The sequence below is a fragment of the Chenopodium album genome, chromosome 15 (genome assembly GCF_948465745.1).
Source record: "Chenopodium album chromosome 15, dcCheAlbu1.1, whole genome shotgun sequence".
Taxonomy (NCBI): Eukaryota; Viridiplantae; Streptophyta; class Magnoliopsida; order Caryophyllales; family Amaranthaceae; genus Chenopodium; species Chenopodium album.
In genome coordinates this window covers 39,955,714-40,027,802 of record NC_137848.1, presented here as the reverse complement: position 1 = coordinate 40,027,802, position 72,089 = coordinate 39,955,714, and the positions used below count along the sequence as shown (strand labels likewise).

At 34.6% G+C, this 72,089-nt stretch overlaps 5 protein-coding genes, 1 non-coding gene and 1 pseudogene across 6 annotated transcripts; 2 read left to right on the top strand and 5 right to left on the bottom strand.

The window, feature by feature from the left end:
- The first annotated feature begins 2,975 nt into the window (after positions 1-2,975).
- On the top strand, positions 2,976-6,228 carry LOC145581153 (B3 domain-containing protein Os12g0591400-like). The gene is made up of 6 exons (XM_081638213.1): positions 2,976-3,020; positions 3,119-3,541; positions 3,659-3,875; positions 5,308-5,378; positions 5,480-5,884; positions 5,977-6,228. Exons 1-6 carry the CDS (start codon positions 2,976-2,978, stop codon positions 6,226-6,228), a joined length of 1,413 nt encoding a protein of 470 aa, XP_081494339.1.
- An 890-nt stretch (positions 6,229-7,118) lies between these two features.
- Positions 7,119-12,288, bottom strand: LOC145581151 (uncharacterized). The gene is made up of 9 exons (XM_081638212.1): positions 12,191-12,288; positions 12,003-12,089; positions 11,868-11,927; positions 11,677-11,766; positions 11,551-11,600; positions 10,784-11,445; positions 10,564-10,675; positions 8,050-10,467; positions 7,119-7,927 (listed from the first exon to the last, which is right to left on the bottom strand). The coding sequence occupies exons 1-9, from the start codon at positions 12,286-12,288 to the stop codon at positions 7,119-7,121; spliced, it is 4,386 nt and encodes a 1,461-aa protein (XP_081494338.1).
- A 5,936-nt stretch (positions 12,289-18,224) lies between these two features.
- Positions 18,225-20,790, top strand: LOC145582215 (hydroxyethylthiazole kinase-like). Its single transcript, XM_081639220.1, has 2 exons — positions 18,225-18,686; positions 19,949-20,790. Exons 1-2 carry the CDS (start codon positions 18,246-18,248, stop codon positions 20,339-20,341), a joined length of 834 nt encoding a protein of 277 aa, XP_081495346.1. The 5' UTR covers positions 18,225-18,245; the 3' UTR covers positions 20,342-20,790.
- A 1,691-nt stretch (positions 20,791-22,481) lies between these two features.
- Positions 22,482-23,440, bottom strand: LOC145582214 (dirigent protein 18 pseudogene; annotated as a pseudogene).
- Positions 23,441-26,742: 3,302 nt separating this feature from the next.
- LOC145583595 (small nucleolar RNA R71) lies at positions 26,743-26,849 on the bottom strand. The gene has a single exon (XR_014100227.1). It is a non-coding gene; the product is annotated as a small nucleolar RNA R71 (small nucleolar RNA).
- Positions 26,850-39,885: 13,036 nt separating this feature from the next.
- On the bottom strand, positions 39,886-46,528 carry LOC145581150 (uncharacterized). Its single transcript, XM_081638211.1, has 13 exons — positions 46,441-46,528; positions 45,799-46,011; positions 44,719-44,795; positions 44,312-44,471; positions 44,067-44,091; positions 43,456-43,545; positions 42,627-42,798; positions 42,430-42,503; positions 41,682-41,748; positions 40,891-40,962; positions 40,559-40,692; positions 40,401-40,474; positions 39,886-39,965 (listed from the first exon to the last, which is right to left on the bottom strand). The coding sequence occupies exons 2-13, from the start codon at positions 46,007-46,009 to the stop codon at positions 39,886-39,888; spliced, it is 1,236 nt and encodes a 411-aa protein (XP_081494337.1). The 5' UTR covers positions 46,010-46,011; positions 46,441-46,528.
- Positions 46,529-61,104: 14,576 nt separating this feature from the next.
- LOC145583145 (chaperonin CPN60, mitochondrial) lies at positions 61,105-65,837 on the bottom strand. Its single transcript, XM_081640307.1, has 16 exons — positions 65,679-65,837; positions 65,429-65,560; positions 65,056-65,215; positions 64,278-64,453; positions 64,099-64,194; positions 63,850-63,954; positions 63,646-63,732; positions 63,465-63,554; positions 63,274-63,354; positions 63,124-63,192; positions 62,952-63,029; positions 62,701-62,796; positions 62,372-62,575; positions 61,833-61,938; positions 61,668-61,746; positions 61,105-61,553 (listed from the first exon to the last, which is right to left on the bottom strand). Exons 1-16 carry the CDS (start codon positions 65,736-65,738, stop codon positions 61,439-61,441), a joined length of 1,734 nt encoding a protein of 577 aa, XP_081496433.1. The 5' UTR covers positions 65,739-65,837; the 3' UTR covers positions 61,105-61,438.
- Between the last annotated feature and the right edge of the window lie 6,252 nt (positions 65,838-72,089).

Sequence of the window (72,089 nt, the reverse complement as noted above, 5' to 3'; positions counted from 1 at the left end):
CATACATCCCCAAAATTTCCCCACACAAAAGGTTAGTTTTATTTCCTTTCTCTTTTGTTTTATTAATTTGTGTAATTATAATTATTTATGGGTTTTGATTTTATTGTTTGAATCAATTTAATTGGTATCAAATTGTATTTTGATGATTCAACTTTATAATTTCAGATTTTATAAATGTTATAATTTTCAGATTTTGTAAATTTAATAACCTAGGGTTTTTAATTATTGAAAATCATGATTTTAGGGTTTTTATGAACAATTGATTTAGGGCTTTTATAGTAATGATGTTTTGAAATTTTGGTGATTATACTACTAATTAGTTTCCAGATTATTTTGAACACGTAAATTCGTGTTTTAATGTTTAGATTTCGGTTCGTTAATATTAATCCCGTTTTAATCCCGATCAGGTTCTGAACTCATCCGATTTTGACAAAAAAGTAGTGTTTTCCATGTGGAAACAATGTTTTAAGAAAGACTCACTACCGTTGGTAGTGAGCACCACCCTCTCGTGGCCAAATTCTGCCTCTAAATATGATTTTCGGGCAGTTTTTCATTTTTAACGAAGTTTTTTATTTTTAAAATTTTATCCTTGAGTTTGATTAATAAAATTAATTATGTTTAAAGTTAATTAAGCATATAAATATGTGTTTTTTTATTTTAATAAGTTTTTCATCATATTATATTGTTGGAAATTACTTGGGATAGTAATATTAATTGTTGGTTGTTTTCTAGGAAGTGATGATTATTCCCTAGGAGAATTTTAAGTGATTAAAAGTGGCTCAAAGGATTGTTTGTACGAGGTACGTACATGCCTACTTCGTTATAAGTAGTATCGTGTTAGGTACCAAAAGGAAAGAACTTAGTTTCATGATCAGGGAACACTTGGATGAAAATTGTTTGGTTACACATTGATTTAATTCATGTGCTTATGTTTATGAAACATGTTTTGGTGAATTGATTATGTTTGTATGGAATCATGGATGCAAATATGTTGAATTATATTGGATAAAATGTTTGTATGGAATGTTGATATAAGCATAATTTTATTGGATTGGTTTGTTAACCACATTTGATTTATTAAAGGATTGGAATTGAATGGTTTAAGTGGAATGAATTTATTAATTATTCCACAAGGTTATTATTATTTATTTATTACTCAATCATAACTTGTTAGTATGTTGAGTAAAGGTGGATTAAGCCGAAATGGCTAGGTGAGTTGACTATGTTCAACAATTTTGGATAATTTGGAAGTTTAATAGAATTAAAGGTCAATTTGTGATGTGATCACCATTTCCTAAATAAGATTAATAATAAATTGATGTATGATTGTTATGTATGGTCTTCTTGATTGAGTTGGCTATTAATTAAAATTGTAATCACGTAAAGTGAAACATGGATGAGCAATAAAACTCTGGAAAGCGTGCACTTCTAGAGTATTGACAATTATGGGTTGGGGTACACGGTGGTAGCCCGTGGCTTTTCGAGGCTTGTTTGATCAACATGTCCTCTTCTCTTTTGGTATTTATATTTTATTTTATAATGAAAGTTAGATGGGATCCTAGACTAACTTTGTGAGAATGGAGTCGCGCCCATTCTTGCATCGCGCTAAACTTTTATTTCAAATGGTCATTTGGGACCTGGATTGGACAACCTGGTCTATTGCTTACTCCAAACTAAATTAAATTTATTAAATTGAATATGATGAGTCAAGTGTTTGGAATTGGTTAGTAAGTATGTTGAGTCAATTGAATTGTCTAAGTGTGGAGACTTGATTAATGAATTCGTGTTGTATGTTTAATTACTTTAATTGATTGAGCATGCTAGGTTTGGTACGTTGTAGCTTGTATGTACTCAGCTTTGCTGATTGCGTGCTTTTGTGTGTGTTTTCTTTGGTCATGGCCTTCGCCTTTCAATGACCCTGTGATGATCCAATTATTACACTTGTATTATTGGGGAGCAGTATTGCACAGGTTAGCTTGATGATGTGCAGTTCGGGATTTAACAATCGCATTGTCAAGGGATGGTGTGATTGAGTGTATTCGTTCTTTGTGTTGAAATTATTTATGCTTTGCAATTTCATTTATGTTTTGGATTTTTAATATTGGTTTGGTTTTAAATAAGGGCCTTATATGGTTCCAATTTGTAAGCTTTGACTTATTCGTTTTCTAAATTGTGTTATTTTAAATACTTAAGTTTGATTTTTCCGCTGCGATACTTTGATAAAGCCTTAACGTTTTAACACGTGGCGGTATCACGTCAATGGTTCTCCACTATTTGATTTAAAGCAAGTGGTTTGGGAAAGGGAGAATTATTGGGGTGTTACAATTTGTTTCACGTTTGTTTACCATTTTACTTTCAATTTTGCCTAAAAGAGCCGAAAATGATTAAGGAACATATAGCAGAAATATTGATATACTAAATAGCCTAAGTTTGTAGCCTTGTTAGAGCTAAGGAACATATAGCAGAAATATTGATATACTAAATAGCCTAAGGTTGTAGCCTTGTTAGAGCTACGTATGATATAAACATTTAAGTGTCCATAAATAAGCTTATGAAATTATCAATGTGATACTATTTGTAAAAATATCACTGCTTATCCATATCATCAGTGGTATATTAAGTATAATGCATGGAAAAATCTTATAAAATAGTCTTTTTTCTGCAATGATTGATTGACAACACATAATGTACACAAATGATTTAGTAGATATTAGCATATGGTGCAGTTCACATGGCCACAGTTAACAATTAGATTCTTTCAAGGACTAAGTATAAGAGCTTGACTGTCAAGGGTATCATATATTATATAAAGGGAGGGGCTAAGGCATTATGAGCACCCAACTCTAAGTACTTGTTGTTTATACCTAGCTCTGAAGAGAATGGTAAGCACAGTCCATGTTAACTATGTCAATTTTGTTGTTACCTTTATCTAAATCCTTGACTTCTCTTGATATTAGGCTGAAACAAATTCTATTATGAAATGGATACTGAGAATTGAAGAAGACCACAAAGATATGGCAGTATGCATCTCTATTTGCTGTTATTACATTCAGTTATATACATGTGTATGGGTATATACTGATCTAACTAATTACTTGTGTTTTTTTTTATGGTTCAGGAGATACCTGTTGTTTTCTATCACATTCTATACAATCAATGTGGTGCAGCTAAAATTTTTCGTGGCAGTGATGGACCAGCATGGGATATTGTTATTAGACGCACTAAATCCGGAAATATAATTACTAGAATGTATGTTGAAGGAGGCTGGAAAGAGTTCATCTCGGATAATGATATCGAAGTTGGAGATACTTTGATAATGTACTATAAAGGCAGAAGAGTATTTCACACTCAAATTTTTTCATATGATGGTCATGATAAAACCCATAATGGTATACCAGTTACACAAACCATAGTCACTCGAAGAAGGCTTCCATTGTCTGTTGCAGAAATGGAAAATCACTTGAGGCTAATGCAGCAACAACGTCCCGAGCCATCATCTACATATATATTTGATGTTCGGTCTATATTCCAAGGAATTATTGTGAGTTTTAGAGTCAGTAAACTGTATATCTGTTTATATTTTATGAATACATGTTCACCATATTTATATTAGCAGATATCTAACTACTGGTTGTTTGTAAAATATACTTTTGAAAAGGTTGTCCCAATTCCATTTGCTACAATGCATTTCTGGACAGCAGATCCTTGCACGGCTGTTCTTCTCCGTCACAGAAGGGACCAATGGTGCGTTGATTTGCAAGTGAATAGGCAAGAAGGTAGAATCACATCATGTGTACTATGCAATGGTGTGAATATGTTTTATGAACATGTGTCTGCTGTGTCTGGTTTAGGTGCTTTAGTGGTTTACCGAACAGGTTTTCCTCTCCTATTTGAGGTGGTGCTTGGACCAGCATAGCTTTTCAGTCAGACCTGTTGTCCAGTTCATATGCTTGTCTTCTGCACTATCATGAACATGTATCCTCTGTAATAGTTGAGTAAGTGATAATAAAAGGGTTATGTATTCACTAAAAGATGTAGATCTGTGGGTAGCCAATGCTTGTATTTACATTGGAAAGACTACGATCTGTTGTATTTGTAAAATAATCTTGTTCTGCAGAATTATGTTCTATGTATTAAATAAGTTAGTCAATCAATGTTAGATTCACAGGACAGCACCTCCAAAAGAGGCTATTTTGTAATCTATGCAAACTGTGTAAGATGTAGACATGGGTCATGTAACCCAGAATCACTATCCTAGGCTGTTTTTCATTTGTTAAACTTCTTCTAAAAAGAGCACTAATATTCTAATTTAAATCCTGCTATGCATAACAATTCTAACTAAAGAAGTTTAATGTGACCTTGCTACCATATATCCTTGGATTTTTTTTTTGTTTCCCTTTCTTTGTTCTTGTTCTTTTTTAAAATAAATTTTCTTTTTGTTGTGTTAGTTTTCTCATGCAATCTGCTGATTTAATATATATTATTGTTTGGTGCAGGTATGATAGAATAATAACAATAAGACCATGATATATATGATCCTGTATTCAGTTTTAATTATAAGGTAGCATCAATATGTGATTATATATAAGTAAGTGCATGCATCTTGAAACATTAAACTTGACCAAAAATTAAAAGGTGATTTCCATGTCCTGTATTGACTAAAGTGCATAGAAAGCATTGTTTCATTTTCCAAGTAAGTTTCAGATTCAACCAATAACTTTTTTATAGACATACAATTGTGAAACATTATAGATATGAATGAGGTCTTAAATTGGCTTGTTCAGAGCATGTAGGTTTCAATTAGTGTGAACATTTGACTGTTAAAGAAGCAGTAAATAATGCTGTGGGGAAAATGCTTTGAATATGGTCAATAGGTATTAATGTAATGCTAATTGTATGTACTGGCATAAATAAGTACTATGAAAGAAGTTCTTTGTGGCTCCTTTAAAAGAAGTCTGCCTTGAAGCTCCTCAAAGGCCTGCTTATGCAGATGTATTAAATTCAAAGCTGTAGAAAGCTGATTTAACACACTACTGTCATTTGTCCTTCTTTTTTGAAAGGCTGATTGCATAGTGGAGTGATCTGATTTCAATTCATCTAATCATTACTTGGTAGACTTCTATAAGGGTAATGTAAGGTTCCAATTGGTTAAGATTGGATTTTGTTATAAGTATTTAGATTCTACTTGTGTAGGCTTTTCCAATGATGTTATTCTATGTCATTTGCTGTACACATATATATATGTACCACACTGATGCTATTCTTTTTTAGTTTTAAACTATGTATTAATCAGTTGCATGATTGCAGGGGCAATGAGTTTCTACAGGGATCTACCAAGTTGTATGGTATTTTTCAAAGATGAGTTTGTCCGAGAGCTGGTAAGCAGAATTCATGCACATAATGTCTTTTAATTTTGTTTGAGGATAATTATGTTGGTAATTTGCATAACCTTGTTGCTGTCTGCAACAATGTGTTACAGGAATTACCGGAGGGCTGGAATAGCATGCTAGCCGGTGTGCATAGTCTAGTGAAAGTCATCCGTGGGAGTAACAGGCGAGTGTGGAATGTTCAATTGCTGAAAGTGACTGAGCAAAACAGACAGTACATGTGCCTTGATTTCGGATGGGAGGTGTTTGTGAACGACAACAATATCCATGAAGGTGAATGTCTCATGATTTATTATGGTGGGAATCGAAAGTTCTATGTACAGATTTTTTCATCTTCAATGGTGGAAAGGTTTGGCTCTCATGAACCTATACAGGGCAATTTACTGAGTGCTGGAATCACCAACTCAGATGCTAATATTCGGGAATATTTGGGAATTGGTGATAGGCTATGGTTCCTGTTTGTGGTCACACCAGCATGTCTTCAAAGAGATTATCTGGTTTGTAGATTCTCTGCCTTGTTTACCCTATAAAAGTTATTCATCTACAACCTAAAGAACATTGTATTGACTTTAAATTTAAATATGTGCAGGATATTCCACCTATGTTCGGTAACCAAGTGTTTTCTCATGTTGAGACACAGACAGAAATTCAGGTTCAACATGGTGACAGAACATGGGATGCTGTGGTTGAGATATGCTATAAAGACAACGACAACATTTATAGCAGAATAAAAGAAGGGATGCTACAGGTGTTCTCAAATGGAAATATAGTATTTGGAAAAACTGGAGGTGTCTTTCTACAGAGTAGTAATCCTATTGTGCTAGAAATAGTTCTACGCTAAATTGTAGTTATGCTATGCTTTAGAGTTCAGCTGAACTGAACCTCTTTAATGTAATGATATGCATAAGATCTATATTAATAATAAGGGCTATTTAGCATGCACATTTGATTTCAGTTTTGACAGTTTTCAGTTTTGACATCTTGAACCTAGGATACAAACTAAGACACATTGATCTTAATGAAAGCATTCAATAATGACTTACTGAGAAAGAATTTCCACAGGCTTGGTGATAATCCCTGAATGATCTACCAAGCTCCAATCGTGTGGTCCAACGATAAGCTGGGACAGTTTTTAGCTTGTTTCCTGCAGAAAGTGATGACTGAGCATCATGCATTATAGAATCTCTAAAAGTGCCTGCCAACCCTATCCTACTCCAGTGAAATACTCTAATAAAAGCACCTATAGCATTTCATAGTTATTCTGATTTATATACTTAACAAACAGCAGAATTTTTTCCATGGCAATTTTTTTTTTTTAATAACATATCCTAGTAGTGATCCCACGTAAAAGAATATAAAGCAAATCCTGGCCTAGCTCAGGTCTCATATACATTCAACAACATTTTAATTAAAATCCTGGCCTAGGTATATACAATAAGCATGAACAGCAATATACATGCTGATTAGGACTTAAAATGCAAGCCTTTCAATGTTGGCTGTGTACTTTGGTAAAGTTATAAGCAACTGGAAGTAGTTGTCCTCATAGAACTTCAAATGTTAGGCAAGAAAACATCTAACTCTGATTATAACTACAAATACCTTAATATATATCATTAAATAGAATCTGTAATGCATGTGTAGATTTTTTTTTTTAAAAAAAAAACAGAAACAAAAGAAAACAGGAAAACATACTCTGAAGTCCTGCTCTTGTGCTCCGATCAAAGAATACATTTATGTCTCTTCTGCTATGCTGTCATGCACTATTCCTGCCAACCGCAACACTTCAAAAGCAACTACATTTTTCACGGTGTTGGGTGGCTGTTGTTCTGGAGGCTTTGCATAAAAGACAGCAACGTCTGCTGCCTTTTTGGCCCTTGACAAAGCAACATACAGTTGACCATGAGAAAAACATGGCCGGGGAAGATGAATAGACACCTGGTTTAAAGTTTGACCCTGAGACTTGTTTATTGTCATTGCGAAGCTTAACTTGATGGGGAATTGTTTCCTCTCAAACTGAAAAGGATAATTCATAGATCCGGATGGTCTTAGACTAATTCTATGAATGAAAACATGATTTCCTTTGTACTGTCCTGTAGCAATTACACACTGGATAACATTTGGGAAAAAGCGTTTATAGGTAAGACGGGTGCCATTGCACAAACCAAATGAAGGCAAAAGGTTCCGTAGAAGGATAACTGGGCAATTTTCCTTCAACACCAGCTCATGAGGGCTCATTCCTCCCGGGCACAGGCTATTCATGAACTCTGTAGGATATACGTTACATGAATCGCTCAGCATGACATCAAAGCTCTTGTATGTGACAGCTGTGCCCTTAAATTTGTCTATCATGAATGCATTAATCGAGTCCACTTCATCATTTAACGGTGTCAAGATTGCTCGATCAATAAAACTGTCAGCACACAGATTACCCTGCATCATTTCAGGAAACGTTGCTTCCATTAGATCAGAAACCAAATGATCTTCCATTTCACAGTACTGAACAACTTGTTTTGGCAACTGGACATAAGCAGCTTCTGATTCTGTAGCTCACCATTACCTAAAGCAAGCAAGAATTCAGAATATGAAGAATCCTCCCGAGCTCTAATATTTTCCACCAACTTAAATTTTATGAATCTCGGCCATAAGTATGACGTGACAATACTGGTTTCCACTGCTTCTTTCATTGATCTATGAGGAACTACTGGCAAAACCTGCCTAAAATCACCTCCAAAAACAACAATTTTCCCTCCAAACATGGCTTTATTATCACACACGTCTTGCAAGAGTAAATCCAAGGATTCAATATTATGTTTCTTGGCCATCGAAGCCTCATCCCATATTATCAATGACGTTTCCCTAAGCAATGCTGCTAAACTACCTTGTTTAGGGACAGCGCAAGCTAAAGAAGAATCACTATCAAGTGGAATCTTAAACCTTGAATGAGCTGTACGTCCTGAAGGTATATTTGATGCAGCAATACCCGATGTTGCTGTAGGCAATACAATTTTATTCATAAGTCGAACCTCTGCATACAACGCATTGTATAAGAATGTTTTCCCAGTTCCTCCTGGGCCATCTACAAAAAAAGCACCTGGCTTCCCCTCAATCACATACTGCATGATACATGAAAAGGCAACATTTTGTTCATGGTTTAATCTAGAACGACATGTAAGGATTTCTGGAGGAATAGGAGCATCAAGAGCATCTACAATATCCTTTGTTCTCCTAATCTCAATATCAACATGAGCAATTAGGTGGTCCAACCCAAATGCGGACAGTGATTTCCCCATAGCTTCAAGGTATCCTTCAACGGAACGAACAGTCAACTGCTGAATCCTAGGAGCATTGTCAGCATACTTATGACTAATATCTTCAGACAGAAAAGGGTAAAATTTCATCCATAAGGCATGCTGATCAGTTGGCTGACAAAAAATCAGGATTGTTGCAAATAAACGACGTAAGGCATCAGGCATCTGGACCTCTGAAGCTTCACACAATGTCAAGTTCGCAATATCATCATGTTCTATTAGTCCCAACTTCAGTGTTGCATCTTGGAATGTTCGGTATATACGGCCATTTACAGTCCGAAGGCCTTCAAACGAAGTTGGACTTCTGACATTGAGTAATAACAACCTTAGGAAAAAACGTTCCCCTTTTACAGGATACACAAATGCCAAACGTCCAACAGAAAATATATCCAGCATCCTGTCTTTCCATTGCTTAGCACTTGCATCCCATCTGTAATATTCACAAAATTCACCATATAACCGACCTGTCCCACCTTCAGTAGCTGCATTGACTGCAGAGAATTCAGTCAACTGAGTGCGTGAACGCTTAGAATTAGCAACAACAGCACGTAGTTTTTCATGAGGATGTAAATGCACAGTTTGTTCATTAGGCAAATGAACATGTAAGGGAAGAACAGGAGGATGCATCTCAAACAGATCAAAACTAAATATTCTCCACGCTGCTTCACAAGGGGAAACCCATCTACCTGACTGAAACTGACTAATTTCATCAACAGGTTTATTCTCACCAGGTACTACATTAAATGAAACCCTATCATGCCCCTTGTATACATACTTATATAAGTATTTGACTGCCTTAATTGTAGAGCAGACCTCAACATTCAGGTGACAATCAAACAGTGAGGAAAGATAAGGATTGTACGGGACAACCCACTGATTATCAAGGTATGTGTTACGTATCTTCACTTGCTCCCCAGTATCGCGTCTTTGGTAGATAGGGTAACCATCTTTATTATTAGTCGTCTCATCTGAAAACTGTTTTGGATATTTACTTTTACAGGACATTACACCACCTTTGTCACGCATGCAGGGGCACTCTGGATTTAACACACCACAAGGGTCGTGCATCATATGGGTAAGCACTGTCCTTCGTAAATGACTATTAGTGACAGGAGGTATTTCAGCACACACATACTTATCATAATCAGCAGGACACTTCATCTTCCACTCTGACTTCAAAATGATCAAGAAATGAGCATGTGGTAATCCTCGTTTTTGAAACTCAACAACATACACCATTGCAGCAACTTCACCAAATACTTGCTTTCCCAATATCTCCTTCTTTAGCAACAATAATTTGGCTCTAAAAATCCTGGCTACCAAATCAGGTCGATCCTGTGCTGTCTCACCTGGGGCTAACTCAGCTTTTATTTCAAGCCAGTTAGCATTGCAGGTGATAGTAATAAATAAATCCGGCTTCCCAAATCTCTGAACCAAAGCCATGGCATTTAGGTAGCGTTTCTTCATATCTCGAGGTCCTCCAATAAATGTTGGAGGTAAGATTACCCTGCGCCCTACATTTCGAGCAACAGTCTCTCCGCAGTCCAGTGAATCCAAAATACCTTGATATAGATCAGCCCTTATACTTTGTTGATTATTCCGAAAGTAATCAAGCCGAGTGTTTTCTATCTTCACATACATGTCAACTATATACTGCTGAAAACACCTACCAGCACGCAACAACATGTTCCCAGGCCGAATCTGCAACTTGTAGGCATAATACTCTCTTGCAGAAATGAACTTATCTGCTCTAGTATTCCTTCTACATGCTCCTGCACATCAACAATATTAGTAGTTAGTCATAACATGGTAGATCACTAACATACAACAGTGTTCAGTTTAAGGTAGTCATATGTGAGTAAATGTACTTTTATCCTCTTCAATCAATAACTCCTCAGCTGTGTGCACAGCGCATGACATGATTGGATCAGGCAATGGAACAGTGTTTCTTATTCCCCTATGAGATTGCTTTTTTAATCCCTAAGTCCAACCACATTCTCCACGAGGAAATAACAAAGGATACTGCAATGGGTCATAACAACCATAGTTATGATAAGTTCTATGCGATACATCAGATTTTCCAGTTACCAGGATATGAGGACCTAAACTTTGGCTAGAAGAAGCGTCCTCTGGCCATATGACTGCAACATCATCTACAGCAGGTGCATTAAAAACACGTTGGTCTAAAACCGTACTTTGATTGAGAACAATTCTAGTATCCACAGTAATTTGTCTCTCCCTGAGGGATCGGAAGAACACTGCATATGGATTCTGTTCTGATACTCGCATAAGAATATCAATGATGTCTTGCCTGACCTCTTCAAAGCATTTAAGCCTATTGTTAGCCTCATTTTGCCCATCAAAAAAATACAATTGTAGATACTTCGGAGTGCCTTTTCCAGGCAATAAGTCTGGAACAAAATGGTACATCTGACCATGCATCTTAAATACATATATGCCCTTGTAAGTGCTTGCATCAAATTTCCCTCCTATAGAACTAAAAGCAAACAAATTATTATATAACCTAGCATAAGTTCTGAAGTGAATTGCATCTTCATCCTTTGACGTAAATAAACGTTGTAACTCAGCAGGATATTCATTTGTTGCTATCTTCACCTCTCCACCACTACAACAAAAATTCCCAGTCTCAAAAGCAAATTTTTTTGCAGCACATTTTAAACATTGTGTAGGACACGGCAATTTCAAAGAATCCATGGGTAACGACTGGCCAGACATAGCAGCAGGAATAACTGGCATCAATACACACTTAGTTAATAGAAGTTACTTCACATAACTCACAAAAGCAATAATATAGAGTTCAAATCAATGCTAGGGCAAATCATTCACAAACATACAATGTAGCTTTGGCTTTGAAGCAGATTTCTTTTTCTTCAGTGATGAACCACTGTGCACCAAAAAAAAAATCAGTACAACCTGTCCATCCTAACCAATCTGTAAAACCAGTTACCAAAAATATGTACCTCTTTGATTGTGTCTGAGCCATATCAGTTATGGTGCGTTTTCTCCTGGTTGCATTCTTCTGAGGTAATGGCTTACATCCATGGGCAGTACTGAGCATAGTCACAGTTCATCAAAAAAACCCATACAAAGCAACCATGTTACTGCAAAGCATACTACACCTATATAGACTACTGAAGTCACTACTAATTACCTTACAGATTCCTGGTCACCATCAGTACCATATGCAAGAGAAGAACAAAGTGACTTCGTTCTGCACATGTGGTCACGCACATTACCAAAACTAATAAACCTTACTCCAAACAGACCCAAATCAACAATTGTTTACCTGTCTAAATACAACTCTAACAATCCATCTAAGGGGCGATTTCTCTTTGAAAGTCGTACAAAAGAAGGCTGCCCATCTTCTTGCTCCCTATTGTAACGAAATTGTTTAAATCCAATAATTAACCTACATTACCCCTCGGGTAAAGAAATATAAATTAATCTACAATAATTACACATATAAACATTTACCCAGATGCTGATGTTTGCGATGACAAATGAACAACTCGATTAACCCTGCTGCAACTTCTTCTTGATAAAGAAGGAATACCATATTGGCAATCCACCATGTTGTTCTAACTTCTTAGTTAATTTTCAATAGCAGAATACACATGAAACCACCCTGTAAATTAGTAAGCAATAATTACCACAAATCAAACCACGTTTGCTAGTTTCCTTTTTTGTCTTGTACCTTTTTTTTTTTTTTTGCTAACTTGTACAGACTATAAAAATGGCACTGATATGGTAGACTTCAGTGCATGTGCTACAATTCTATATCCTAACAATAGATATATGCATTAGCATTTACAACTCAAACGTCATACAATATGTACAAAGTTCATACTACCAGAATGACAAATATAAGAGACCATAAAGAAAACCATTATGAGTTATCATATCATTTCACATGCATAGATACCCAGGTGAATAGTTCACTTCCTCAAACAAATTTGTGAAAATAAATCATTAAGATTAATGCAAAAAGATTTAATGGATTTGTGTGGAAATTCAAGCTATATCCTAAAACAGCAATCACCATCACATAATAAAGGATACAAACCCAAAGGAGGCCATTAAAAGAATTGGTAGTGACATTAGAACAATTAAGAACACATAAAAACAAACTTCTATTTCATAAATAGTCACATTACATGTTTAATTACAACAAAAGAAGTGGCACTCTTATAAATGCCACTTTAACTACACCAATATTACAACCCAAAATAATCCGTCTGCATAGCCCAGTGACACTATCCTTACATAAAGCAACACATAATCAAAATGGCCATCTAATTCAGCTGACATTCTACATACCCAAAGAAAAACAAAGCATGTCAATCCCCCACAACTTCTAAGCTCCAGCTAAGTAGACTCGGCATTAGTAAACAGCTGTCCAAGTTCCAGCAAACCAGAAGCTGCCTGATCTGAGGTGCCTACCCCCAACTCTTTTTCATGAGCTATCTGTAACATCTTCTTTCGCTTAGCAGGAGTAACACATACAGTGTTACCGTCAGGGACCTCAAATTCCTCGCCACTCTGAGGCACATTCTCCTCCAGGACCACAGGGTTCATGGCAGCAGGAAGCTGAGGAGTCTGATCCAACCGATCAAGATGCCTCTTTAAAATCAAATACTTCTCCCTTAGCAGGTAACACTCTCTACTCAACTTTGCTGTAGCCCCATAATTAGCATCGACTATCTCCAGATTGTATTTACAGGCTAAATAAAACACAGCCTTCTTTGCAACCCTTTGCTCGGCAACACTTGCTAAAGGACTGAACTCATTGAAAATGCACTCTATCCCATTACTACTACGCGGACAATTAACCATAACCCACGAAACAAAGCCATGACCCTCCACCCAAGTCGTCTCAATAGCTGTCACAGATGCACCGGTCTTGCGCACAACAATCACCAAAACCTCTGCAAAATCAATGGACACGTGAAAACCATTGCCAACTAAGTTATGTCCAGAACTCTCCCCTCCAGCTTGTCTAGGGGTTTTGCCCTTCTCTTGCAATAACTCAGCACACTTATTCCTAAAAAACTTCAAGCATAATTCATGAAGTCTAATCTGATCATATGTAAAATCAGAAACCTTAACACCAAAAAGATATATCAATTTCTTCACAGCCTTCTGAGCTGCCCTCTCACGAGACTCCTGAACCGTACTTGCATCACCACCAAAGAATGTCAAGCGCGCTCGATTGTTTGACCGCACAACCTGCACCCACACATTATTCCTAGCACTATCTATGAATCCGTAAACTGGTGCTGGGAACTGCAGCCAAGCAGTGATCTTTTGCAAAAGAGGTTCAAAAGGAATGAACACTTTGTTAGGTCGAGCAGCCATAACCTGTAATGGCAAATGGCAATAACCACATTTAGACCGGATTCCCTTACTCAAATGTAAGAAATGGACATTCTCCCAAGGAAAGATGCACAACCACAGAAATCATAACAGGCGCGACAGCCAAAATACATACTCCAATCAGACCCATATCACTAAGAAACTCAATTCCCTTTTACAAAAGGCCCAACAAAAAGGGGAAATTAAGTAAGTACAAACCACCAATGACTAATAAACTTTAAACATTTCTCTTTGTTTTACCTTAAACCTCATATCCCCTCATCTAACCAGCACAGGGGGCAACACATGCCTACTTCTAACCTGTAAAGTAATACCCAAGCAAAAAAAAAAAAAAAAATCCTCAACCACTCTCCTCCCAACAAACAACAGAATGAACAAAAGAGATTAGCACAAACCATATTACCTACATACTAATGCCCCTAAACATCTAACACCACATCTTTAGAAAATAAGCAATCATCCAACAACCAAATAGCATACTAAACATGGAGAAACCCAAAAGGAAGACATGCACAAAGTAGGCGCAAAACAACATACCGTTTAAAAGAGCAGCCTTTGTAAGCAGATTCCACCCAACAAATACCCAGACAACTGTAAGACAACTGAAAATCCCACATCACGAATAATGAATATACCCGCATTCAAAAAAAATTGATCCAATTGTATATAAATCACAAAAACAAACCCAATAAAAGAAGAGGGACTTGTAAACAAATAATGTGTATATTCAAAACCCAAAAAATGAACAGACAAAAACATAACACGCATTGTAAACAACTAAACTCACCACTATAGAATTACACAATAGATGTCCATGCAATATCAATCACACTATGTTAGTTATGCTAATTCCGTCTCTAAACACCATGCAACCCAAATAACGCCCAATACAGTAAACAACTGAGATAATTGATACAAAATATGCATATATACCAGTACATACATAAACAAAGGGAAAACAACAGGGATTCATGCAAAATCAATACCAAAAAACAACGCTAAAACAGACAATCAGGTCATTGCTTATGATAAAAGTCAAGAACCAAAAAAAAGGGAAAAAACCACACAATAACAAACCTCTTAACAATTAAAGAAAGCAATGAGATTAAGAGCCAACAAAATTAAGAAACCAATGAAACTAAGACCAAAAACAACAAATAAAGGAAGCAATGAAATACATGACAGAATGAGCAGGAATAAACTTACAGAGAGAAGACGACACAAATGCACTACAAAGAACAATCAAAATGTTGACTCACCGCTACAGAATCACACAATAGATGTCCATGCAATATCAGTCACACCATGTTAATTATGCTAATTCCGTCTCTAAACACCATGCAACCCAAATAACACCCAATACAGTAAACAACTGAGATAACTGATACAAAATATGCATGAATACAAAAACATACATAAACAAAGGGAAAACAACAGGGATTCATGCAAAATCAATACCAAAAAACAACGCTAAAACAGACAATCAAGTCATTGCTTATGGAAAAAGTCAAAAACCAAAAAAAAGGAAAAAAACCACACAATAACAAACCTCTCAAGAATTAAAGAAAGCAATGAGATAAAGAACCAACAAAATTAAGAAACCAATGAAAATAAGACCAAAAACAAAAAATAAGGGAAGCAATAAAATAAATAACAGAATGAGCAGGAATAAACTTACAGAGAGAAGACGACACAACTGCACTACAAAGAACAATCAAAATGTTGCTTATTCAGAAAATGCAATTAAAAAAAATAAAAAATAATGAACTCCAAAAAAAAAAGGAAATAAAAGCAATGAAATTGAAAGAATTTGAACAGAAATACACTTACACAGAGAAAATCGCACAATCCCCATCCTGAATTAGTCCAGACATGTATATATATACAGTCCTAATAAGAAGCAATTTTTTGCAGCCCATAAACACCGACCTAAGTACCCAAACAGTATCTAGTACTGTACATCGTACCACCTCAGACCTCTGTCACCCACTCCCATCACCAAATTACACTAATTCAGCAGATCACCACACACTAATTCATAACCAATCAACGAAACTAAGTACAATTCTGAATACATAATCATGATGATATGTATTATCAGCTTAAACCCACGCTCTAACTGGCAAATCCACCACAGCAAGCAAAAAGGAAAACTACCTGCTTAAGCAAAGGAAGTCAAAGCAAGCAAGGGCAAATCTGGCAATACATTAATGTTGGGGGCAAAGGGGTAATAGCGCCAGAAGTTACTATTCATAAGAACAGTAACTCCCCTCTTGAACTTTTATATGGTTTATAGATAAAAGATGGATAAGTATTAGAAATAGGAATATCCAGATATTCAAAAGTGCCACATCAAGGCAAGAGTGTCACGACTCGTCACATGTGTCGCAACCAACTAACGTGGCGCAACACGATTTTCCATGTTGCAACACCCTTCGGATTAATCTTGCCCTTTTTCTTTCCCGATTCATTTTAGTAAGTGTCTCCACTCGCCAAGAGTGTCGCGTCACGATGCTTTGCACCATGTCACAACACTGTTCTACTGTGGCGTTGTACCTCTGTCGTGTCATGACACTTTCCGGCCTCTTTCTTTATTTCCAGCGCATTACCCTATAAATACCAAGGCCTTTCTGGGTCTAGGTACTGATTCCCATTCACAAACAAGTTATACTGTAACCTTAGGCGTCTCCTAAACAATCACCATTCCTCCCTCAAAAAGTCCTAGACATGCGTACAACAGCCGAAGCTCTACATCATGTAAGGTATTATTCTTGAGGGTTAAATCCTTTACTTTAATTGCTTCTAATTAGTTTGCATTGATTTATTAATTATATTGATAATTTTAACGTTCTATTCGTGATGTAGTTGCAAGGTTACACAATCAAAGTAAATAAAGTAGTTACACTTTATTTAGTTTACTTATTCTTGTATGGCGAACCTTGCTTAATATCATGTTTAGGGTCTTTTAAATATTAGTATCATGTTTTAGTATTTTATTAATCATATTAGTATCATGCCTAGATTTTTACTAAAAATTGCATAGTGTCATGTTTAGGATGCTTTGATTTACAAAGTTACTTTCTATATAGATACGCATGTTTGCTTTATTTTTATAACTAATTGCATGTAATCAAAATTACGCCTAATAAGGTAAATTGAACGACAGATTTAGGTTTTCAATAATCTTGTTGCATAATTAAAGTGGTCACCATAACTAGATTTTATGTACATTAATATTAAGAAAATAAAGAAGAAGCTTTCGAAAAAGGAAAGCCTAAAAAACCCTCCCAATATGAAAACCTAGATGGTGCAGAAAAAATTACATAATACTCCCTCTATTTCGTAATAATTGCAATAATAGGGCATGCACAAAGTTTAATAATAAGTGGGGGTGATAGGAGAGGGAAAAAATAAAATATGTGTGAAAGTGGGGTTAGTAGAGAGAGAAACAATAGAATTACTAGTGGGTCTTTACTAAATAAGAAAGTGTCGCAATTTTTATAAAACAAACATAAAAGAAAAGTGTTGCAATTATTATGAAATAAAAGGGTAAAGAAAGAGGGTACACTGAATATACGAAAATTGATTTTGGCACACTCCTATGTAAAAAGAGTATAGAATCCCATATAGAGTTATGCCAATATTATTTCCCTGAATATACATGTAAGCCATGTTTGATAATTGGTTTTTTGATTAGCTTTTGACTTTTTAATTTTTTTAAATTTTTTAAAATGTTCGGTATTTTGCTTTTCATTCAGCAAAAAAACTGGTTTTTAAGCCAAATGAAAAGCTGCTGTGAGTAGCTTTTTTTGTTGACTTTTGGCTTATTGGCCCACAAATTACCTAATTAACAGCCAACAACTAACAATAAAATTTACTAAACACTTTTATAAACAGCCAATTTCAGGAGAGTGAAGGATAGCTCAAGTGGTTAGAGCTTACCCCCGCCCTTATGGCTCTCTAAACAACAAAAACTTTCAAAAGTCTTTATAATAACCAAACATTTCAGCTAAACAAACAAGTTAAGTAAAGCAATTAACCGCTAACAACCAACAGCCATTTGCTAAACAAAACCGTAGCCTTTTTCCCTCTATAAAGCCACAACCAACCAAAGAAGAAAGGTGGAAGAAGCAAATAGAGAAAGAGATCCATTCCAATGGAGAAGCAAGAAACACAACCAAAAGAATGGTCCCAAAAATCATGGGAAATCTTCTCAAAAGTACGCAAAAACTCACCATTAATCCAATGCATAACAAACTTCGTATCAATGGATTTAGCAGCAAACACCCTTTTAGCAGCCGGAGCTTCGCCTGCTATGCTTCACTCATTCGACGAAATCCCTGATTTCACCCCTCAAATTGCCGCCCTTTACATCAACGTCGGCACACTTACCGCATCTACTTTGCCGGCGATGAAATCCGCTGCAGAAATCGCCGTGAAAAATGGGAAGCCGTGGGTGTTTGACCCTGTTGCTGCCGGTTGTTCCGGGTTCCGGTTAAGGGCTTGTTTGGACTTGCTTTTGTTGAATCCTACTGTTGTTAGGGGTAATGGGTCTGAGATTATTGCTCTTTCTCGTGCTTCTTTTGGTGATACTAAGGTATTATTATTGCTCGTGTTTGAAAGTTTTTCGTGTTTTGAATTTTTTGTGGGATGATTACCTTCGAAAAAGGAAAAACTCTTAGGGAAGGAGGTAGTAATTGTTTGTATCGATTATTGTTGATGGAGTATTGTATTTATTTAATTTCATAGAATTATTATTGCATGTTGGTTTGTGTTTTTAATTAATATACTTCGTAGTTTTGAATTCATTGTCAGGAACTATTAATTTAACTTAGATAAGTTTTACATCATGAGAAGTGACAAATTAATGTTAAGTCATTTGAATTACCAAATTTCAAACACCAAATCCTATGACAATTTTATCTTGAATGTCCCTAATGATCGACCACTATACTATATTGGAATGGTCTCGAATTAATAGGCCGCTTTATAAATTTACTATGTTGAACCTTTAACTTGCTCATACTTATGGTTTATAATTTTATATGCATATCTAGGATATTAGTGGCACCTAAGGGATGTAAAATGTGGCCTTTATATAGTGGTAGAGGGAATAATAGCACAATCATGTAAGGGGGCGTTTGTTTCAGAAAATGGAAATGGAGTGGAAAGGAAACAAATAAGGGAGGGGAAAGGAATCATTTAACTATTACCTTTTCATTTGTTTGGCTTAACCTTGGAAAGAGTATTTGTTAAGAGGAGGGTAAGGGTATTTGTTACCCCAAGTTTTGAGAGGTAATAAATGAGGGTAACCATTACCCTTAGGTAATGGTAATTGTTACCATGCCTTCATACCAAACACAAGGTAATGGTATCGGTTTAATCGAATCCATTTCCAATCCAAAAAATACACTAACAAAACGCCCCCTAAGTGTATATACGATGTTGTTGAGAATATGTTGGTTTGATTCTGTTCATACGTGTTCAACTCTTTATCGATGTTGGTATCTAATTTGAGTGTGGCATTGCGAAGATGTAGGATTTAGAAATTAGGGTGAATCTGTGTTTGGGGAAGAAATGCACATACTTAGACAATACTGGTATTATTTTGAGGATCAAATGGATATATTGCTCTTCTTCTCTGTGGATTATGGACTGTTTGGTGAACTCTGTAAAATTTTTCCAGCTGCTTCATAATTTTTCAAAAATTGCGTATGGTTATAGCTTTCTTTGTCACATAGTAATAGTTTAATTTGGATTTTTGTATTTAACATTAGAAAGGTATAGTCTTATGTTTTTATTTGAATATGTGTCTTCTGCTTCGGTAATATAGCTAATAAGGTTTGCTGCATGTTATAGGGTGCAGATAGCGTGCATGAATCGATGGATGCTCTAGAAGCTGCCAAGGCATTGGCTCTAAAAACTCGTGCTGTTGTTGCCGTGACTGGAGCTGTGGATATTGTCACAGATGGGAAACAAGTAATTGGTGCACGCAATGGAGTGCAGATGTTGCAGAAGATAACAGCAACAGGGTGCTCTGTCACTGCTCTAATTGCTGCCTTTGTTGCTGTTGATCCAACTCATGCATTTGAAGCTACAGTAGCAGCATTATCTGTATTTGGCATTGCTGGTGAGCTGGGTATGCAAGATGCAAAAGGTCCAGCTTCATTGCGTGTTAACTTGATTGATTCATTATATGGGCTTGATCAAGAGAGCATAATTCAGCATGCTAAAATATCCTCATTATCTTGATGCAGAAAGAGATTTTAATTGGTAATCTTCTTTCAGATTATTTATATCCTTAGCTTAGAAAGCCTATCCTATCAAAATAAAGTTAATCAAAACCATATGTAACTTTTTGTTTTGTTCTCACAAAACCACCCAAGATCATTCTATAGGAAACTGCAAAGTTAACCTATGCATAAGAGTGAGGTTTTATTCAGATAACAAACCTTAAGTGACATTATGATATGACAGGCTGTGGGAGCTGTGAACATACAATAAAAGTAAGTCATGATTTTGGCCTTTTTTTTATTTTTTTTTTCCTCCTGTAGGATTAAGATGGTTTGGGAATAGACCCTTCACTCTAAAGTGAATTTTTTATTTTATTTTATTAATTCTCCTATTCTCTTTACACAATAATAATAATGTTGCAGATATGTACAGCACATTTTTATCTACAGTGAAAGTCAACTTAGTACGCATCAGGGCCGGCTACTAGGGGGAGCTCATTGAGCGATCGCTTAGGGCCCCCCCTTTGGTAGGGCCCCTTTGTTTTTTTTTTTTTTAATAAATTTTTTTTAAAAAAAAAAACTATTCTTTGATAAATTAATGAAATATAGTACTAATAACAAGTATAACTGCTTCTTTTAAATCTAAAAATGAATCAAAAGATTAATTTAGTTAGCTTGAGTGATTTTTTTGGGTTCAAATGGAGGAAATGAAGAAGCACTAAAGCAGAGGTTTAGTTTATTTGCTTAATTTTCTTTTTGTTTTGTAATTTTAGATTTTCATTTTCTCTTTTATATGAGCTTTCATTTTCCTTTTTTCTTTTCTACTTTCTCTTTTAGTTTATTTCTTTGCTTTAATTACCTAAATTCTACTTTGTATTATGTTAGCTTTAATTACTGAACTTCTCTTCTTTATTAATTTTTTTTATTTATTGGTTTTAAATTCTTGACATTTTTTTAAATAAATAAAATGAGGTATTGGAAATATAGCTTGTGAGGGTTTGATTGATGAATTTGCTTTAAAAAAAATGCTCGGAGGATCGATTATAATCAATAATAATTTTGGTGAACTTTATAATATAAAAAATTATGAAATACATTCTCATAATTTAGGGGCCTTTTTTAAGATTTCGCTCCGGGCCCCTAAAATGTCCAAGACGGCACTGGTACGCATGTTTTATCTCATCGTGTATGTTGGTATTCCGATTGTACGATTAATTGCTGATGAGTTGGGTGATCTGACAGTTGTTTATTTGGGAGTGCATATGCTTTATGCATTATATTTAGGTAATTTTTATCATGATATTCGACCTTATAACTTATATGTCTTGTCATCTGTTTTCTTTTTTTTGTAAAATGGAGCTAGTATACGAGGGGAGAAAATTTGTAAACTGCAACAAAACAAATGATCCTTGTCCTTGATACATCTCTTGGCACAAAATGAATTGGAACATATCATGATATTGAAAATAGTGAACTTATCGTGACAATAGCCCTTTCTTTTTTGATATGATGTATGCAACGAGTGTGATACTGTGATACCCGTTTTATGTAGTCATAGGATATCCTAGTCAGCTGTCTTATTTTGACTACTGATTTTAAAGACAAATCTTTTTAATTTAAACTGAGATTTTAATTTTCATTTGATAGTCCAAAGCTTTGAACTGTTTCAAGTTTGTTGGCATGACTAGCATGTATGTGTTATTATTTATGGTAATAACAAGTGGTGCTTTCTGATTGTTTATCCCTTGACAGTTATTTGATCACAGGTTACTAGCATTATAGAATACAGCCTGAAAAATTGTGTAAATAATTTTCCTTCTTTAGGGCTTTCTGCATTGATGCCCCCCTTTTGTTCATTTTGACTTTGTTTTTTCAAAAATACTTGGCAGTAGGTTACTAGAAAGCGCACCTCTGGACCTCTCTAAAACCCAGCAAACAAGGAGTCCAAACTGTTGGTGATGGTAATTGTGTTGTTGCTATTGACTAGGTGATCTGGGATGGATTTAAATATTTAAATAATTAAATTCCATTCATGTGGGAAAGATGTATTATATTACACAAGTAGAATGAATTACACACTTTCTTTGACTCTCATTCTTACTGTAAAGAAACTAGAGACCATAACACAAACAAAACCAAAGCACAAATAGATGCAAGATGACCTTCAGTAGCTCCTTCATTTCTTTTAGTACTTGAGATGGACTAGAAGCCTGAGCAACGCCTCTGCTCCATCTGTAACATGCTGTCCAGATGGTATCAATGGGCGAAGCTCAGCAAACCCACAAGCGTTCTTGAACTTTCCTGTGCCTCCTGTCACTGATAACCTAGAATATGGGCTTCCGATCCTGTAAATACCATAGAAATTGATGCTGTCCCCATATTCACCTCCCTCCAGCATAGCAGTGAATGCCATCATTTGTGTATTTCCCATAGCTGAACTTGCAACATAAACACCCTGAGCAGTTCCAACTGTCTGTGAACCCAAGTCAGGAGAAGTTGTCAGAATATCATCAATAACTGTAATAGTTCCAAACCCAAGGCCTAAACCGTCAGGTAAAAGCTGTGCTGTGTTGATGTTCTTCTGGTTGTTGTTGTTGTTGTTGTTATTGTTGTTGTTAGATCCAGCAAAGGCTGTACCAGCCAACCCCGTTCCCAATGGGACACCGCCATTCATGTTTGGCATCGACCCATCACTGTTAGGGATGGCCACACCATTTTTGGGAGTAAAAAACCCAAGTGGTCTAGCAAAAGGAACCTGCCCACTGTAGATGTTCCCAAGAAGCCCTGTGATTGGCCGCGCTGTAGGGTTACTCCCTCCAAGAATGTCGTGCATGTACAACTCAATGACCGGAGTTTCAGGGGAAGCAACAGCTTTTGCTGTGTGCATAGTAGCTAGTAGCAGCATCATAACAAACAATGACATGGTTGATTTCTTGATCATGTTTTCCAGACTGATACGCTGTCGTTCGAGGAGAATTTTGTGCGCTGGATTGATGATCACTCGAATGTATGTTTTAAAGGATTATTGGTTGAATGAGATTGGTATGGAAAGAGGAGATTATATAGGAAAGGTAAGGAGGATTTATGAGATGATTATGGAGTTGGTATATAACCCAAAATGAAGTGCAGTTGTTAAACTTGAATCACAAAGAATATATACAGCGCATTTTAGTGCGAAATTAGAAGAGGCTTTTTTCTTTAGGTGATATTGAGGGCTAAATGTGTGCAGTACAACAAAACCATTCATACATTAATTTTATTAACAACAATTACTCAATTTTGGAAGGTAGTGAACAAAAGAGATACGAGTAATAAAATACTGTAATACTAATAAAAAAAATAATAATCAACAAAGAAAGATCGTAATCTTTTACTCTGATAGAGGTCAAACTATTATGGAGCAGGGGAATTGAAAGCAAAATAAAATTATTTTAAACGGATTGAAAATATATTAGTGTGATACTACAACAGTACCACAACAAAATCAAGCAGGAACCAAGTTTTAACAAAAATTTTGTATATGATACGCAAAAAATAAAACGATACTCCGTAAGAAATAACATGTAACGGAAAGAAATGATGAAGTATTAGTTCATATAACATAATTATTGCTTTGAAAAAAAAACAAAAAAAAAAAAAAACTTAAATATTAATTTGTTACCAAGGGTCTGTTGTTCACTTTATTTTCACTTATTTTAAGTCTAACAAGTTCAGTTCAGGAAAAATAAGTTCCGATAAGTGTTATCCAAATTCAAATTACAACTAAAATAAGTTTTAATAAGTTCAGTTATGTTTAAATAAGAGAAAATCAGGTGAATAAAACGCATCAATAATATGGTAATTATTATGTTAAGGTGATTGAATAGGCATTATAATAATAGAGGTTAGAAGATAAGTTGTTTAGGTTTTATAGACTTGTCATGTCATTACTCATGTGACACTAAGTCATAATGAATGAAGGGTGACACATGTCATTAAGGACAATACCATGCTATCTATTTGATTTTAATAACATTATAGATTACGAATAAAAGTCTCTATAATATGTGTTGTTTCGAAAGTTTATATTTCAACACTCCTCTTCACATGTAAGATCCCTTAAATTTGGTCTCATGTGATATTTCATAGGGCTATAGCGTATTTTTTTACTCCCCCTCACATGTTAGGACCCACTCAATTTGGTCCACGATTGGAACCTTTTATAGATGTAATGTACTTTGGGCCAAATTGAATGGGTCCATGTGAGTGATAAGTCTATTTTATATATATTTTTATTCCCCGTCCCACGGTCATATTTGTGCTTATTTGAGCTCTACGGAGCTATTTTTATTACTAATATACGTTTTCTAGTGTTTTTGTAGAGTTGGTATTATTTTGTTGGAACTTGCAGATTTATGACAATTCCTGAGCTTATTAAACAACTACGAAGATATTGGAGTCTAATCGTATTTTATGACCGTAGTTTAATTTCCCAAGACCTAGTCAAAGGAGTTTGATTTGGGATTTAAAGGCTAGATTAATCAAGTTGTTACAAGCTACTACATGGAGCCCAATCCCAAGAGATCAGTTGCTGGGCTTCAAATTGGCGAGCATCAGCTGCTGGGCGTGAATAGGCGGGCCCAATCATCAAGGAATGCCGCATGAATGCATGATCAACGAGTGGGCTCAAATTCCTTGGGCCTCACTCCAGAAACTTTGCTTAAGACGGATTTCTATTTGCTAAAGGATTTAGATTTGTTTTTAGGATAGTTTTGTCTTTAGCTTTTGATTATTTTATGATACTTTGAGTTTGAGTGGGATTAGGGAGTTGACTTCCTTTTTTCTATTAAAGGAGGTAGTAGTATTTACGTAGGAAAGGGGGGATTAGGTAGTTTTAGTTTTTTTTTAGTTTAGTTTTATTTTATTAATTAGTTTTAGTTTTAGTTTTTAATTTAGTTTTTTTTTCTCTTTCTCTCTCTAACTTTTCTCTCTCTCCTCTTAATTAAACTCTTAGTATTATTTTCTCTCTTGTTTCTCTCTCTACAACTCTTGGTTTAATTTCAGTTATTTATTTTCTTTCTTCTATCATGTCTTCTTTTATTGCTTTGATTAGTTTAAATTTAATTATGCTTGAGTAGTTCTCTTTCTAGGGTTTGTGGGGATCCTTGAATAATATGAAGGGGTAATTTATTGTTGTTAATTATCAATGCTTAATTGATTTCCTATTGATTGATTTAATGCTCTGTGACTAGATTAGGCCTGATCTTTTATGCATGAGTTTGACAATATTGATTCGAGATTCGAGAGATGAGAATTGATGTTTTAGGTCTAGTTTCAATAGGCAGGTTAATCTATAAATGGTTAAGTCGAGATTCGAGAGATGAGATTTAATACCGGTAGATTAATTCTGTGATTGTAATACGTAGCGAAAGCCCTTTATTATCTGGTTAATTGATGCATTAATGATTGGTTATTATGTTTTACCCTGAAATATTATTTATTGGTGAACCTATGCCCTAGGTCTTTAATTCATTGATTCCTCTTATTTTATTCTCCCTACTTATATTCTTCGTAGTATAATCTTTAAATCACAACAAATTGTTACTAATAATTTAGATTGCTATTAATTAATTAGGAATAGAAACACTAGTTTCCCTGTGGATTCGACCCTACTTCCCAATCTACTTTAGTTAGAGGACTTAGGTAATTACTTTTGATTAGGTGATACGACTTTAGCCTGTCAAAATTTGGCGCCGTTGCCGGGGAAACGGTTATATTTTTTATTTCTAATTGTTTTTGTAGTCTAGATTATTTTCCCTCGTCCCGGAGAACATAAGTTTTTTGGGACAATTCTCATATCTGTTGTCTAGTTCTTTGTTTATGCCCAGGTGTTCCAGATCAGGCTACATTCCTTTCGATCCTGAGATCGAGCGCTCTTTCCATAGGCAAAAGAATTTATACAAGCAAATACTGGCGAGTTCTGGTGGTGAAATTCCTAGAGACCCTTCATCTGATTCTAGTGATCCAGACACTTCTTCAGAATCAGAATTAGAGATGGGAGAAAATCCACCTAAAAAGCTCAGCGACTATTCTCAGCCATCTTTGGCGCATTTTCCCCACCTTTCTCCTACGCCAGATCTTGAGGGAGTTCAATTCGAGATCAAGCCCCAGTTCATCACGATGATAGAAAGGAAGCAATTTAGTGGAGGTAAGGGTGAAGACCCAAATCTACACATTGCTGACTACTGTCAATATTGTAACACTATAAGGCAAGCTGGGGTCACGCAAGACCAAATAAGGGAGATTCTCTTTCCTTTCTCTTTATGTGGAAAAGCTAAACTGTGGTTTAATGGTTTAAATAGAACTGCACTTGGAATTACTAATTGGGAGACTCTTGTTTTGAATTTTTATAACAAGTATTACCCTGCAGAGAAAACAGCTCTATTGAGAAGCGCAATTCAAAATTTCGCCCAAGAGCCAGATGAGTCACTATATGAAGCTTGGGAGAGATTCAAAGACCTGCAGAGAGAGTGCCCTCATCATAACTTAGAACAGTGGCAGTTGATACAAGCTTTCTACAATGGGATCGGAAATTCTTCTAGAGCAATTTTGGATTCTGCAGCTAATGGGAGGTTTATGAACCTCAATGTTGATGATGCAGGTCAGGTTATTGAAGATATGGCGATCCATAATTCCCAATATGGGAATCCTAGAGGTTTTGCAAACAAGGGAAAACACCACGTCGATCCTGTATCCTTTTTGCAATCTCAATTAACCTCTATTTGTCAGAAATTGGATAACCTTACTACTGCTAATTCTAAAATAGCTAATGTTTCTGCAATTGATAATAATGCTAATGATGCATTCTGTGAAAATTGTGGAATTATAGGTCATTGGGAACATGAGTGTAGGAGTTCCATGGAGCAGGTTAACGTTTTTCAGTCCATCAAGCAAAATAACCCATACTCCAACACCTATAATCCCGGGTATCGGAACCATCCTTATCTTTCCTATAAGAGTACTAATGTGCAAAATCCCACACCTCCACCTCCACAACAACCACAACAACCAGCACCACCACCTCAGCAGAAATATTACCATCCCAATGCTGGCCAGAAAAACCAACCTCAAACTCCTCCACCACCTTCTGACCCAGCTTTATCAGAAATTAGAGCGATGTTAACTAGTATGCAAAAGCATATGGAGAGTAGAGACTCACAAATTGACTCGATTGTAGCCCACAATAAAGTCATAGATACTCAAATTGCACAGTTAGCCGCTGCTCTTCAGGTTCGCCCACAAGGAGCCCTACCATCGCAACCAGTACAACCCACAGATCAGGCGTTTGCAATTACCCTCAGGAGTGGTTCACACTATGATGGGCCTCCTATGCCCAAAGAAGATGAACCTGTTTCAACAGAAATTGCTAATCCTGATTCCTTTATACCAAGGGATATTAATCCTAGCCCTGCGGGGCTAAAGGGTAGTACTAATATTTCTGATGTTACATTGCAGGGTAAAACTCCAGGGAAGGTTGTAACTCAAGACAGGAATAATGATGTGCAACAACCAATTATCAAACTACCATTCCCAAATCGACATTTGAAAACCACCATGGATAAGCAGTTTGGTAAGTTCCTTGACATGGTGAAGGATTTGCAAATAACAGTTCCCTTTACAGAATTAATCACGCAAATACCTGCATATGCAAAATTCATGAAAGAAATATTGACTAGGAAAAGGTCTATTAGTGAGGTAGAGACTGTCGCTTTTACTGCTGAATGTAGTGCCGTACTACAAAATAAATCTCCACCCAAACTAAAAGATCCCGGTAGTTTTTCTATCCCTTGTCATATTGGCAATTTAATGATTGATAATGCATTGTGTGATTTGGGCGCTAGTGTTAGTGTCATGCCATTATCTGTGTGTTTAAAGCTAAAAATGGGTAAATTAAAGTCTACTAATATTACTCTGCAAATGGCCGATCGTTCTTCTAAATACCCCATAGGCATATTAGAAGACGTCCCTGTTAGAGTAGGTAAATTTTATATACCTGTGGATTTTGTTGTTCTTGATATGTCTGAGGATTTGCAAACCCCAATCATTTTGGGTAGACCCTTCCTTAATACTGCAGGAGCAATTATTGATGTAAAATGTGGTAAATTGACACTATCAGTAGGGGATGATAAAATTGTTTTTAATTTGAATAATACCCCTAAAAGCCCCATGCTAGAGGAGAAGTGTATTAAAATTGATGTGGTTGGTAATTGTTCTAATAAGCCCCAGGCTTTTGTTAAAGATCCCTTGGAGGCAGTATCGTGTGTTGCATCTTCTACAGGTACAACTAACCGATGGAAAGAGGAAGTGGACGCAATAGAGAAAGCCTTATACTGTGAAGGTCTTGGTTTTGAAGATGAGAAGGTGGAAATAAGTACACAAGTTGCGGAAATTGAGTCTATAGTGAGAGTTCCACCATATCGTGTTGTAATAGCTCAACAAAGTGATAAATCGAGGCAACCAATGGTCAAAAAGGGTTCTCAATCGAACAAGAGCAAAGAACCACCAGTTCAAGCCAATGAGGATCCACCCAATAAGGTGAATTGGCGCCTTACAGGGCGTGTTAGGAAGCCGAGTCGTGGTTTAAAAATCGCTCAACCGGGTGAAGAACCACCCGACCAGGCGATAGGCCAAGGGGCTTAACTTCCCGACATGTGGTAAGAGGGTCGTGCGGGACCTAAATAAACTAGCGCTTTGCGGGAGGCAACCCGTATTTTTCTTGTTTTTTTTTTTTTTTTTTTTTTTTTAGTCTTCTTTCTATTTCTTGTGAGAGGAGAGAGTTTAATGAGTTTATTGAGTTGTACAGGTTAGAAGGAAAAGAGTTAGTCAAATTTGGAAAAAAGAGAAGGAGTCTCTCGTACCAAACATTGCCTCGGGCCCGACCGGGCGCGAGAGCAAGGGTGAAAAATTGACAATTTTTGCCCGACCGGGCGAAGGACCGCCCGACCGGGCGCGAGAGTTGACGAGTACGGACATTTCGACCGCCGACCGGGCGCGAGAACGAAGAGAATTTAAAGGGTTTATACCGCCCTACCGGGCGGTTTGGCGCCCGACCGGGCGCGCGAGTGGATCAGCAAAACTACTCAACTTCGACAGGCCATAACTTTTGCGTTTCTTATTGGATGCTAAACTACTCAACTTCGACAGGCCATAACTACTCAACTTCGACTGGCCATAAGGAAGTGAAAAGGAATCCTAAACTTACTTAACAAAAACATATTTATAATAAGCAAGAATCCTAAACTAAAACAAACTAAACGATGCTTAAAAGATCTATCAGAGACACGCGCCCGACCGGGCGCCACACCGCCCGACCGGGCGCGCCTTTTTGATCGGGCGAAGGGCTGCTGCGATATAAGTCTTCTTCGCCCGATCGGGCGCGCCATCGGGAGGACCATCGGGCGGACCATCGGGCAGACCATCGGGCGGACCATCGGGGAGACCACCGGGCGGACCATCGGGGAGACCACCGGGCGGACCACCTTGGGCCGCTTGGACTCCTCGTTTAGGCTCGTAACTTGGTCCAAACAAAATATCCTCTTTGGGGCTTTAATCATTCGGTCCAAATGCCTCGTCTTCACACAAGTCGAGCCCCTATTCACCGGTTTGATTACTCTAACTGATCTTGGGCTACGAAAGATGGTCGTGCTCCTCCAATGCTCGTAGTTGCTCCATAAAATCCCGGGAAAGTACTCCAAAGGTGCAATTCCCTACAAAACTCAACCAAAACTACGAAAACACTAGAAAACACATATTAGTAATAAAAGTGTCTCCAAAGAGCCAAAAACACTACTAATAATGACCAAGGGACGGGGGTAAAATACTACATAAACTAGACATATCAAACTCCCCCAAGCCAAACCTTTGCTTGTCCCTAAGCAAAGAGCTCATCAATGAACATATAAAACATTCCTCACCCCAATAATCAAACCAAGCACAGACGATTCAAGGCAAATCTAATGAGCATGCTTCAATATCAATCAATCTCATTCATCCAATCACTCTTCCTCCCCAACAATTGTCAAATAGAGCAAACCACACGAGCATATAGAATTCAAGACTAGTGCTCACACACTCAACTCTCATTTATGTGGCGAGTAAAAGATGTACTCGATCGCTCTCCAACCACCCTTTTATGTGAACAATGCCCTCCCAAACTCACACACTCGTGTGTTTAAAAAGATAAGCACTCAACCTAATAGTCGACTCGGAATATGTCAATTCATAATTTGCATTGATAAACAACACTTTCACATCTACACAACTCTATGCACAAGTTCAGAAAGTCTTTAAAGCTTGTAATGTAAGGCTAGGATAAAGGGTAAGAAATATTTGGGAACATGTGAGAGAAAAGCCATGCTTAAAGGGAGCCAAATCCTAATAAACCAATGATCAAAATAAATAATGATCAACATCTCCAACATAACTAACTCCAACAAGAATCCACCAAATACTACTCCAAACAACATAAACAATCCCAACACTTACAATTTCACTCATAAAAATATGACAATGTAGAACTTGAGTGAATAAACAAACTTTGAACTCATTCTTTTTTCAAACTTGATACTTTTTTTTCTTTGAATTTTTCTTGGGCAACTTTCATATAAATAATTTGAACATATAACAATTTTTTTCTTTTGCTTTTTTTTTTCTTTTTATTCCACATTGGAAATTTCAACTTTGAAACACAAATTCTTATTTTTTCCAATCACAAAAATCAAAGAACAAATTACTCTTCTTATACCTCCACATTGTGCAAATAATGTGCACACTACAACTCCCTCACCTCACTAACTATATCTCCCCCAAGCCAAGCTTGGGACTAGTAACCAATGGGGCTAAAAAGGCTTGTAATGTGGCTAAATAAACAATAAAAGGGCACAAGCAACAACATGGGTAGCAAGAAGGGAACAAATGTATCTAATATCGTCTGAAGGCTACCTAAAAGAATGAACGCCTTCGTCCTCCTCATGTGCATAATAGGTGAGTCATGAAATACTACTCATAGTTGCAAACCAATACTCAAATTCATTGACATACCAGGAACTAAACACACATTCCTAACCAAATCAACTAGTCAAGCACTATATTCACAAGTAGTTGGACAAAATTGACGCATGTTTAGGCATCCAAGCAATTAAACTTAAAATCATGACCAACAAGTCCACAATGCTTATCATCAATAACCAAGAATCAAAACAAATTTTCTCAAGTATGGGGGCATAGAGAAGCATGATTTACAATTCATTGGAACGTATTTTTGGATTTTTTAATTTTTCAATTTTTTTTGTATTTTTCTTATAGGAAAGCAATAAAACTACACTAGGAAAGAAGTAAAACTACACTAAGCATACCAATAAAAAGAGAGAGAGTGAAAGATATGCCATATGAACACGAGAACCTCCCCCCAAGCTAAATCAGACAATGTCCTCATTGTCTTAAGGGGAAGCAAGTATTCAAGGTGACTACTCTTCATCATCACCACATCAATGTCACCAAAGCCTCGGGATTGCAATGCATCTCTTTGGAACAAAATTGGGCAAGAAAGAAACAAAGTGTTAGTGGAAAAAAAGATAAAAATTGAGTCAGGTGCACTAATTTGATCATAACTTTTGATATATATATGATAATGCAGTGATTCCAAATGCATTGGAAAGTAGACTTAAAGAGATTTCTAACGATAGGTCACACGCCTAAATCCAATAAGAAACGCAAAAGTTATGGCCTGTCGAAGTTGAGTAGTTTTGCTGATCCGCTCGCGTGCCCGGTCGGGCGCCAAACCGCCCGGTAGGGCGGTATAAACCCTTTAAATTCTCTTCGTTCTCGCGCCCGGTCGGGCGCCATACCGCCCGGTCGGCGGTCGAAATGTCCGTACTCGTTAACTCTCGCGCCCGGTCGGGCGGTCCTTCGCCCGGTCGGGCAAAAATTGTCAATTTTTCACCCTTGCTCTCGCGCCCGGTCGGGCCCGAGGCAATGTTTGGTACGAGAGACTCCTTCTCTTTTTTCCAAATTTGACTAACTCTTTTCCTTCTAACCTGTACAACTCAATAAACTCATTAAACTCTCTCCTCTCACAAGAAATAGAAAGAAGACTAAAAAAAAAAAAAAAAAAAAAAAAACAAGAAAAATACGGGTTGCCTCCCGCAAAGCGCTAGTTTATTTAGGTCCCGCACGACCCTCTTACCACATGTCGGGAAGTTAAGCCCCTTGGCCTATCGCCTGGTCGGGTGGTTCTTCACCCGGTTGAGCGATTTTTAAACCACGACTCGGCTTCCTAACACGCCCTGTAAGGCGCCAATTCACCTTATTGGGTGGATCCTCATTGGCTTGAACTGGTGGTTCTTTGCTCTTGTTCGATTGAGAACCCTTTTTGACCATTGGTTGCCTCGATTTATCACTTTGTTGAGCTATTACAACACGATATGGTGGAACTCTCACTATAGACTCAATTTCCGCAACTTGTGTACTTATTTCCACCTTCTCATCTTCAAAACCAAGACCTTCACAGTATAAGGCTTTCTCTATTGCGTCCACTTCCTCTTTCCATCGGTTAGTTGTACCTGTAGAAGATGCAACACACGATACTGCCTCCAAGGGATCTTTAACAAAAGCCTGGGGCTTATTAGAACAATTACCAACCACATCAATTTTAATACACTTCTCCTCTAGCATGGGGCTTTTAGGGGTATTATTCAAATTAAAAACAATTTTATCATCCCCTACTGATAGTGTCAATTTACCACATTTTACATCAATAATTGCTCCTGCAGTATTAAGGAAGGGTCTACCCAAAATGATTGGGGTTTGCAAATCCTCAGACATATCAAGAACAACAAAATCCACAGGTATATAAAATTTACCTACTCTAACAGGGACGTCTTCTAATATGCCTATGGGGTATTTAGAAGAACGATCGGCCATTTGCAGAGTAATATTAGTAGACTTTAATTTACCCATTTTTAGCTTTAAACACACAGATAATGGCATGACACTAACACTAGCGCCCAAATCACACAATGCATTATCAATCATTAAATTGCCAATATGACAAGGGATAGAAAAACTACCGGGATCTTTTAGTTTGGGTGGAGATTTATTTTGTAGTACGGCACTACATTCAGCAGTAAAAGCGACAGTCTCTACCTCACTAATAGACCTTTTCCTAGTCAATATTTCTTTCATGAATTTTGCATATGCAGGTATTTGCGTGATTAATTCTGTAAAGGGAACTGTTATTTGCAAATCCTTCACCATGTCAAGGAACTTACCAAACTGCTTATCCATGGTGGTTTTCAAATGTCGATTTGGGAATGGTAGTTTGATAATTGGTTGTTGCACATCATTATTCCTGTCTTGAGTTACAACCTTCCCTGGAGTTTTACCCTGCAATGTAACATCAGAAATATTAGTACTACCCTTTAGCCCCGCAGGGCTAGGATTAATATCCCTTGGTATAAAGGAATCAGGATTAGCAATTTCTGTTGAAACAGGTTCATCTTCTTTGGGCATAGGAGGCCCATCATAGTGTGAACCACTCCTGAGGGTAATTGCAAACGCCTGATCTGTGGGTTGTACTGGTTGCGATGGTAGGGCTCCTTGTGGGCGAACCTGAAGAGCAGCGGCTAACTGTACAATTTGAGTATCTATGACTTTATTGTGGGCTACAATCGAGTCAATTTGTGAGTCTCTACTCTCCATATGCTTTTGCATACTAGTTAACATCGCTCTAATTTCTGATAAAGCTGGGTCAGAAGGTGGTGGAGGAGTTTGAGGTTGGTTTTTCTGGCCAGCATTGGGATGGTAATATTTCTGCTGAGGTGGTGGTGCTGGTTGTTGTGGTTGTTGTGGAGGTGGAGGTGTGGGATTTTGCATTGTCGTATCACCTAATCAATGTCGTGTTCATATGGTATATCTTTCACTCTCTCTCTTTTTATTGGTATGCTTAGTGTAGTTTTACTGCTTTCCTAGTGTAGTTTTATTGCTTTCCTATAAGAAAAATACAAAAAAAATTGAAAAATTAAAAAATCCAAAAATACGTTCCAATGAATTGTAAATCATGCTTCTCTATGCCCCCATACTTGAGAAAATTTGTTTTGATTCTTGGTTATTGATGATAAGCATTGTGGACTTGTTGGTCATGATTTGAAGTTTAATTGCTTGGATGCCTAAACATGCGTCAATTTTGTCCAACTACATGTGAATATAGTGCTTGACTAGTTGATTTGGTTAGGAATGTGTATTAGTTCCTGGTATGTCAATGAATTTGAGTATTGGTTTGCAACTATGAGTAGTGTTTCATGACTCAATATTATGCACATGTGGAGGACGAAGGCATTTGTTCTTTTAGGTAGCCTTCAGATTTATTTAGATACATTTGTTCCCTTCTTGCTACCCATGTTGATGCTTGTGCCCTTTTATTGTTTTTAGCCACATTAGAAGCCATGTTTGCCCCATTGGTTACTAGTCCCAAGCTTGGCTTGGGGGAGCTATTAGTGAGTGAGGTGAGGGAATTTGTAGTGTGCACATTATTTGCACAATTTGGGTGGGTTTGAGAAGTATTTGTTCTTGATCATATTTTTGTTTTGATGAGTTTTATTGTGTATATATTTGAAAAATAAAAGTGTGATGAAAAAGAAAAAAAGAGAAGTTCAAGAAAAAAAGTGAGGAAAAAAAAAAGTGAACTTCTAGGAAAAAAGAAAAAAATGAAAAAAAAGAGCAAAAGAAAAAAAGTGTTTAATGTTCAAATGTTCTAAGTGAAGGTTGATCAAAAGAAAAGAAAGAAAAATTTGAGTTTCATTGTAAATATTTGAGTTTGAGTTCAAAGTTTGTTTATTCACTCTAGTTTATTATTATCATATTTTTATGAGTGAATTTTGTAAGTATTGGGTTTGATTTTTATGATTGGAGTATATTTGGTGGATTTGTGTTGGAGTTGGTTTTGTTGGAGATGTTTATGATCATTATCTTTGGTCATGGGTTATTAGGATATGGCTCCCTTTTAGCATAGCTTTTCTCTCACATATTCCCAAATTTATTTTACCCTTTACCCTAGCCTTACATTACAAGCTTTAAAAGACCTTTTGACCTTGTGCATAGAGTTGTGTAAATGTGAAAGTGTTGTTTATCAATGCAAGTTATGACTTGACATATTCCGAGTCGACTATTAGGTTGAGTGTATGTCTTTTTAAACACACGAGTGCGTGAGTTTGGGAGGGCATTGTTCACATAAAGGGGTTGGGACGGAGAGCGATCGAGTACATCTTTTACTCGCCACATAAATGAGAGTTGAGTGTGTGAGCACTAGTCTTGAATTCTATATACTCTTGTGGTTTGCTCTATTTGACAATTGTTAGGGAAAATTGGTAGTTGGATGGATTTGATTGGTTGACTTTGATACATATTTATCGGATTTGCCTTGAATCATATTTATTGATTTTAATTGTATTTGGGGTGAAGTATTGATTTATTTATTCATTGCTTTGCTTAGGGACAAGCAAAGGTTTGGCTTGGGGGAGTTTGATAAGTCTATTTTATATATATTTTTATTCCCCGTCCCACGGTCATATTTGTGCTTATTTGAGCTCTACGGAGCTATTTTTATTACTAATATACGTTTTCTAGTGTTTTTGTAGAGTTGGTATTATTTTGTTGGAACTTGCAGATTTATGACAATTCCTGAGCTTATTAAACAACTACGAAGATATTGGAGTCTAATCGTATTTTATGACCGTAGTTTAATTTCCCAAGACCTAGTCAAAGGAGTTTGATTTGGGATTTAAAGGCTAGATTAATCAAGTTGTTACAAGCTACTACATGGAGCCCAATCCCAAGAGATCAGTTGCTGGGCTTCAAATTGGCGAGCATCAGCTGCTGGGCGTGAATAGGCGGGCCCAATCATCAAGGAATGCCGCATGAATGCATGATCAACGAGTGGGCTCAAATTCCTTGGGCCTCACTCCAGAAACTTTGCTTAAGACGGATTTCTATTTGCTAAAGGATTTAGATTTGTTTTTAGGATAGTTTTGTCTTTAGCTTTTGATTATTTTATGATACTTTGAGTTTGAGTGGGATTAGGGAGTTGACTTCCTTTTTCTATTAAAGGAGGTAGTAGTATTTACGTAGGAAAGGGGGGATTAGGTAGTTTTAGTTTTTTTTTTAGTTTAGTTTTATTTTATTAATTAGTTTTAGTTTTAGTTTTTAATTTAGTTTTATTTTCTCTTTCTCTCTCTAACTTTTCTCTCTCTCCTCTTAATTAAACTCTTAGTATTATTTTCTCTCTTGTTTCTTTTTCTACAACTCTTGGTTTAATTTCAGTTATTTATTTTCTTTCTTCTATCATGTCTTCTTTTATTGCTTTGATTAGTTTAAATTTAATTATGCTTGAGTAGTTCTCTTTCTAGGGTTTGTGGGGATCCTTGAATAATATGAAGGGGTAATTTATTGTTGTTAATTATCAATGCTTAATTGATTTCCTATTGATTGATTTAATGCTCTGTGACTAGATTAGGCCTGATCTTTTATGCATGAGTTTGACAATATTGATTCGAGATTCGAGAGATGAGAATTGATGTTTTAGGTCTAGTTTCAATAGGCAGGTTAATCTATAAATGGTTAAGTCGAGATTCGAGAGATGAGATTTAATACCGGTAGATTAATTCTGTGATTGTAATACGTAGCGAAAGCCCTTTATTATCTGGTTAATTGATGCATTAATGATTGGTTATTATGTTTTACCCTGAAATATTATTTATTGGTGAACCTATGCCCTAGGTCTTTAATTCATTGATTCCTCTTATTTTATTCTCCCTACTTATATTCTTCGTAGTATAATCTTTAAATCACAACAAATTGTTACTAATAATTTAGATTGCTATTAATTAATTAGGAATAGAAACACTAGTTTCCCTGTGGATTCGACCCTACTTCCCTATCTACTTTAGTTAGAGGACTTATGTAATTACTTTTGATTAGGTGATACGACTTTAGCCTGTCAGTGAGGGAGAGTGTGAAAATGCACTCTAACCCCATGAAACATCACATGTGACCAAATGGAAAAAAGTGACTTTATATATTAGGGGAAGTGTTTGAGAATTTGAGGCATAATCTTTCCAAACAACACATGTAAGTGTCCTACATTGATGAAAGATAAAAGAGTACACTTAAGGGTAAGGGACTACTTCTCTTATTGACATATGAGTTTGGGATGTAACCTCCTTGGACTTGTGAAATAGGTTCTCTCTTGGTTGCGGGTGTGGCCCAAACCCATATTTAACATATTAATTAACTATTATTAAAACAGAAATTTGCTGACATCGTACACCCCCCTCCCTATCCTAAGTGTCGCTTATTAAAAATTTTCCTGCCATTTTGTTGTATGATGTCATCATTTTTTTTATTTTATTTTTTTAAATTTTTCAAAAAAAAAATCCTACAAGTATTGTATTAGATAATAATGCATACTACGGTTGTTGGTTGCCTATAAATACAAAACTATCAAATTGCAGAACATAATATATATTTATTCGAAAAATAAGCTTTGTTCAAAAAAAAAAACAAAAAAAAGCTATGAATACGGAAATTACCAATGATGAAAAGCGACTGACTTTTGGCCACAATGCCAAGTGAATTATAAGTGTAAATTAAAAAAAAAAAAAAAACTAATTATCCTAAATTCCCTCCTATTTAATTGTAATGATAAGTGTAAATAAATAAAAAAATAAAAATAAAATAAATAAATAAATAAAACAGCAATAATTATATGATTGACATTTTGTTTTTAATATGTATTTATATGTTGGTGTCAAAAAACAGAAAAAAAAAAAGAAAATATATATATATGTTGCATTTTTTTTTCAACATTACCTTTGTTCAGTGTGTGTCTTGTGTATTTGAAGGCATGAAAGTATTTTTCTTCCATATTTCAATTTGTAATTTAGTTTTACTTAATATTGATGTCAGTTATTATGATTATTCGGTAGTAACTTTTCTAATCATGCAGGATATATGAAAATGTCTGCACAACAATATGAGTTCATTGAAGACATAACTCCAATGAAGGAAACTATGATAATTAAGATATGAATAATACGCTTATGGAAGACACCAAGCTTTGATAATCCAAATGACTATAATAGCATTGAGATGGTATTTCTTGATGAAAAGTTATTAACAATATATTCAAATTAAATTTTTAAGTCACATACAAACCTATATTAATTCTATTTTTTCTAAACGTCTGTTTTATGATTACTTCAACATACTCATTTGATTATGAAATAAATACATTAAAAGAAGAAAACAGCAAGTAAACTTTTATAATCCCACTAAATGAAAAACATATGATAATGATTAATCTCATATAATATAAATTAGGTTAAATATTTATCATCATCGTGCAACACACGGGTGCTAATCTAGTTATGAACTATTTTATGTTAATGTTTAAAGATTAACATGACATGTGTCAACCCAATATTATTTCCACCCAAGGTTAACTTGTATAGATTGACCTATAATCCCTGATATCCGAATTGTTTATAACCCATGACCTTTTTTTAAGCAAAATGTACCACCCATTTAATCATTTACAACCTACAACTTGTTCAAATTCGCCCTTTAACATCTATTTACTATAAACAATGAATTATTAAGTATATCTATATGACTATATTTGATGATTAATTAGTAATAATAAATTGTCAAATCAAATTTGTGTTCGATTATGGATGGAGTCTAACCAATCCGGGTCATACTGGAAAATGGTTCATGATGCGTCAGTGTGTGCATATATTCAAAATGTAATTTTTTTTTTAATCTTATTGAAATATGATTGGATTGGATCAATTTTTGACAACTCTAAATATGACCATAACTTAAACTCACCTTGTGTCCAATAGTTTAAATCGCTCTACATTATCTACACATATGAACACTTCGCAGTTGTTATGTGAAAATAGTAACTCACTTTGGTTTGGTCGTACCAAATCAATATGATGATATTTTCGTAACATTTATAGTAGAGATCAATAGAACAACGTATAGTAATCTGCTATATTACATATGAGTAATAAAAAAAGTGGTCAAACACTCAAACATGACTTTATGAAAAAAATGGTTAAACTTGATTAATTACAAGATTGAGATACAGAAGTACATAATATCTGCATTCCTGAATGTTATGTAAAAAAGATATCTATGAAAGTTACCAGAAAATGCTGGCAAGTGGAAGTCGAATAGGCAAAATGCATAGCCTGGTCTAATTCTATTTCTTTCGAGTATTTTGGCACTAATCAAGAACAATGGCATGAAAAAAAATGATTTTTCTCTTAGCTGATGAATAAACTGACTAAGAGAAAAATAAGAACAAAGAATGGATAAATATCTACTGACACTCGCGCTAAGAATGTCCTATTGCTTCCTGCACCCCTGGTAATTCAGGTTCAACCTCCGAAGCCACATAGCTCAGATTCCTCCCAAATAACACATCTTTCCAAACTTACAAAAGTAATGTCTACGATGAAGCTGTTAGCATCTCTGATTTGGTTGCATAGCTCCGTCATCCGTGATCTTTGCTTGTCTTACAACAGGCGATATCAACTTCCACACTGTGTACAAAAAATTATAGATAAAAATGACGGAGGCAGGAAATGATTAGTTAAAATTAGCAGCTTGCCAGCTTCAGCAAATAAACGTTTGAACTTTAGACTGTTTTATTAACTTCTACACCTCTAATTACCTCAAATTTATACAACTACGAGGCAAGTTCACTAAAGATTGGGCTTTAGTTAGTTCAAATGTGGAAAATCAATTTAAAATGTGGTCTAATGGAAGATATTGTCTCATACGAAGTATTAGAAATTTAGAAGTCAGTCATAATTAGTTGTTAGACAGTAACAGTAAATAATATTTCCTGCATGAACAAAGCTAATACTCTAATAGGCGTTTTCTGGTAAAGATGCTGAAATCTCTTGGTGACAAGTTGACTGCAAACTAAAATGAAAAATCGTGTTCAAGACTATCAAGAGTTTATGAGCACTCACTGTATATGGTGGCTGCAAACCACTCGTTGATAATTTTCACCCAAGTGCTTGCCCATCCAACATCAATACTCCATCTGATCGCGACAAGAAAATTATGCAGTCAATAATAAGATGAGGCGGTTGGCTAACTTAAGGAACAAATATGATTGAGTATTTACTTTTTAGTTGAGCTGTTGAGGTCCCAACTTATGAATAGCATTGCAAAATACATGGCTCCTAACGAAAACACCAGATGGAAGAATCCATACTTATAAGGAATATCATCCTCTTCTTGAACTTCAACTTTACGAAACTGTGGGAAAAAAAATTGCAAGAGAGAATATTCCCTGTCAGCTAATTGCACATAAGTATCACACAAGCTCAATGACATATTTTCAAAGCCGCTCTGATTCAGCCAGTTAGTTCATAGAATTATAGGCATATATTCAGTATAACAGAAAGAATTAGACACTCGACTTGGCTTGTTTGAAGAAAGGGAATAATGATTTACCTGAAATGACTCGGAATCTATCCCTGTTGAGAAGGTTGCCATTACTATTGCACAAATTCCGATGAAGAAGCTCTGGAGAAGATAGAATGATGTCAGATACCAAGAGCCAAAATTAGGAATCATAACGGCAACCAGTAAACAAAACGAAGGTCATCTTGTCTCGTAATATTATTCTAAACAAAGTTAGAGCTAACTGCAAGACAAGCAGATGCACTAAAGATACCTATTGTCTAGCACAGCTCGCAGCTCCAACACTGCTAAAACTTAGGAAATGCTATATATGGAGAAAATCCAAAGATTACTCAACCATTTACTACATATACCAGTATACCAGCATCTAAATGTTTTTGCGACAGTGTATCAAAACTAAAGTCTATGCTATCAAAATTCTAGTATCAGCCAAGGATACTTCAGACGAAAATCATACAGTATTAGGGATAGGAGTGTTTACAGCTAGTGTTCTAACTTTTTTTTAGCAGCCTAATGCTCAAAATGTCAAATAAACGTGTTGTATTTCTTCCTTATTAGCAGTCACAGAAATTCAACAGCTCAAAGAGTCCAAGATCAAAGTCATACACCATGGTTTCCAGGAAAAGAGAACATGCATATGACAAAAATATGAAAGAGCAAATCCCAACCATGTTTAAAAGGCTAATGACTTTTCATCATTCCTAACTTAGCCAAAGAAAAAAAGAAGGAAAAATTTAAGCAGGGAAGTTAAAATACAGGAAAACAGGACATTTTTAATGCAAGTTCTATCAAATAACTTCAGGAAGCAGAAGAAGTCATACAAACACAGTCATCCAATCGTGATGCCCATCTGCTTGTTTCTGTGGACTGCACTCTCCAGCAGGCTCACTGCAAACATATTTTCTCTCAGTAATAAGATTAATATTAGATTCATGGAACATTACATTCGTAAACAAAGTTGAGTTTGAAACCAACAGAAAGATAAGCAAGCATAAATCTTAGTTTGAGAAAAACTACTCAATCAAGACAATGCAGTGGGTGAAGGCCTAATTTTACTTGTGAACAAACATATTATATACTTTTCTAGACATTTTACTTATCTATGCCCTATGTTCCCTGAACTCATCATTTCACCTTAAGTATCCAAGGCATGGATACTTGACACGTCATTTTGGACTAACATCGTTGAAATAATTAAATAGCTGGATTCAACAAGTGAAATATGCCCTTGTATAGTCTTCGATGGTGAGGATATGACCTTTTATATTTAAAGCAAATGACAAAGGATCAGAACATAAAACAGATCTAGTTATAAGGGCAATCTAAAGAGGTCCAAGCAAGTCTAGTCATGAGTATCCCGAGTCCAAGTAACATCATTTAAAGTCCCTTGAATAGTTTTCGATGGTGAGGATATAAACATTTCAATTTTAGACCAGATAACAAAGGATAAGAAGATTACTGGAGTAGAGCCAAAATTAAGTGAGAATTATAGTCTTGAAGATAATTGACATTTTCACTTTCCATAGGTAGTTTACTTGTTCTCAATAGCAACCAGCATAAGCATCTTACCTCCTGATAGCAGACCAACAAAGAAAGACAACATAAGCAGCCATGATTCCTGAAGATAGAAGACCTCTGTTGACCTAATACAACAATTGAAGCATATAATCAACAAATGTTACATCTACAGTCAAAAGCGTTGCAAATAAATATGAACAATTTCATCGGGGAAAAAAAAAGTAATGTTTGTAGCAAATGATCTGCACCTTCGAATGTAATGAGATAAGCATCATTACAATAAGCAAAACTGCCGTCCACGTGATAAAAAATATGTTTAGTGTGCAGGAAGGTCTTGGAACATACAAGATATATAGGGCAACAACTCCACATATAGAAGCTACATAAAAAAGTGTTGACATAGACAATCCAAGGGAGCAGCTAGCACAAAAAAAAGAACCATTATCAGCAAGTTTTATAGCATTAAGCTTATATCGCAAATTATACAGAAAACAGACTAAGAATAGGCCATACATTAAAATAAACAAATAAGCAAAAGTAAAAAAGAAAGATATGTTCTATCTATGACACATGTGCTTGAGATAGAATTAATTAACTACAGCGTGAACAAAGCTAGAGCAATTTTTTTTGTGAATCAACGTCCTCTTCTCCAGTGAAAAAGATATTAATGAAGAATAAGGAGCTTCACAATTGTAATTATGCTCCATCTTGACATGCAACGATCAAAAGGAGCATCTTTGTTTGAATACTTTAAGTTGTAATGAAAGTTGTAAATGTGAGATACACTCATGATCAACTACTACTTAGCAAGTAAGACATTGATTTGGATATCCCATAAATCTATACTACACTTTTCCGACAAAGGGAGCATAAATCTCAGAACTAATGTAATGTTTCTTCATTCACAAAAGTTAATGACAGCAGACCATAGACAAGTTTTTTACAAGAACATAGTGGTTTTTAAGAGAATGATGTTTGTTTTCTGAAGCTAGAATTCTGGATTGAATGATATGTGAGCCTAATTTTTTTCATTCAACCAATATTATTTGATCAAATTTAAGAAACTTTAAGTCACACCTTTGCTTCAATTTCACATCAGGCATCCAGTAATTATTCCACCATTCTATAAATTGAATCACACTAATGAGTTGGAGAGCAAGAAAAATCCTACAAAAAAAAAAAAAAAAATATTCATAATTAAGAAATTGGTCAATTAGAAAATATATAAGAAGCAAATCAGAAAATGTTCTTTAAACCAAAATACCAAGAAAAATTTAAGATTTATCTTATAGCTGTTGCAACTTGAGAATTGTATCTGTTTTGGTGCAAACGCCATTGTAGCCTAGAGTCACTAATGGTTGTTCACCTATGAGGAAAAAAGAGCTATGCTAATTTGCTAATCGATAATGAAACCAAATTGCATAAAGAATGCAATGGTGTTCTATTTATCTACTTATTAACACATCGATAAATTTAGTTGAACAACAGAATCTGGCCACAATTCTAGTAAAAGAAGAAAAACAAAATAACATGATGAACAAGAATGAAAACTTTGTAGGAGAAATTTTTTTGATTGAGTAAAATACGTCAACTAGATCAATGTTCGAGAAATATATTGTTGGTTTTTATGTTGTGAATAGACTCTAGCATTGTCAAGTAAAAAGAGTAGGGTAAAGTTAGAAGAATACCCTGCACCAATACGGGCAAACTCGCCTACAAAAAGAAAAAACCAAACAAAGGCTTTGATTAATATTCTATCATAGATGAAGGCATGTAGCAGTTAAAGGGATGAAATTCATATTTCTGTTAACATAATACACTTCCAGCTCTCGGAAGGAAGAGATAAGCTCTAAATTTTACATTTCTACTCAAATCCTGAGACTTCTGACAGCCGGATTAAAGGCTGGAACGAAATTTCCTGATTAATACTTACCATAGAAGTGAATGAATTCTGAAGCGAGAAAGAAAGGAGACATCATTGATATAACTAACAGAACACATTTTGCTGGCCACCAACCAGAATGCCAAGCATTACGAACTTCTTGTAGCTTGCTTGTTTTTACTGTTGTGAGAAACATCAGAGCGAAAAATATCTGATTAAAGGTTAAGGGTTCTAGCAAAGAATTTTAACCTCTTGAAACATGATTTTCAAGACTGGTGACAGCCTGACAGAGATATACTCTTTTCATTTTTACGTGATTTTGGATAGAATCATTTAGTCTTTGACTATTGCACTGAAATTGCAAGAATTATATATTACTTCACTTTACTACCAGGAAATGCCTGATGTTATGGTTGACAAGTATTGCAGAACAATTTGTTAAAATTGAAAATGGATACGAAGCATCCAAAGCTGATCCGAAGGACTCCAATTGTTTGAATGCAGTCATGACCTCCTATTCCACAAGTTCTAAGAACTGCAAAAGAACAAAAAACCTCATCAGCAAATATCACTAGTTTAGGAGCTAAACATCTTGATATCAATCTAGATCAGATAAATTCTTTCAACATTGAATTAATCCCTTCCAAATGTTATCAAAATCAATACTAATATTCTAACAGTCAAATAAATCCATAGTCAAAAATGGTTTATAATAATCCACAGCAGCTCGAAGAGTAGTTCAAATACATTTGAAGATCGGTCTCAAAGGTGACCTGGTATGGTAAACTCAAATTAGACAATCTGATATACCTCATGAATCAATGCTTAAACTTGACAGTTTAATAATGACCCTCGCATATTCGAAACCATTTTTTTTTTTTTTTTGACATGTATTCAAAAACATACATAGTGTATATTCTTCTGAGCATTTTCTATGATTCTAGTCTCATACTCTTGTTATACCGTTATATAAAAATAAAAACAAGTAAGCAAATATTAAAAGAAAACAATTAAGTACAAACAATTAGCAATTTAACAAAGGTAAACCGCCAATTTGAATTAGCAGTTTCTAGTTAAATGAAGAATTAGCTGTTTTAATTTAAATTAAGCATTTAAATGAACCCCTAATTCAATTATTGTTTAACAAAAACATCAAGACCCAATTCCAATTCATCAAAACCACCAACTGAGTTAGTGATTTGGTTCAAGGTAAAACCGCTATTTTCAACTACTGAACCAGTAAAAATAATCAATTTTCTGAATTGCTGGCATGGACATCTTCTAGCATTGGTGTAGTTAGGGAAATTTGACATTTCTAGCATTCTCTATGAAATCTTTCCAATTATAATTTTGGTAGAAACAAAAGAACATCTAGAATGACACTTAAAATTATTCCTTCTACTAGCACTAAGGATGACATTGCCACCTCCAACAAAATTATGTTCATAAACAACTATTGCACAACTATTAAATATATATAAAAAAAAGAAAATGCATAATGTAAATATTTGAAAACAAAAATAGTAATGAGAGCTTACAATGATCTTCTGGGATAACCCTTTGAATATAATCACGAATAAACCACGCAACGAAATTCGTGATCAAGAATATAACTCCATAGTAATACCGAACTCTTAAGGACTTACTCCTCTCTACAGAAATATCAATCGTTTTCTTATGCTGATTTCTAGACAATTCTTGCAAGTAAACTGCTTCAGACACCCTTATACTTGTATTTTCCCCTGTCATTCCTGTTATATTGACCCATTACCAAATTTTCAGCCAAATTCAAGCACAAACATATAAACCCATTCTAAGTTTGTTGAAATTGTTAGTTACAATCCCGTAAAAAAAAAAAAAAAAAAAAAAATGTTAGCTAGTTTCAATTATTGTTCAATTTACATTCCAACGGTAAATTATCACAATTTTGGAAATTTAATGAGCTGACATATTACAACTTACAACTGTCTATGAAGTAAAACAGGTAAAATATTTATTGATATACTACTTCCTCCGGTCCGGATTTAGTTGTTTCACTTAATGAAGTGATTTTGGGATTATTGATGTGACAACTAATTCCGAACAGTAGCATTTTATGAGTAGAACATTGTGATGATGAGACCAGATTTTGTATCAAATCAGAGTAAGAATATGAAAGGGGAAATATCAAACATACATACCTTTGGATAGTTCTTCCTCTGTCTTTGTGTCGGGTCTTTTTAGTTACGGAGTAGTATAGTTTGAAAGAGTAAAAGACTCCCAATTACCAAACCATTCACATGGAGCTTTTCCTTTCTTATAGTAAAGGAATGGTTTGGTTAAAATGTTTTGTAGTCCCCACAAATCGGAAAGTTCAAAAATGGTTCAAATACCTACGAAGTAGAAAATATAAAATTATGTTGGAGCGTTAAATTAAAAGGCTGTCATGTAAGGGGTGTCATATAATATATAATCAATAGAAAGCTTAAACAATTAACTAGTTTTAACATAAAAGTTTGTAAATTTCTGTTGTGAATGCCAATCAAATTACTCCATTAAAATCAAATATGGATACCTTTCTCATGAGTAAAATAAAATTGATGGCAAACCTTTATCGTTTAGTAAGCTAGAACTAGAATGCCTCGTCAAAAATAAAAAGTCAACTTGAATGTAAATGAGGATTCCTAGGAATGTCAGTGGGGCAGGTCAAATAAGAGACCTGCCCCATCCCCCCAGTGGGGCAGGGATGGTTCCCGGTTTGTCGGGTGATGGGGCGGGGATGGGGATAAAAACCATACCCGCCATGGGTGATGGGGTGGGGGTGGATTTTAAGTTGTACCCGCCCCATCCCCCTTCATACCCGCCCCACTCCACCCGCCCCGCTTCATACCCGCCCCATCCCCACTTCATACCCATCCCGCCCAACTTCAAACCCGTCCCATACCCATATCCATATATGTTATTACATATAAATATATACTTTTTTTTTGTACTATTTTAAACATAAATTAAGTAAAATAATATAGTAAAAGTATAATACTTTGTAATAGACTTAAATTATAAACAAAAAAAAAAAAATGTGTATTAATTTAACAATGATTTTTTTAATCATTATGATGTTATATAGTGGTATTTGGAAGGTGGGGATTAAGCGGGTTATAGGTGGGGATTAGGTGGATGTGGATATCCAAGTTAGGGGTGGGGCAGGGATGGTTTTGGGATTGTACCCGCCGGGGCAAGGATGAGAATGAATTTTGGACTTGTCGCGGGGACGGGGGTGGGGATGAGGATGAGAATGTTAGGCGGGGATGGGGATGGGAAAGCCAACATCCGCCCCGCCCCGCCCCATTGACATCCTTAGGGATTCCCGCTAATGTATAGAATATTTTTTGTCAATGAAGATGGATTGATAGATTTTTTTATTTTTTTTTATATTTTGATTATTATGTTTATAAGATAAAAGTATTAAAGTGGGCAGTATTTGAGTATGGAAAACCGGTAATTGATTGTTACCACTGCTTTAAGAACTATCTTTCATTCTTTTTTACTTGACTTATTTCATTTATCAAGCTTGTCAATGCATAAATATAACAACTAATATCTTTAATTCCTAATAAGTAATATTATTACAAAGAGATTTTATGATCCCGCATGGCTAAATTTTTCCTTACGTGTAAACCAAAAAAATCAGTCAAAGGTGAGTGTATGAATGGTACAAAGGTCAAATTATGTCAAGTAAAGAAGAATGGAGGAAGTATGTATAAAGCACTCTATTACCACTGGTTTTGTCAAACTCCTTCTTAACGTTTAAAAAGTTAAATATTCCTTTCTAATCTGAACTAGTTTTTGGCCCAGGCAATGCCCCGAGTCATTATATGTATGTTTATATGCATGTTATAAATGAGGTTTTATAATAAAAATTATGTGATAAAAAACAATATAAATTAAAATTAGTTACATTTGTTGTAAATAAAGTAGTCTAATACAAACAGTATAAATTTATAAAAATATTTAAGTAAGATCAAAAAGATAATCTAACAAACAATGGAACAATATCGGTGCGTTGTGATACAAATCACTGACTTGAATATGAATTTCCGACGCAAACAAGGTGTTCAATTGCATTCGCCGGCACGAATCCTAAGGTTAATACACCACTTCCACACAAATATAGTTTTGGGTGGAAGGTTTGAGTCAAGTAACTTATGCCCAATAGAGAATGTATTTAGACTATTGTGCTTGATGTATTTTTCAAGTGTAAAAATCAGAAGAAAAAAAAAATAATAAATAAATAAATAAAAAAGAAAATAAAAAAAATAAAGGCTTCTTCTAATTATAGAGAAATATGAAATAACATAGAAGAAGAATCCCAAGCATCAAGGGAGGTGAATAATCACCTTAAACATTCTCTTAAATGAGAGGTTCTGAGAGTTACTTATCAAGAGAATAATGGTGGTAATTAATCGCCTTAACATCCTCTTAAATTGGGGGTTAAAAGAATTACTCAAGAAATGACATGACACCACATCATCTGCCTAGTCATGATGACACATGGCGGGCTTATGCCTTCCCATTGAGTTTTAATATATACTAACTCTGTTTTTTTTAGTTGACACGTATTCCTTTTTAGGAATTTTTTTTTAAGTTGACACGTTTCCTTTTAAGTTTTATGCCTTGCTTTTTTAATGTACCCTACTTATATTACTTTATCATTCTTTTTCTTTATTTCTCCTGTCCTTAATATGTGCGTCTAAATTCAACGTGTTAACTAAATAGAAATGAAGGAAGTATATAGATAAGTGCATCACTCTATATGGCGCATGTGCTAATTCACAATTATAACCATTAATATCTTTGATTTTGTACTTTATATTAGTTTAACTTGTAAAAAACTTGATATTATGAAAATATGCATTATGATTTATCCAACAAAACTTTACATAATAACATTTGGTTTATATATATATTACTCCGTACTAAATAATCAAGTCAAAATTACTCTGTATTAAAAAGAAAAAGTCAAAATAATACACCTATTCAAATATAGAGGACGCGTTTAGTAGTTCGTACAAATTCAGACCAATCAAAAGTAGTACTCCTATTTGTTAACTTACTTATACTTTAATCATTAGTCATTACCTTTGTCCACAAGATTCTCCTACAGTCCTTAAGAATCACGCTAATAAATATTGAAAATTTGATTAATCTCTATTAAATGCAAAGAGAATTGAAGTGGTTTAAGACCTGTTCCAATTTACTGAAAACAACTAAACTGAACTGAACTGGATAACTGATTAGAGCTGAACTGAACTGAATAGAGTTAAAATAAATTGTTTATAAAAGAAGGAAATTAGGAACTGAAATAAAGTGAACTGAAATTAAGCTGAATAGAACAGGCCATTTAGTAATAAATTATCAACCATGAATCACACTATTCACTAAATCAAGGTGAAAATTATTAAGCATAACACGCAAGATGTAAGACTCGGCAACGTTCCTTGCAAATAAAATTTCGTTAACCAAAAAGATTGATTTAAGGGCAAATAAAATTTCGTTAACCAAAATGATTGATTTAAGGGCCAAATTCTAAATGAGCCAAATAAATCAAGACAAATTAAATTATTTGGCTCCTCTTTAAGCTATAAAGTGGGACCTATTTTAATTAATAGTTGCCAAATGACTCATTGTTAGCGGTGCTCGAGGTCATTTTATTAATCAAATGAATGATAACCTTGTTAATTTTAATTAATATAATTAGTGGGAGGAATTAAGAGCGTTTATATGAATACTTTTACGTGTCTAGTTAATGCCTTAACTTGTGAATGAATGTATTGCTTTAAGCCTCAAAATTTTGGGTCAAGATGGTTGTTGTTTTTGTAGTATTTGGTGTAATGGCAAGTATTAATGTATTATGCACATCTAAAAGAAATTGGTGCTCAATTCAATCTTTCATCTTCGAATTTAAATCTTAAATGGTTACAAATTGATGTCTCCGTACCCTTTGTCATCAATTTATAGTGTATCCTTGGTTGAAATTGGTGGTGTTATTTGCACCGCCAATATTTTGTGTTCTTTATTAATATTATGGATGTTGTTTAGATATACAAAAAAAAAAATAAAGTTGAATGTTCTTTATAAAAATGTCCACTTTACAAGATTAAAGGAGGTTCCATCCTAAAATTATATATATATAGCAATAGGAGGAGTAACCCATTAGCTTTATAAAGTGTTAAACTCACACTTTTTTCCGTAATGTGGAACACTTATATGTGTCGTTTGGGAAGCCTATTTCAACACTTTACTAGTTCACCTAATCTATACTTATATATTAAAAAACGTTCCTAAAACAGAATATGTTCCACGTGTCACCTTTTTTAAGTTCGACATGTCAGCAATCTATAATCTATACTAATATATTAAAAGGCGTTTATAAAAACGTTCATATGCCACGTACACTCTTCCAAATTACGCCACGTCACTTCACATACAATTTATGACGCCACGTCAGTTCACAAACACTTGATGACGCCACGTCACCTACCCAACATCGATCACAACATGCCACATCATTACTAAATATAAAAAATATGAAGATAAGAGGATTCAAACCCTAAACCACTTACAACAAAATTAACTATTTAACTATCTAAGCTAATTATCAAACATGTTATAAATATGAAAAAGAAATATGTGTGTGTGTGTGTGTGTGTATATATATATATATATATATATATATATATATATATATATATAAACCACATGGTTTAATTATTTAAAAAAAAAACATGTTCAAACATGTTCATTCAAAGAAAATTAAATCATAAATTACAATGTATATTAATGATCAATTAGTTTCACGTAATAATCCGAGGCATCGCCCGAACCCAAAAACTAGTTATATATTAAAAAACGTTCCTAAAACAGAATATGTTCCACGTGTCACCTTTTTTAAGTTCGACGACATGTCAGCAATATGTGCCAAAAATGCTTATAATAAGACTTAAACTCAAGACCAACAAGTCTTAAGTTACAAGTCTTACCATCTTAGCCATTTATTAATTGTGTTTTTTTATCCAACAAAATTATAGTTAACTTAGATAAGTTAATTGGTGTTTTATAATACTATTTGTTTCCATTATGTAATGATTGAGTTTGGCAACTAAAAAATGTTTATATCAAGAATTAAACTCGAAACCAACAAGTACAAACTAGCAACCCAAGTCATCGCTCGGGCCACACACTAGTTATAATTTCAATCTTTACATCTTTATCTTGCTTTCGTTCTGTGCTCACTAACCCTAACAATAGGAGTATAAACTATCCTTAATCCCAAAATCGCCCGGTTGCATCACCATGTACAACATTTGTACAACTTATTCTGGTTGATAATATTGTAAGTCATTGTATTATAAATAAGTATAGAGTAATCCTAAATGTAATGAATCTCGTGATTGAATAAAGACGACTGCATGAAATTGGTAAGTTATCCATGCAACATTTATCACACATACTCGCATATTTCATAAAGTTCCAATAACAACTTCTTAAGATCAACTAATTGTGATTAAAGTTAATATGTACTCATTCTAATGCAAACGCGTGGACAGCTGTTCAGCTAATTAGGCTTCAATACTCACTTTTAAGTTCTACTAATCAACTAGTCGTTGATTAGTTTCTGGAAATATAGAAATTTTCAGAAATAACACCTTTTTATTTTCTATGTTAACAGTGTACGTGTCTTTCCCACTTTTATTTATTATAATTTGCTTGTTTTCGTCATGGTAAATTGTTCTCATTTAGTTGGAATTTTGTTGACATAATATGCTAAAAAGAAGAATTAGGTGCCCGATAAATCAATAATTATATCTATCTTGTCATGTTAACAGTGTTCATTAAAATGACTCAGTGAATGAGTCAATATTTGCATGAATTGTTTATATGATATGAAATGTAAATATTCATGGATTCATTGATTAATTTGGCTTAAGATTTGGTGAAGTGGGAGGGAATTATGGGGCGTATATACTAGAAGTGATTAGTAAGTAGCCTAAAATAAGGGTGTACTACTTTATACCGTTAACCATCACCTCCAATGAAATTATTGTTGAAACAATTTGGAGGATTGTTAAAACAACAAGTACTGAATATTTATTCTAAGCACGTAGCTTAATGTCACTTTTCTAATAGTCTACTATCGTCCTTTTAGGCCTTTACAACACAACAAGGTTAACACGATAAATACGAGAAGATACCAGTTGATTTAGATTGTTTAACTAAATCAATCTGCAAGAAGTTTGTGAAAATAAATAGAAAATACTCTAGAAAATTTTCTCTTAAAAAAAGCAAGTTAAATGATGTTCTATTCTTGGTAATCTATTTACATTAGGAAAACACTATTTTCTGTAGAAAATGAGGGATGTAAGTGAAGAGTTTCCCTCAAGAGCCATGTCTTTTTACCTAAAAGACATCAATGTAATATGATTAACTATCATAATTAACTAACTACTAACTACATTACTAAGTATATAAAAAGTTACAAAGACATGTATTTTTACTGAAAAGACATCAACGTCAGTTTATATACAATTACGCTTATTGCTATATTTCACTTACATTCCTCTCATAAAAAACCATATCATTAATTTCCTGAATTTCTAAGGGCCTATTCACTTTATCTTAATTTCAGTTCAGTTTAGTTCAGCTCCAATCAGTTCAGTTCAGTTCAGTTCAGCTTCAATCAGTTCAGTTCAGTTTAGCTCATTTCAGCTCCTAATTGCTTCTCTCATAAAATATTCATTTCAGCTCTATTCAGTTCAGTTCAGTTCAGCTCCAATCAGTTCAGTTCAATTCAGCTCCAATCAGTTCAGTTCAGTTCAGTTCAACTCAGTTTAGTAATTGTGAACAGACCCTAATGATATAAATGTGGATTCAAAAGGCACATTTAATATACGGATTTTTCACCATATACCACTGAGTTTAACGTTAATTCACCATATACCACCAAGAATTTTCAAATTCACCATATAACCTTTAGTTTTATGAAAATGTCACAACATGCCATTTCCGTTAACTCGGTTAGTCATTAACGTTAATTGTGTCACGTGGCAGCTTGTAATTGGTGATTATGAATATTATTTATTTACTTAACTAACTTCAAAAAAAATTAAAAAAAAAAAATAAAAGACCACCAACTTAGCCACCGCCGCCCACAGCCTAGCCCCGACCCCCACCTCCGGTTGGCCGCCTGGTCCACTTCCTGTCTGGCGACGACCATCCCCCCTCCCGTCGGTGAAAATCTCGACCCAGCAACCTCTCCCTCTCGAATTCCAGCCACCACCTTAGCAATTCCCCTCTACCTCCCAATTCCCCAGCCAGTAGCCACCACCACCTTAGCCCAAATCCCCAACCACCACATTAGCATAATTCTCTAGCCACCACCTTTGCAGGCAGCCAAAACCCTCTCCCATAAGTTGCCACAGCCAAACTTGCCAAAAACCACCACCCTAAAACCCCAAAACACCAAAATCGAAACCCTCGATTTCGATTTTAGGGTTTCGAGTAAGTTTGCCGACGCGGGGGAGGGGGTTTGGGTGCCGACTAGTGGTTAGGGAAGTGTTTTTCGAAGGAGAAAGGGGGTTTTAAGGTGCGGACACGGTGGTTTAGGGGTTTTGGTCGGATTTTAGAAGTGGAGTAGCATCGGTGGGTGGTTGGATCTCGGTGGCGCGAGGGGTTTTGGTCGGATTTCAGACCGGCGTGGGGGTTCTGGTCGGATTCTGCTTTGGTGGGTGGTGGGTGGCTGGGGGAGGTAGGTGGCTGGTTTTTTTATTATTATTATTATTATTATTATTATTATTATTTTAATTTTTTGATAATTAATTATATAATTATTTTAAAATTAAGTAATTTAAAAGGGAACCAATTATATGTTGCCACGTGGCCTTATTAGCCTTAATGACTAACGGTGTTAACGTCCGTTAGTCATTAATGGCATGTTGTGACATTTTAGTTAAACTGAATGGTATGCGGTGTATTAGAAAGTTTTCTATGGTATATGGTGAATTAAGCTTTAACTCAGTGGTATATGGTGAAATTTCCGTTTAATATATAAATGTTCCAACAATTGTGGCTACTTTGTTTAAAAATTCTCCAATTGATTTATATATCAAAGTTCTTTTACCATGGCGTTTTCGCCAAATGGTTAAGAATGAGGGTCTATGTAAAGTTATCACAAAATCGATCAAATTTCTCATCTATAATAGAAATTTGTAATAGTAAGTTTATGGCTCGTTAAAAACAATATATATATATATATATATATATATATATATATATATATATATATATATATATATATATATATATTATATATATATAAAAGACATAATATAGTCATATGATGTCTTGTTTAATTCGTCTCAACGAGTACTTTACTAATAATATTCAATCGTTATAATTTTTACAATAATGTATTTGAAATATTAATGGTGAAACAAGTGCGTTGACAAACATGTAAAGTCAAAATGTAACTAATAAAAAGGGGCGGAGGGAGTACTAAACAGGTAAATTTTTTTTTCAAGCGTCCCTCACTCCCAACCTAACCACCCCAGCCACCGGCCCACCTCCATAACTAGTTTGGGCGGTTAGGAAGGAGCAGGGATAAAGGGGTGGTGAGGGGAGGAAGGATAAGAGAGAAAAGAGTCGATGTGGGGGCGGGGGATTAGACATCGATAAGGGAGGAAGGGGGTGGGTTTGCTAGCCATTCAAGGATGGGTGACTTTATTTTCGACCATGCATGGAGGGTTTAGAAAGGTGTCGAGGTGGGGGTTTGGTCTGCGATTCAAAGGTGGGTTTCAGCGGCGTTCAAGGAGGGGGGAGTGTGTTCGACGATGAAGGAAGGGGCCAGTTGGAGGGGGTTGGTTGTTGGTGGGGGGAAGAAGGAGATATGGGTGGTGGTGGGAAGGGAGAGAGAGGAAGGTGTTGGAGTTGGGGGTCGATGCCTTAACGATGGGGGAATGGTCAAGGTGGCTGACAAGCTAGTGTGTTGTGGGGGCAGTGGTCGATCGGCAAGAGGTGGGGGCTATTCGCGGTGGGGGAGGGGTTTATAAAAAAAAAATTATTTTTAATAGTTAATTAGGAAAATTTTGATTTTTACCACCCGCCCTTTAAAAAATTTAATTTTAGCACTATAAAAAAATAAAAATTAATTTTCACCACCAACTAATGAATTCTATCCAAGAATCTGTTAATAGAGTCCACCATGTACTCATTTCAATAATAAAAAATAAATAAAATAAAAATAAAATAAAAAAGAAAAAAGAAAAGGAAAAATGAAAAATTAAAAATTAAAAATTCAACCTTTGCACTTTCTTCTCATAAAATCCAATCTTAAGTTTATTCCATAAAAATCCAACCTTTATACCCCATTTTCACCAACATATCCATTTAACCTGAAACCTGTTAAATAGGTTAAGATGAATTTATTATTATTATTATTATTATTATTATTATTATTATTATTATTCACTCTCCTCCTACCTCCCCATCCCCCTTCCATGCCCACCATAACCACCACCCCAAAAACACATTGCCACCTGAACTGCCCCTCCCCCCTTTGTTGCCACCCTCCTCCCCCCCTTAAAACCCCTAGCCACAACCCCCTGCTGCCCTGAAACCCCAGCCCACTCCTATGCCGTCCCGAAACATGTAGCAACACCCTTCTACCGCCCTGAAACCCCCAACCCACAGTAAAAAAACAACGAAATCACAGTCAAAGCAAAATTAACTCATCAATGACGGACGTAAGAGAATGGATAGCCACTGACGAGACGGCGGAAACCTACTTCTCTAGGGAGTACAAATTAGATTTTAATCAACTCCATCAATGGCGGAAACTCCATCGTCAGCCCATCGTCTTCCGCCAAAACTCACATCCTTCTCTAGGTCCTCTTTTCGCATTTTCCATCATTTTTCTTCAGAATTTCGAATTTGTAATTTAAACTTTTAATAATTTATAATATTGTAATATTAGTTAATTTTTAGGTTGCGATTGACTGTATATTGTCGAAGGAGTGGAAGTAAGTAAGTTATGGAGGGCTTGAGAAATCAGTGATGTTTATTGATTTGGATTGTCGCTTTGATGTTTTGCGTCTTCTTCAGCTTCTTAAACTCAAGATTAATTTTCCTCATTGCAAATATTCAAGAACATAAGTTGTATATTGTGGTGTTTTCCGGGAGGAGGTCCGTAGGGTTGCCGAGGAAGGAGAGGTGGAGATGGGGAGGGGAAGGCGGTGGGATGTTCCGATTGGGACGGCAGCAAAGTGGTGGTCATTTAGGCCGGGGGGCTTTTTTTTTCCTTTTAACTGTTTGTTTTTTTAATTATTTAAAATACTAATGGACCTATAAAAAGCTGACACATGGCATATAACTTATAAAAATCGGTCACTACTCACTAATAGGTAATGAATCTTAGATGAAGATGGGGTATAAAGGTTGGATTTTTGTGGAATAAACTTAAGGTTGGATTTTTTAGAGAAGAAAGTGCAAAGATTGGATTTTTAATTTCCTTTTTTTCCAAAAAAAAAAAAAGGATTTTTTTTTAAAAAATAAAGAAAAATACCCTAACTCTAAACCAACCACCACCACCATCCCCAACACCGACACCCGTAACCCCATCATCGACACCCCTTGCCCCATCCTACACCCCACCGCTGGCACCCTTGAAACAACCCTCCCTTTTCCCCACCCCAAAAACCAGCTCTCTCCCCTTTTCCCCTACCCCAAAACCCAACCTCATCCCCTTTTCCCCATCCCAAAAATCACCCTAGCCACCACCCCCAATCCCAATAGAGGATCTTTTACAAGGGCCATTATAGGTCAGGCCCTTGGTAGAAGCCAACAATTTCAATGTAATTAGCCCAAAACTAGGAAAAAGGTTAAGGAAAAACAAAAGTAACAACAAAACTTACAATTAGTCTTAGCTACATTCTTATGTAGCTAAAGTAGCTGCAACACCAGCCCATTAAAGAAGCACAATTGATAAATGCGCCCAATTGTAAATGTGACCCAAACCAAAACGTAGCCCACCCACACAAATTTTACGGAAAATCTGTCACTTCCCAACAGCCAAATATTTTTAAAAATATAATTTTTTTTTTTTTATTATTTTTTTTTTTTTTTTTGAAAACCTTAAATATAAATTTTTTTTTTTTTTTAATTTCTTATCCCTGTGATTTTCTTAACCTAACAATCAAACAAAGTTCATTCTCTTTCTTCTATATGATTTGGATACCTTATGTTCATAAAAATGTTTTGAAATTTTACAAAAAAAATCATTACTTCCCAACCGCCATATTTTTTTTAAAATACAATTTTTTTAAAAATAAAAAATAAAAATCGTTTAGCCTATATTAGTGCATGTTCATTATTTGGATACCTTATGTTCATAGAATGTTTTGAAATAGTATTAATGTTTATAAAATATATTCATATTTTGAATGCTTATGTTCACTTTTTGAAATGCATATGTTCATAATTTTTATGCATATGTTCACTTTCTGAAATACATATATTCATTTTCAAAGAACCACTACATATGTTCATATTTTGAATGCTTATGTTCACTTTTTTGAATGCATATATTCACATTTTTTAATGCATATGTTCACTTTCAGGGAACCAATGCATATGTTCATATTTTGAATACATATATTCATTTTCTAAAATGTATATTTTTGCATTTTTAATGCATATGTTCATATTTTTAATACTTATGAAGCGTATGTTTCATAATCATTTTATTTTGAATTTCTTCAATTTTCTTGTGCTCATAATTAAATACCTTATGTTCATAATATTTGTACTGTATGTTCATTCCGTAGGAGGAATTTGAAATTTTTTTTGAAGAATCCTTCAAATTCACAAAATCAAACAAAATTCATCACGAAATCGACAAATAATCAATGAAATTAATAATAATATTCATCAATGTTTTTTTTTAAAAGAAAATGCAAATACATCTCTCGGAAAAAAAAAAAAAAAAAAAAAAAAAAAAAAAAAAAAAAAAAAACTCACCTTCTTAAGAAAAAGTAAAAATAAAATAAAATTTAAAACTCACCTTCCCCTTTGTTTGTTCTCTGGTAAGTAAAAGTCAGAGCATCATTCTACTTCAATTCCCAACCATTCTTGTAGTATCAAATCTTTAATCAGATTTTGCAATTTTGGAATTCGAGAGCTCAGTTTTATTAATTAGATCATGAAAAATGATGATGATGGTGACGGAGAATACTACAATGGTAACAAATTGAAGAATATTCGAATTAGTAGGACAAAGAAGTATAAAGACCGAAGAAAAGTGAGGTAAGAAAGAAATTAGTAACTTATAAAAAATAAAAAATAAAAAATAAAAGGGGAGAAAAAAAGAGGAGAGAGAAAATTTCAGATTGAGAAGAAAACAGAGGAGAAAGAATTTTAATAGAGGTAAGAAAGAAGAATAGAGAGAGTTAAGATATAAAGAAAGAAAAAAAATGTATGTTCATTTTTAAATTACTATATGTTCATATATGACTGCAGTGGTGCAGCTAGCTTAGCTACACAGGTGAATATGTACAAAACTTAAGTTACTATTTACACACTTATAGGCTTATAGCTTTGGCAATTTCAATGAAACCATTTGACATATTTCTACAAATGTCATTTATATTTATATTTTTATTATTAAAAGTATCATTTCTACTTTTTAGGTTTTTTTTTCTTTTTCTTTTTCTTTAGTTACATACGAAGTACTCATTACTTTGTAGTTTTGTACTACATACCCTTTACTCTTGTTCTCTTACTCCATAGACCATAATTCCATACTATAGTAGACTAGTAGTGTTATCTTTTTAAAATAAAATGCTTCAAAAAAAATAAATAAAATAAAAAAATATTGGTTAATAATTTCATTTAACCTTTTTTTTTTTTTTTTTTATGATCTTTAACCTTGTCTTTTATGGAGTACGGAGTATGTTACAGAAATACGTAGCACCTCTTTTTTCTCCTTCTGTATATACTACATATTAGTTTTAACATAAATGGTTTAAGGACTAAATTTTTTATGTGACTTTTTGAACGCTAAAAATCAATTTACGCTATATACACAAAATTGATAGAAAATCCAAAATCATATACTACCTCTGTTTGTTTTTTTAGTTGACACGTTTTGACTTAAGCATTATCCATACACCTCCCTTTGACCGTATTTTGTGCTTTATACGTAATGAAAAATATAGTTATGTGTGATCTTGTTAGATTCGTCACTTTATATACTTTCAAAATATCAACTTTTCATAATTTTTGCTTATCGATAATTAAAGATATTAATGATTGAATAAGTGCATTGACAAACGTGACTAAAGAAACGTGTCAACTAAAAAGAAACGGAGGAAGTGTATATATATATATATATATATATATATATATATATATATATATATATATATATATATATATATATATATATATAATTGAGGTCATGTTAGAACCATGGTGAATAATAGAAACTAGGAACTAATCTCAGCCATTGATCGCACTCCATCTAATGGCTCACATTGCACCCGCTCTCATTAATGGCATTCTCGTAATTTTGCTGTTTTCAAACTTTGTTCCAGTTTTTTTTTAACTTTTAAGGTAATTTCATTTACTTTAAGACTGATTTCATTTACTCTTACTAAATTTTCATTTACTTTTGAGAAATGAAACTAGAAACTATTTTATAAAGTTAAAATATTATAAAAATGTCATTAATGACACGGGAAGCATGTTAGCCGTCCGATTAACACAATCTAAGGGCCTAGATTAGTTCCTAATTCCTATTTTAGCCTTGGTTCTCATTATATATATATATATATATATATATATATATATATATATATATATATATAAGAATTATCTTCAATATCCGCCACTGCGCAATCCCATTACGACCCTAAATTTCCAAACTCAAAAAGCAAACATGGGATATTTCTTCTATTGGCAAGTTGGCATTAAAAGTCTCATTCCCGCTAGGTTTTGCCATAGTAGGATTCGGATTAATTTTTAAAGGATAGTTTGAACAGTGAATATGGTCCATAAGAACACTTGTTTGGTTGCCTCTTAATTCGGACTATAAGGTTCACTTCTGACCCATTTTACTATATTTTGGGTTAAGTGAATCATATTCAAGTTGAAATTCTAAAGGCTTAACTGAACTCATTCAATGTCAACCAAGGTTCATGTCAAGACTGTCAACCCATTGATAAAAACGGGTCAAAAAGTCAACTCAAGCACACTGTATTCAAGTTGGGTTCAAGTTATCAAGTCAAGTGCTCAAGTCAACTTTAATCAACACTAATATTTCTTAGGTCAATGCAGATTCGAACTCAACAAGAATTGAGGAATAAGTTCAATCTCAGATGATCCAATTATAATCAACATAGCACAAAATTGTTCTCAAAAGTGTTCTTCACATATGATAGCAAGATGGATGAATTGATATTCACCAAATTTGGTTTTGTGATAATCTCACTGGGTATTCACTATTCAGTTATTCACCAAGTCACTTCCATCAAAGAAATTCACAAAATTTATGTACAAATTAAAATGCGACACTTTCTAGACATGTTCAAGGGGGAGTATTGTAGAGTATAATATACACTGCATTCTGTTCTCATTTGCCTAGTTTTTACCCCAATGAGTTTGTCCTACTGAGTACTAAGGATTTCGTTACCAATCCGACAAGCCAAGCCCAAGACAACAAGGCTCACACAGCCCACAGCTTACTTTAAATCCCTATCAGGACAATAAATCTTACAACAAAAAACAAAAGAAAAAAATTTAGAGTACACCAAGTATAGTCAGTACAAAAAACAGTTTGTATTTCCAGTTTATTTTAAAGTCAATTGATGTTCCAACACTGAGCAACAGCATAGCGTCTGAATCAATTTTAGCAGGAATCTTCACTTAGCAGCTCCCTACCCCATATATCTGGTTATCCAATGAAATAATTATTTGAGTTCATTTTCAAATCCAATAAAATATGGCTACTCTCTTGCATTTGCAGGCCACCCTACAAAACTATTTTCTCGCGCTATGTTTTACACAATTTCCTTCCTAACCTAACAAGAGCAACAACAAAATCCAGCAAATGTAGGGAACATGTTTCTTTTGAGTATCTCAATCAACCCCTCAGTAATCCATACCGCCCATACCACCCATACCGCCCATTGCAGGAGCTGCATCCTTCTCGTCTTTGGGTGCCTCGACAATGACAGCCTCTGTTGTAGTCATCAAGGATGATACACTGCAGAAAAGCAAATAATTGAGTAATCTCACAAGTATTTGCATTTATGGATATTACATAAGTTACACTTGTAATTTACTAAAGAATATGATAACACCAACAAACAAATATTACCTAGCAGCATCAGACAAAGCGGTCCTAATAACCTTCAATGGATCAATAATTCCAGATTTGACCATATCTACATATTGGCCTGTTCAATCAAACATACAGTTAGTATATACAGTTGTTTCCCATTCATCAACTTTAAATTTCAGGAGCATGTAGGTTGCTTGATACCTTTAGCAGCGTCATAACCAAGATCCTCGTTGTCCTGCTCTAATAGCTTGCCAACAATAAGAGCTCCCTCCACACCAGCGTTTGAAGCAATGGTGTAAACAGGGGTCTGCAATGATAAATAGAATCATTTAGGATGATACTGGTTTAAATTAAACATACAGTCAATGATAACACAGATGTAAGAGAAACATTTAGTTGATCTCGGAGATGAACACTTCACGGAAATCAATAAAATCGAAAAATATATGCACAGTAGAATCAACAAAGTTGATAGTACTGATAAAACTAATCTGTCAGAGAATATAATATGTTATACATGTAAAGTCAAAATTGCTATTAATACAATAACAAAATCTGGTACTTCAAATGTTTATCTAGGAGAATAACTAGATGTTTATCCAGATGCAAAATCAAGAGCTTCAAATATCAATAAGCACTTGTGATATGCAAATATCTCGAAGCTTCACAAGTGACTCAGGCATCTAAAGCATTTATATTAGTATAAATTTCTGAATGATAGATACAGAGAATAGAATTACCTTAAGTGCAGCTTGGATGATCTGTACTCCAATCTTTTGATCATAGTTAGCAGTCTGTAGCTTGTCCAATTCCTTTGAAGCATAAAGAAGTGCTACACCACCACCGGGTACAATACCTTCTGCAACAGCAGCTTTAGTGGCATTTAGAGCATCTGTAACTCTATCCTTCTTTTCACCAACTTCAGCTTCACTAGCTCCTCCAATCTAGAAATAGCCATGACAAGAGCATCATATTTAAGAGGTCAAACAGAATAGAAAGAGAAAATTTTTCTAATTTTCTAATTTTCTAATTTAACAAACTAATTGAAAGAACCCGGATCAAGACAAACCTTCAAAACAGCAACTCCACCAGATAGCTTAGCAAGCCTCTCCTCTAGCTTCTCCTTGTCATAATCGGATGTGCTTAGTTCAATACCAGACCTGATCTGCATCCACAAATAGCAAGAACAGTGATTTTTTGACTTCATAAACCAATGGCCAAGTTTATTACTAGTAACAAAAAAAAAAAAAAAAAAAAAAAAAAAAAACCACATAAAATCAAATAAAATGACAGAACATCTACAAAAGAAGCTACACATACCAGTTCACATCTTTCCTCAATGTCCTTTTTATCACCCGCACCATCAAGAATCACGGTGTCATCCTTTGAGACAGTGATCTAGAAAAAACAACAATCAAATATTATATACCATGACAATGCAAAACATGAGTTGAACTCATCAGCCAAGCACATTATTATACTAGAAGTATACCTTTTTGCATGAACCAAGCATATCAATATCAAGCTTTTCCATATTCATACCAAGGTCTTCAGTTATAACCTACACAACAAAGACCACATTATTAAGCCAGATATTCCATGAACAATGAGACTTCAAACTTCAGCCGAATGAGCCTCTTACTGTTCCACCGGTGAGGGTTGCAAGATCCTGCAAATTGGCTTTCCTGTTCTCTCCAAAACCAGGGGCTTTAACAGCACAGATCTGCAAAGAAGGAAAAAATATTACATTTATAACATCAACAATCACAAATAAATACAATTATGAAACAAGGAATACAAATCATAGTTATCTAACAGATTTTAGAAAGAAACCTTTAGTCCAGCTCGGATCTTGTTCAAAATTAGAGTTGCCAAGGCCTCACTGTCAATATCTTCGGCAACAATCAACAATGGCTTTTGTCTCTGTTTTATAATTAGACAAATAAGTTAAAATAACCTAAAGAGTGCATACAGAATACAGATAAAAAGAAATGTATGGATGATGAATTTTTACCTTCAACGCCATTTCTAGAGCTTTCACAACAGCATTGACACTACCAATTTTCTTCTCGTGGATCAAAATAAGTGGATCATCCAATTCCTGGAGGCATTGGGCAAACAATAACACATAACAAATAAGATGACTTGTAAATGTAAGACCTCAAAAGGAGACCAATGAGCTACACAAATAAACAGCATAAATGAGAAGAATGCTTACACATTTTTGGGTTTTTTGGTTGGTGATAAAGTAGGGAGAAATGTAACCCCTGTCAAGCTTCATGCCCTCAACAACTTCAAGTTCATTAAACAATGTCTTGCCATCCTAAAATTGAAACATTATCATAAGTTTCCCAGCTTAAAGAACCATATAAAGCAGCACTTCAGAGACTGTAATACAAATAGTTACTACTTCACTAGTACAGCACAGGTATACACAAGGCAGACACCCATAAAGAAAGCAACTTACTTGGATTGTGATAACTCCTTCCTTGCCAACCTTTTCCATAGCCTTTGCGATCATCTCACCAATTTCTCTGTCTCCATTAGCTGAAATAGTACCGACCTACAAAAATTTAAGGTGATGAAAAATTAGATTAAACGCCTCATAGTTAGCATATCTGGTCAAAAGTACTAAATATCACAAACCTGTGCAATCTCTTCTGAGGTGCTGATCATCCTTGCTCGACTTTTCAGGTAAGTTACAACAGCATCGACTGCCAAAGTCATACCTCTTCTAAGGTCCATCGCATTCATTCCTACTCCAACTGACCTTACTCCCTCAATCAATATCGCTCGGGTAAGAACTGTAGCACAGGTTGTTCCTACAATGCCGCAAAAGGGCAGGAATAAAAAGATCAAATCAATAGGTATATTATATGTTCCGATGACTCCAACACATTTTTCAAACCCCAACTTTCAGAATATTTATAACCAAGAGCTAAATTGAATCCGCATCATCATTCAGATTAACCACTATTTAAGAGTAGGATAACTTGATCACTAAAGAGAATTAACCCCTTTGCCCTCAACGCAGCAAACTATTAGAATGCAACTTCACAATGCCACTACATTCTAGAAACTTTGCACAACAAACAATAGGATTACAACTTCAAAACCGACAAAACGACACGAAACGAAACAATGCAAACAGCATACTTTAATTACACCAAATACAAAGAAACCCCTTTGCCCTCAAAGCAGCAAACTATCAGAATGCAATTTCACAATGCCACTACATTCTAGAAACTTTGCACAACAAACAACAGGATTACAACTTCATACCCGATAAAACGACCCGAAACAATGCAAACATCATACTTCAACTACACCAAATACAAAGAACCCAAAAAATCAAAACTAGCTAACAACAAAAACAGATTAGCTCATATAAATAAATCTGTAATTCGAAAGTTTAAAAATTTACCATCCCCAGCAACATCATTGGTAGAGTTGGCAACTTGTTTAACAAGACTAGCACCCAAGTTCTTGTATCTGTCCTTGAATTCGATACTTTTCGCGACCGTTACACCGTCTTTTGTCACTTTAGGAGCACCAAAACTTTGCTCAATTATAACATTACGCCCCTGAAAACCCACCAAATTAACCATCAACATTCAATTGGTTCATCACCACAATAAACCCCAACAATCAAAACCTCTCAATCATAATCAAAACATCCCAATAAACAATCAAATCTCCAAACAAAAATTACCCAATTACAGCTATTTAGTAGATCTAAACCAATTCAATGACATAAAAAAACAAACTTTATGCAAACCCAATTCAAAAAAGCTTACCCTAGGTCCCATGGTAACTCTAACAGCATCAGCAAGCTCTTCAATACCTTTAAGCATAGATTTACGAGCATCCTCACCAAATCTTACTTCTTTAGCAGCATAATTTCTGCTCCAATTCAACCTACCACTAATCTGAAAAACCCACAAACATAACAAATTAACAATCAAAACCCAGAAAAATTTCAATCTGAAATCACATTAAAATCAATCAAATCAGAGAATGTGGAATGCAGAAGTCAATAGGACTTACAGCACGGGCAGTGCTGTTAGCGCGAGCACGAGAGGCGAGGGCGGCGGCTGCGCGAAACATGGTGAAATCAAAGGCGGAGGAGAGAGAGATTGGAAAAGAAGATACTAGAATGAAGTAGTGTTTGAGAGAATGAACAAGAGAAGTTTGTGATGTGCTGAGATTTTATAAATGTTTTGAAGGAACACTCTAGAAAGAGCAGGGTTTAGGGTTTTACATATTACAGTATTACACCACCTCTTTAAAAAAGACTTTTTTTTTTTTTTTTTTTTATTTTTATTTTCCCTAATCTTTTTGGAAGATTAAAGACTTTTTAGATTGATTAGCCTTTGATTAGGGTGTGTGTGTACATGCTAATTAGATGTATGAATTACAATAATCAAAGAGATTGAGTACTTTTATTCTAGAGTTATACATGTTTTCACACTGTTTTTAAGATAATCAGTGTATGTTCTGAAAGATTGGAATGGTAGAAGAATCTAAAGGTTATCATTTATTATTGAACTTTTTTCAATATGTTTGTCGTTATGTTCTTCTCCCTCTTATTCATCACTCGGGAACAAAATAAAAAAAGAAAAGAGGTTTAAACGTCATGATATAATATAAATAAAATTTAACTGTCTCAATAATACCTAACTTTCTTCGGTATTTTTTCCGCCACATTTTTGTTCTTCTCCCTCCTATTCATCATACCAGAACAAAACAAAATAGAGATAGATCTTAATGTCATGTCATACACAGAGCAAAATATCAAAATAAAAATTTTCTACCAAGACACAATATTAATCTACCATATATAGGATTTCCTCAAAAAAAAAAAAAAAAAAAAAAAAAAAAAAAAAAAAAAAAAAACTACCCTATATAGGCTAATAATGATGTAGATTTATCATTCGAATTTTAATTATTAAGCATCACATTATCCGCAATAGGATGTGTATGAGATTTAAATCATTTCTTTTCTACGTGACAAAGCTTTTTTTTATTCAAAAACATAAATAAAATACTACATTTCAACTACATCGTGATTAACACTACAAAGATTTTTTTTTTTCAAAAACAGAAACAAAATACTACATTTCAACTACACCCTGATTAACACTACGATAAAAAGCCATTATAACAACTAATTTGTAACTACCCTAATATTAAATCGCAAAAATATATTATTGCGATTGAAAGAGACCGATATTGAGACTAATTTTACAGTAGTTTTTATGTAGTCACTAGTTTGCAATACTTGACCCATCTCTTTGTATTCATGTTTTACCTCATGTGATAGCTGAGAGTTAAAGGGCCTTTGTGCAAAGTATATTCATTGTCACAACATTATGGTGTGTTATGATTTGGCGAAACTGGTATAGAAAATGTTGCTCCAAGTTGAATCTAAAGAAAGCCTATGATAGTTGAATCTAAACAGGCCCTAAACTTCACTACACATTTCATAAAGTCGGTGATGGTGTGTGTAAGAAATGCTCATAAGTTCTATTTAATGATAAATGGCTCTCTTCATGGATTTTTTTTTTTTTTTTTTTTTTTTTTTTGGCCTCAAAGAGAGGATTAAGACAAGGTGATCTATTATCTCCTTTTGTTATTTGTGCTTTTTTTTATTAATTATCTTTCAAGGATTCTTAAGGTGGTGAGTGCAAGGAAGTAATTTCACTTCCATCCTAGGTGCTAGGCATGCGATGGGCCTAACTCGCCTGCTTTTGAGAGCTAAGGTTTGATGTCATTTTTAAACCCATTGATTTACTTGCTAGTTTAGCAAAGACTGTAGTATATTGCTATAATATTGATAATAATTTGGTGGACAAAATTATTGTAGACACATACGTACATATGGCATCCTGTCCCAACATAAAGTGCGACGATGATACAAAAACTAATTTGTTTAGGCTATATCGAAGTTGAAGTGTTTATTATGGACATTAATCGGAAAGTAATATAAAGTAATCTAAAACCCATTTATGAGACAAATTGTGTTAAATCCCAATCTATCTCTTATTAATTAGGCCTAAAATATGATTACACATGTTTAATCTTGATTAATAACGGTCTCAACGCGTCATATGTAGTGCTTACGTTAAATGAATCTTAAATCTTTGAAGATAGAGGCAATCAAGTACAAGTGGATACCCCTTTTAAATAGATCTTTGACGCTATTTTATAAGCCCGATTCCGACTTAAAACGAAGAAGATATGATCAAAATACTAAACCGAGCCAAAAACTGACATCCTTACACTTAATCGAACATATCTTTAAATCCACTTTAGATTATTACCTGATTTTGATTTGGTTAGAAATTAGACATTCAAAGCTTTTCAATGATATCTTATTTGCCTTATTCCGAGGTTGGAATGAAAAGTTATGGAAGTTTTATAAACTACAATTTTGAATAAGACAAATTAGGAGAGTTGTGCTCGGCTGCTACTGTCAACGGCATCTGAGCACAACTTTCTTTGTTGTGCGTTCTCCTTGACTTGGAATCCCTAAAACCTTAACTCTAGATCCCTACAATTATAAATAGGCCGGGGGTCTTGGTTAGAACTCAAGAGACACGAAAAATTAGAAAATTAGCCACGAAATTTTGAAAACCCTAATTTTTCATACTCTCAAACTACCTTACGCCTCTTTGCCAAACACTTTATAACCCTAATTAGTTCCTTTGAAGTCGTTGGATGTTAAGGAGTAAGAGAAAGCCCATTAACATGCAAGACAAATATCTAGCAAAAGGAGAACGATTAGTTTCATGAGCACTTAGTTAAATCACTTTTGTTTTTGTTTAAATAACTTTAATAATAAATAATTAGTGTTATTTTTCCACATGAAAGAATGATAATTGATTTATCCACATAACACTCTTTCGTTAATTTAAGACTAGAACTTGAAATTTAATTATTATTTTATCGCATTAGAGGTCTAGTGATCCTATTTTATTTTGCTTCTTTCACAAATTTGAATTTTAAAAAAAAAAAAAACATTTGTTGCAATGTAGAATTTTTGTGATATTTTTTTGTAATTAAAATCAACTAACTTAGTTTTTAGGTATAACATTAAGTATATTTTGCATAGCAATGAAATTGTAAATAAGAAGTTCTAGTGGAGGTTGTTTAAGGGCTAGAATGATCGCTTCAAAAGAATGACATTCTAGTTCCCTCAACTCTTCCAAACTAATATCTGGTTTAATAGACATTTGTTTCGTATTTATCCCTCACACAATAGTTACAGAAAGGTACAAACGGAATTTATGAGTTTTTGCTAAAAACTAATTAGCAACTCTTCACATCAATCAATCAATAATTATATACTAAAAGACACACCAAAAATGACACGTGTTATTTTCTGGTGTGTCCCTGAGTTTTTTTTTAAAAGAAAAAAATTAGATATTTTACATAAATAAAAGAATAATAATAATAATAAAAAAATTTAATGTATCATATCACAATATATATTGATACCATAAAGTTAAGTAAAAAAATTAAATCAAACAAAATTCTTAACATAAATTGTTACATACATATTATTATGTACAACTCTACCATTTTTACAACAAGGATTTTTTTTTTTAAAAAAAAATTTTGTATATAATTATGTGTGAAAAGCTTGCTAAGAAAGATATGAAAAAATATTTTTACTAGCTTATTATTGTAAAAATATGCTGTATGAGAGAATGAATAATAGCGGGTAAAAAAGGGATCTATGTATGGGTTAAATACGTATTGTTAACATATTCATTTGGTTAACAAGAAGAAAATGATATAAATGTATTGGTGAAATATACCATATATAAATATAAATATATGCGTATTTTAAAATATTTATTCGGCTAATAATAAACTATTTCATAATAAATTTATTTTTAAAAGCAATAATTTAAAATAGCTATTGAATATTATGCGTATTTTAAAATATTTATTCAGCTAATATTCTAATAATAGACTATTTTATAATAAATTTATTTTTAAAAGCAATAATTTAAAATAGCTATTGAATATTACCGTGCATGGCACGGAACCTAACCTAGTTGTACAAATAAAAAAGTAAATGCTTGTCTTCTCGAACCTTTGTCTCCCAAATTGTAGGGAATTCGAAAGTTATGCATTTAACAAAATGCACAAGCCCCAAACTTACAAAGGGTTGAGGTACCGAGAAAACGAGATCCCCCACTATGGGCCACCCCCCTCACAATTATAAGCATGATAGGGTTTAATTACTAAAATGTATAGTCTGGTGCAGAAGTTGAAGAGTGTGAAGAAAGCTCTATAGAGTTGAATAAGATTGGAATTTGGAATGTTGAAGTGAGATTTAGAAAGGTTGTTATGCTAGAGAAGTCCCAATCTCATCTTCATAAGCATCCTAGAGATGTAGAGGCAATTGTAGCTGAATCTAAAGCCTAGACAAAATATTGTAAAGCTTAGGGGCTGTATTTATCCTATCTTAGACAAAAAGCCAACGCTGCTTGGATTATTCAAGGAGATCAGAATAATGAGCTCTTTCATAGTGTTAGTTGAGAAGAACTTCTACAAGAGGGCGGGTGAATTGTAGTGAGTTCCTAGTGACTACTTTTCGCAGAATTATAAAATAGAATATTAAAGGAACTTGCAATGCACACAGGATTTTACGAGGAAACCTTCCAAAGCCCCTCAACCCTCCAAGGGATTTCAAACCAAATCAATCCACTATAATAGGGAAACACACCTAGCTACAACCTATTACTCACTACCTTTACTCACAAGTTCTAGAATGAACTTGCTACACAGTAGAACCCTATTCGACCTAACTTAAGTCCCAGACTTAAGTTTATTCAACACTCTTGGAATACTCACAACTTAACTTCAACCTTAAAGCCTACAAATTGTATGCAATATGCTAATCACTCACCTAATACCAAAACAATACAAACGTTTGACTTTAATATGTGATTGGAAAGCTACACATGAAATCCGAAACTAATGTGACAAAGCTTATACTTAACAAACTTAATCTTAAGCACTCTTCAGATTTTTCACGCATAAACTCACAAGTTGTTCCAATTATGAACACTTCTTTATATACATAAACTTATGTATATAAAGTAGGGTTTTTGAAAGATAGAAAATATAAAAATGTTGTTTATCAAAACCCTTTGTAAAATAAATCTTTTAAAGAAAATCTTTTGGAAAACTTAACAAAGATATAATTTAGAAAAAGATTATTATTTTGCAAAACCAGATTTTATAAAATAAAATCTCTCAAAGATCTTTTCCTATATATAAAACATATCTTTTATAAAACTTTCCATATTTAAAAGTTTGCCAAACTTTGCCACGCTTCTAATAAATTTTATGCATAAACTAACCAAATATATTTACAACAATCCTAGTAAAAATAAACTCAACAAAAAACCTTAATAATAAGACTTTAGTCTATTGTCGAATTATCTCCTCAAATGTTGCATTGTATGAGTACTTGGGCTCTACATAGATCAGGACTGAGTTCCTGTTGTGTTCAACTCTCCAGCTCCTTGCTGGAACTCATAGACCAAGTTATAATGGAACTTGCTGTAATACCCCGTATTTTTATACGTATTTTATTTTAAATAAGTATTTTGTGAAGTATTTAAATAATTCGAAATGAATTATTTATGGCATTTTAATTATTTATTTTAAATAAGTTTGGAAAAATATTTTATGAAAGGAAAGTTTTATTTAATTAATTATTAAGTTGGGATTTATTTTAGGAAAGTTTTATTTTAGTTAAGTTTTATTAGGAAAGGGATTAGTAAAGATAGAAAGGGAAATTTTAGGTAAGAAGGGTTTCTAGAGAAAGGGGTATAAATATTCAACACATGGGCAAATTAAACTTTGCCCAGAGTGGAGAATACCTTAGGTAAACTTTCTCTCCCTTCTCCTTTATTTCTCTTTCTTTTTCCCTTCCCCTTTTTCCAAGGCCGGCCACCACACACACCACCGGACGCCACCACAGCCACCGGCGCAAGCGCCAGCAGTCGCGGCAGCAGCAGCTCAGCCGTGCCGTGGTGGCTGCTGCTTGCGGTCGTCGATCAAATTTTTTTTTTATTTCTTTTGTTTAATCCTAAATCTAATTATTAGTTATGAGTTTTGTGATGATTTTATGATGATTGATTTTAAGTATGGTGCAAATTAATTTTCAGATTTTAATTTTAATTAAAAAGCCCCAAATTTGAAACCCTAGATTTGTAAATAATTGATTATTGAAAGAATATGATTTAGGGTGGTTTAAACCTTTAAATTGAGGGTTTTAAAGGATATTTACAGCAAGTTTTTATGAATTAATTTTGCTGAAAATTTTGTTAGTAAGCTAAAAATTAAGTTTCTTGAAGCAATTTTGACTACCCATTAATTGGGATTAAAATAAGAGGTTTTAAATGAATTTTTAGTTTCTTTTAATTAAATTAT

Coding starts and splice junctions, on each gene's coding strand:
- LOC145583145 (XM_081640307.1), bottom strand. CDS start 65,738: ATGTTTCGCGCAGCCGCCGCCCTCGCCTCTCGTGCTCGCGCTAACAGC. Junction 63,555..63,645: donor CTCTAGAAATGGCGTTGAAG/GTAAAAATTCAT, acceptor ATTATAAAACAG/AGACAAAAGCCATTGTTGAT. Junction 61,554..61,667: donor GCTTTGTCTGATGCTGCTAG/GTAATATTTGTT, acceptor GCTTTTCTGCAG/TGTATCATCCTTGATGACTA.
- LOC145581150 (XM_081638211.1), bottom strand. CDS start 46,009: ATGACAGGGGAAAATACAAGTATAAGGGTGTCTGAAGCAGTTTACTTG. Junction 44,472..44,718: donor GGATCAGCTTTGGATGCTTC/GTATCCATTTTC, acceptor ACCTTTAATCAG/ATATTTTTCGCTCTGATGTT. Junction 40,693..40,890: donor TAGATTCCGAGTCATTTCAG/GTAAATCATTAT, acceptor TTTTTCCCACAG/TTTCGTAAAGTTGAAGTTCA.
- LOC145582215 (XM_081639220.1), top strand. CDS start 18,246: ATGGAGAAGCAAGAAACACAACCAAAAGAATGGTCCCAAAAATCATGG. Junction 18,687..19,948: donor CTTCTTTTGGTGATACTAAG/GTATTATTATTG, acceptor TGCATGTTATAG/GGTGCAGATAGCGTGCATGA.
- LOC145581153 (XM_081638213.1), top strand. CDS start 2,976: ATGAAATGGATACTGAGAATTGAAGAAGACCACAAAGATATGGCA. Junction 3,021..3,118: donor AAGACCACAAAGATATGGCA/GTATGCATCTCT, acceptor TTTATGGTTCAG/GAGATACCTGTTGTTTTCTA. Junction 5,379..5,479: donor ATGAGTTTGTCCGAGAGCTG/GTAAGCAGAATT, acceptor AATGTGTTACAG/GAATTACCGGAGGGCTGGAA.
- LOC145581151 (XM_081638212.1), bottom strand. CDS start 12,288: ATGGTGGATTGCCAATATGGTATTCCTTCTTTATCAAGAAGAAGTTGC. Junction 11,928..12,002: donor TTAGAGTTGTATTTAGACAG/GTAAACAATTGT, acceptor CCACATGTGCAG/AACGAAGTCACTTTGTTCTT. Junction 7,928..8,049: donor GAAAGAAGCAGTGGAAACCA/GTATTGTCACGT, acceptor GGTGAGCTACAG/AATCAGAAGCTGCTTATGTC.